The sequence below is a fragment of the Gopherus evgoodei genome, chromosome 5 (genome assembly GCF_007399415.2).
Source record: "Gopherus evgoodei ecotype Sinaloan lineage chromosome 5, rGopEvg1_v1.p, whole genome shotgun sequence".
NCBI lineage: Eukaryota > Metazoa > Chordata > Testudines > Testudinidae > Gopherus > Gopherus evgoodei.
This window is the reverse complement of record NC_044326.1, coordinates 130,348,068-130,419,828: the sequence shown is the minus strand read 5'-3', so window position 1 is coordinate 130,419,828 and position 71,761 is coordinate 130,348,068. Positions and strand designations below refer to the sequence as shown.

General features: G+C 44.5%; 2 protein-coding genes across 3 annotated transcripts; both read left to right on the top strand.

Annotated features, from left to right (window-relative positions):
* Positions 1-14,995: 14,995 nt before the first annotated feature.
* Positions 14,996-19,415, top strand: LOC115652841 (interleukin-8-like). The gene is made up of 4 exons (XM_030565387.1): positions 14,996-15,059; positions 15,884-16,016; positions 17,419-17,502; positions 19,119-19,415. The coding sequence occupies exons 1-4, from the start codon at positions 14,996-14,998 to the stop codon at positions 19,150-19,152; spliced, it is 315 nt and encodes a 104-aa protein (XP_030421247.1). The 3' UTR covers positions 19,153-19,415.
* Positions 19,416-21,261: 1,846 nt separating this feature from the next.
* Positions 21,262-49,982, top strand: LOC115652578 (C-X-C motif chemokine 13-like). 2 transcript variants are annotated; one of them, XM_030564818.1, is made up of 5 exons: positions 21,262-21,364; positions 40,627-40,802; positions 43,702-43,837; positions 48,586-48,669; positions 49,899-49,982. In XM_030564818.1, exons 2-5 carry the CDS (start codon positions 40,685-40,687, stop codon positions 49,930-49,932), a joined length of 372 nt encoding a protein of 123 aa, XP_030420678.1. In that variant the 5' UTR covers positions 21,262-21,364; positions 40,627-40,684; the 3' UTR covers positions 49,933-49,982. The 2 variants fall into 2 exon arrangements, 1 of the variants encoding a protein (XP_030420678.1); XR_004000685.1 differs by having other exon boundaries at positions 21,263-21,345.
* The last annotated feature ends 21,779 nt before the right edge of the window (positions 49,983-71,761 follow it).

The following is a 71,761-nucleotide window of genomic DNA, read 5'->3' as shown; positions in this document are numbered from 1 at the left end:
TGTTGCGAGTGGACATGTAAGTCATCTGGTGTGTTTCCCTGGACTGATTGGCATGAACTCTTAGAATCAGGTTCCTGGTGTGAGCCCTCATCATTACAATAATTCAAAATTGACTTTCTGAGAAGGATGCATTTAAAGCTGCCTGTTGTGAGGAGCATTTTTGCTGGTGAATTTGTTTGCTAAAACTTTCATGGGAAATGAACAAAGAAGGTGCCTGAAATTCACAGAAAACTTTTTGCATTATTCAGATTAGGTCTAGCCTCAGAAACCTGCAGGATCTGCCACATGCTGATCCTTCAATGCATGCAATCAGGCGGATGCTGTTCCAGTAAAGTGGCTGTGTTTGGAAAGAGTGAGAACCTATCTCATTCTTCTCCCGACCCACTGGCAGTACTCAGGTGAGTTCCACACCTTGGGGTGAAATAGGAGCCATGGACTCTGTCACCCTCCTTTCCCTTGAGGCTGATTTCAATGGAGCTCCACAGGAAGGATATTGTGAGACCTCTGAACCATAAGGCTTTGCCTGTAGGCTGCCATGGCTGAGTAGTTCTTGTCTAGCCAAGTGGAAAAATCAGCCCCAAAACAAGCCATCCTGTCAGTTACTTGACTCAGATGCCACTTTTGGCCAGCTCCAAGTCTGAGCTGTTGTCACATCCACAGATGCAGTGAGTGGGTAGGAGGAGTCGCACAATAGTCAATAGCAAACTTTGACACCTTGCCTCTCATGACAGATTTAGCGGCTGCTGAAGTTATGCAAAATATTATCAAGATTAATAACTTGTGGACTCATCTGTCCCATCAACGGTTGCTGCTAGTGAATAGATCAGAACCGTGTTTCTGATTTACTGGCATCCAGGAAGCGGTTAGCGTGGTGAGGCTCTTATCTGAGAATATACTTAAAGAAGTGTCAAGCCTTCTGGGTTCAGTTACTGAAAGCTTGTGCTGGGTAACATGTTCCTTCCCCAGAAAACCCCACACACACTTTTCCCTTTTCAGAATCCTCTTGTATATTGACACATGTGTTAATCATAGATATACACATTTTTTCAGTGTGCTTTATATTGACAAAACTGAAAAACAGGCCACTTTAGCCTGTTTTATTTATTTATCCCTGCACGTTCTTCACATATTGATGCATCCTTGGCCCTCAGCCTTTATCTATTAGGACACCTATCTATTAGTGGTCTTCTCCAGTCTCTGGGCCAACTTTTCAAGAGCTTGGGGCTAGATTTTCAACAGAGCTCAGCATCCAATATGCTGAGCTCTCTTGAAAATCTGACCACATCCCTTAAGTACCTAAATGAGAATGGAGTTCTGTTGAAAATCTGGCCCCAAATGTCACAGAATTTGGATACATCTGAATTGAAACTAGCAAACTAGACCCACTTGGCTAGGATTTAGAATTGTAACCATATGGGAGTTGACCCTCACCTCTTGAAATGGAAAGAGATTCGGTTTAGAGGTTTGGTTCTTGGTACACAATTCCAAAAAAAGATTTTAGAATCTAGCTCTTTCTTAAATGCGCTCACCCCTCAATTTGAAAGTGAGGCTTAACCGCTGAGCCTCTGTGAATATGGGCAAATGTCATCAGTACTGGGAAAAATGTAGGAATTGAAGAGAAGTGGTGCTGGCAATCTTATACCAACACCCATCACCATAATATTTAAGCAACTTTCACATAAAACAAATTAGCAATAGCAAAGTCCCTAGCTCTCCCCCCTGTTTTGGGGAGGTAAGGTTATGCTTTTGCTTAGGGTGCTTAGTGCGAGGGTGTCTCTCGTTATTAGGAAAGGTTTTGCAGCATTTTCTAAAGATCAGATTCAATTATGAATCAGTGTGTCCACACAGCATTAGGACCTACACCGTTCTAAAGGCTCACCTGCTGGCTGGGCTCAGAAGGTCTTTTGCTAGGACCTGTGTCAGAAAAGTTCATTCAGCTCCATTATATATTACAGTTGTTGTGGTCAGGTTGCACCGTGATGGATGGTAGCAGGCTGTGGATGGGAAGGAGGGGGGACGTGCCAGGCCATAAAGTGGGATTGCTGGTATGAGTGATGGAGAGGGGACTTCCCCTTTGATGAAGGAGCTGCTGGGGCTGGACTGGGACCATGGGAATCTGCCCACAATGATAATGAATTTCATCCAGCTATTGCACTGACATCATGCTTGTTGACGCATGAATGGGTATCCTGCCTGTGCCATCAACCTCTCCCTGTATCAGTGGGCAGCGTGAGGCACAACAGAACCCCCAGCACGTTCCTCCTTTGGGTGGCTGGGTTGGTAAGGAACTGGATACAGTCCATGTTGTCTCTTCTGATGGCCCCCCAGGAACTGGTCTAAGACCCTGGAGGCAGTGGCCTGGCTGATGCTAGTGGTCTGGGGGGTGATCCTCTGGAGCTGGAGGTCAGTGTGGCCAGCACTGACCCATAGCGCACTGCTATAGTGTGGGTCCTATGGTTCTGGCACAGAGGTCCTCCTGGGTGGTGATGCACAGGTGGTGGATGGCATACTAGTTGAACCTGTAGATGGTAGACCGTGACTGTACCAGGCAGCCACACAGGCAGAGACTGCACCCGGGAAGTGAGCTACTACTGTCCAGCATCTGCTCCTGCTGGATCCTTCATCAAAAAGGCATCCAGATCTGGGGCTGCTCAACAGGCGCGTGCAGGAGGGAACGGTTTTGCTTATCCAGATGTATAATGAAACCACTGCAGGCTGGCAAAGGATACTTGTTCTTGGGCCCCTGATGGTTCCAAGAACAAGGCTGTGTGGCAGGGTGCTAGGCAGGGACTCCTGAGCCAGCCCTCTGTCTCGCTAACCCCAATTAAGGGAAGTAAATTGGAGCTGGCTAGAGACACCTGTACCTGATTGACAAAGGGGAAACAGGTGCCAGCCCATTTAGCCTGGGGTTACATACAGGCCCACAGAAAGGAAGCAAGGGGGAAGCTAGAGAGGGGAAGGAGGGGGTAGCTCTTCCTTTCTGGGTGCAGAGGCTAAGGAGTTCTCACAGCTGAGAACCCCAAGCTGCATAGGGTGAGAAGGTGGTGGGATTGCACCTGTAAATAAACTGCCCCAGAGACTGCTGAAACTGAGTGTCTCTGAGTGGTTTTTGGAGCAGAGCAGAGACAGGAGCAAAGGGGACCCTGCTACAGCTTGTTATAGGCTGCAACTTGCTCTAGAAGTCTTGGCTGAAATAACTGTAGCCCTCAGCAGCAGCTGACTTTCCAAACATTACTGTCGCCTTGAAAACCGTCCCATGGTGGGCACTGCTCCTGGCTTCCCCTGGAGGAGGATGCAGGTGCATCAGAAGTTCCATCATAGTGTGCCATCAGCTAGAGTTTGCTCTCTTGATTTTTCTGTTTCTTGCCTAGCTAATGGTGCAGCATGCAGGTCCACTCTGAGATCCCCAGGAAACTGCGGCTTAGGGGTGAGCATGCAGCTCCCCCTAGGGCTAGGGTGTTGCTGCCTTCCACTGCTGGTCCTCCGCCAGAAGCAATAGGAGCTGCTGCACCACAAAGGCACTGGTTTATATTTACTGTAGCCGGCTCTCTGGCCTCTCCCTCCCTAGCAGCCAAGACCAGCCCCACCTCCAAGCCTTGACTATCTGTGGTTCCCCTTCCTCACCTTTGCTGGCTATCTCAGTTGTCCCTGATCTCCACTCTGCTCCACTAACTTGTTCCCCATCCCTGACTAGCCAACCTACCACTTCTCTCTCTCTCTCTATCTAATCTGTCTGTTGTCTCCCTGACAGGGTCTGTCTCTTGCTCCTGCTCAATACTACTTGTGTTCACCCTGTTTCCTGGCTGTCTTTTGTGCAGGTGCCTAAATGATTGATTTAGGGGCTGAAGTGGCTCTGTGATTCTATCCCTTAGTCTTTATCCCTCTCTCTGACAGCAAATGTTACACGTTGTTTGGCCAACTCGAGTTAATTGAGATAATCCCCTGAGGCAGCTGGAGGGAGAGCAAATCTAGCATTTGTTCCTGAGTCCTGAAGGTGACAAAGGGAGGCTGCCAGGTAGCTGTTAGCTAGGAATGAGGGAGGAAGTTTTGAGAGGTGGTATTGTAGCATCTGCAGGAAGTTGAGAGCTGATAAGTAGCCAAACCGTGAAAACAAGTTTTCATGTGTGTATTTGCTGGTTTACAGGAAACCCACCAAAGATTCACAATATAACTGTGTGTGTTATCATACTGAAAGCCTGAATGGCACAGAGGGTAACATCCTACTACTGCTGCCAGCTAACAGTTACTCCTTCCAAGTGGTAAAGGTGTGGGTTTCAGTTCAGGAATGTACCTGGTTCAAAACCCATTAATCATCTGTGGTGAGGAGTTTGCAATATTACGTTTCTGCAACATAGAAAATATTTTGTCAAAATATCGTCTATTTCTGCAACATGATACACTAGGTGGGAGGGTGGCAAATGTAGCATTTAGTGGAATTATGGGTTTACCACCTTCTTCCTTCCCTAGCAGAGTTGATCTTTGATAAGTTTCAATTAACAGGGCCTCACATAGTGACCAGATGTCCTGATTTTATAGGGACAGTCCTGATATTCAGGGCTTTTTCTTATATAGGCACCTATTACTCTCTACCCCATCCCAATTTTTCACATTTGCTATCTGGTCACCCTAGCCTCACACCTGATAACTTTCAAGAAATGCATATAAAAATCTAAACTAATATCATCAGCATGCATGTGAAATCCACCAGCAGCTGGGGGAAAGATGCTCAGAGGCATCTGAGGAAAAAGGGAGACAAACCTCACGGAAGCTGGGCACCTAACTCCTCTAGGTACTCTTGAAAATCCCATCCTGCCATACCCATGTTGCTTTATGAGCAGGAGGCTGGATTTTTTTTTTTTAGTGCAAACATAAGACAAACAAACAAAAAAGCCTGAGAATGCAAACTTTTCAGGCTGTGGAGCAGAGGGTTCAGTGTGGTTTAAAGCGCAAATGGTACCTCGGTAAATGATGATGCACGTAGACATGTTCCACTCTATGTAATCGGGCATGTGGTGGCGACTGTCTGAAACCAAGATGAGACTTGTGGCAGGGGCCTTTCCTATTTCAGTCATTATCAAACTCCAATCCTCTTGCCACTGAAACTGAAGCATGAAGTTCTTGTCCACTTCATTCAGGTCAGCAAGGAAATTGAGTCTGCACCTTCAGCTCAACTCCCTGCCCCCGCAGAGACGACTAAAGAGGTTGTGTGGAGAACTATGCAGTGGTTGGAAGGCCTGGGAGTTTCTGCTGAACCACTGGCAGAACACAAAACTGCTCCACAATCTGTGTTCCACACCCTGGGCTGAAACAGGAGCCATGACCTATTCCTCTGCCTTCCTCTGTACACTTCAAAACTGCTGTCTGAGCAGAATGAGTGGGAACAGAGGATTAATGCTATTTCAGCCTGACCTCAAAATGTTCTGGTTATGCTGATCCTTAAATATTTCCCATATATCTCTGTGTGTGTGTGTGTGTGTGTGTGTGTGTGTGTGTGTGTGTGTGTGTACACACTCTCTCTCTCTCTCTCTCTCTCTCATGGTCTGACTTTCATTGGAAGGTGTTATGGTGTATGGGAGACAATTTATGATGTTGATCCCAATATTATAAAAGCGCAATCACTCTTTTCAGATATACCATGGAAAAGTTATAATTAACTGAATATGATCTTGTGTGTGTGTGTTTGCATCACCTTTGTATGATGAGTTGTAGATATGCAGGGTAGATCTGTATTTCCAAACTTGTGCTGTGTTTCTGGGTGACACCTCCCAACAGATTGGCATCAGCACTGCCTAGTCTGTTGCATGGCCCATCAAGGGACATCAGCTGTACAATAAACCCATTGAAGGACCAGGGACTACACCTTGTGAGTCAGCAAGACTCAGAGGGGCACGCCTATGGACAGAACTCTTAGGGCTTGGCTACACTGGAAAGTTGCAGCGCTGGTGGTGGGTTTACAGCGCTGCAACTTAGTAACTGTCCACACCTGCAAGGCACATTCAGCGCTGCAACTCCCTGGCTGCAGTGCTGGCTGTACACCTGGTCTGCTTGGGGTGTAACGATTGCAGCACTGGTGATGCAGTGCTGCTCATCAAGTGTGGCCACCAAAAGCGCTGTAATTGGCCTCCAGGGTATTAGGAGGTATCCCAGAATGCCTACTCACAACAAACCGGAAGAATGGCTGAACTCCAAGCTCACCCCGAGCTGCTTATCTAAAAAACAAACACAGCTCCTGTTTGCTGGAGCGAGCGAGCGGAGGCAGGCAGGGGAATTGCTTTGGAATGTTCACAGCTGTTTGCTTGAAGAGAGAAATGGCACGCTCACACGGCAGAGGGGGAGGGAGGAGTCCGTGTCAAGTAGCTGCTTATGTGGTCTGAAGGCTATTTAGGAGTGCATAATTTGCATTTAGTGAATAAGAGAGGGGTGGGGGAAGGGGTCAAAACTTTTAAAATGATTCAAGGTAGGTACTGTGTGTCTTCCAGTCCTTAGAACTTGCAAGGCAGGGAGCTGACACAGTGTCAGCTCCAAAAATCCACTCTCTCTGTCTCCCCCACGCTCCCTGTCACACTCCACCCCACCCCCGTTTTGAAAAGCACGTTGCAGCCACTTGAACGCTGGGATAGCTGCCCACAATGCACCACTCCCAACAGCACTGCAAATGCTGCAAATGTGGCCACACTGCAGTGCTGGTAGCTGTCAGTGTGGCCACACTGCACCGCTTTCCCTACACAGTTGTATGAAGACAGCTGTAACTCCCAGCACTGTACAACTGTAAGTGTAGCCAAACCCTTAGGCTTTTCCAGGCCAGATTGCCATGTGAAGCTTGTGTTTGGAACAAAGGAAGCACAGGCCGCGTGGTAAAAGGAATATAAAAGGCAGCTGCATCATCTCCATTTTGTCTTCAATCCTGCGTCTTACCTTTGGAGCAACTTCTCTACAGACTGAAGCTCTGAACAAAGGACTGAATGACCCATCCAAGCTATGTATGTATTCCAGAGGGACTTGCAAGCCAGCAAACTCATCTATACCACTAAGAACCTGATATATGGACGTTGAGGTCTCTTTATGTATTTGATTGCTTTATCATTTAACAACTCTTGTTCTTTTTTTCTTTATAATAAACCTTTAATTTTAGACACTAAAGGATTGGCTGGCAGTGTGGTATTTTGGGTAAGAGGCAAACCTATACTGTCCTGGAAACGTGGCTGACTCTTTGGGGTCAGACGAACACTTTGTATATGTGAGCAGTGTTTAAAATAACTTCTCTCTGCATCGGACCTAAGTGCTAATTGGGAGCCAGAGAACTGGAATGCAGTAAAGGGGGCAATGTGATTTCTTTTTTGCTTCTTGATAACGAGTTGGGGGACCAGAAGCACAGTTTGTGACTGGTTCAGGAGTTTAACTTCAGGTTACTCACCTGTCTTGGGAGTATCTGCTCTCCCTTGTGCAGCCTGTCCTGACCTTGGCATTTCCAGTGAGGGCTGCCGTAGGTACCACTGGGTCACAGAGGGGAATGAAAATGAGTACGCACTACCTGCTGTGGTTCCCTAATACAGGGTGAAAGGTTAAACTATCCATGAAAGGTACAGTGAAGCTAGGATGGAAAGGCGGGAAGAGGCCAGACAGAAGCGTGGCTGGCCCAAGAATGATACTGGAGAGGAAAGCTAATATTTTGGCCCCACCAGAGTAAGAGACATGGGTGAAAAGATGCATAAAGACTAATATCTAACAATCACTTCAACGGTCATTCATAGCGAAGGTCTAAAGGACAGAAGTGTTGAATTCCAGTGTATGTGCTTAAACACGAGGAAACCCTGTGTCCAGTGTATTCTCAGATGGTGATACGCTGTTTGACCTTTAGGTATCACTTCACTCTATCTTAGAGCAAGCAAATATGAGGCTTGGTATCTTGCACCCCATTGAGTGTTCACAGTAACTTGTTTATTGTGTCTTCCAGTGGAAGGCACAGTTGCTCATTTTTTTAAATGTTCCAAATTCTTCTCTCAGGGAATCAATTTTTAAGAGTTGGATTATTCACTAACTTTAAATCCTTCCATATCTATTTCTAATTTTGGTCTTACTAGACAGGTGTACTAGTTCTCCAGGTGAAAAGGACTGTGGGGCGTGGAGGAAAAAGCACTGGACCTTCTGTCTCTCACACCTGAGAGCTAATCCTGCCTTTTTCACTGACTTGCTGGATGGCATTGGGCAAGCCACTTCAGTCGGTTTACCTCTCTGTAAAATGGGTATAATAGACGCATTTACTTCACAGAAGCGTTGTGAGGCTTAGTTAAACTCTGGACAGCGCTTTGAACACTTTACATGCTAACTATCTCCTCCTGATCACACACAACAGGCTCATAATTGAAAACAACACAGTATCTCCTGCAGCTAAACTGTTAGCTATCTTCTATGAAAAGGCCACCAGTTCTAATTACAGCTTTGATTTACCTGCTATTGTTCTAATACTTACAATATTAAATACCTCTTTTAGGTTCAGACTCTAAGAAGATGTTAAGAGCCTTGAGTCATGGTGAGGATTCGGCTCTCTGTTCTGCTGACATCTGACTTTTTCTGCTTGCAGTGCAAATCGAAGAAGAGAAATTTTGTTGCACACACAAGTGTCACGGTTTTTAGAGAGAGCAGTTTTGCAGCCAGGAGGGACATTCCAAAGAAAATCTTATCACAACACAAAGGAAACAGATGGCTTTGTCGATATTTCCTTAAGCTAATGTACTGTGCTTATATAAATAAGAATGGGGGAGAAATGAGAAAGTGCTGTTTCAGTTTACCACACTTACTCCCTATTTTTAAACCGAGGAAGCTGACTGCTTGTAGGGGCTTTTCCAAATGTAGCTTCAGCGCAGACCACTGTCGAATGCTTAACCCCCAGTGATAAGCCAATGTTCATTGACCAGCTATGCTCATTAAAGGCTGGCCCTCACTGAAGAGAAGAATCTTTCTGGTTCTGAACTCTGAGTGAATCCAAATACTGAGACTGCTCTCCACTCAAAGGATGAAAATGCTATCTCCCATCCCTCCCTGCACACAGGCTTTGGGGGAACCAACGCAGGAGGGGAGACAAAATTCAATTCCCTCCCAAGTTGGGGGCAGCGTCACATGCAAATCCATGTCCTCTACTCCAACCCTATGTCACAGTTCCTTTATAAAAAAAAAAAAGGCAGACAATTTAAGAATGAACCCTATGGGGTTGTTTGCAAATTACTCCAACCCCCTATGGAATTTCATAGTGAATGAAAGCCTTGTGACAGGTTCTTTTGCTGCAGCCTGCAGCAGAGGTATAATTGTTAAATTCTATAGGGTGCTACATAAGCACCCACTGTGAGGCTCTCGTTCACTATTAAATTCTGAAGGAACTGGGAAATTGCTCAGGTAAATCCTCATCAAATTCTATTTTGTGCTGTCATGTACAGCGGGGTAAAACTGTTAAGCTTGAAGATTGGCTTTGCATGCTGAAAGTTGGGGGTTCAAACAAGGGGTGAGCACTCACTCTCTCTGAGAGAGGGGTGGGAATTGTGGGAGATGACAGTGCTTTGTGATTTATTTAAATGGTGAATTAATTTAAAAAAAAACATCGACGTGACTTGAAACCACCATGTTCTGCACATCATTCTACAATCATCTTATCAGCGTAACCTCCTTTTCCTTCCTGCCCCCTGTCTACTCACTTATTGCATCTTGTTTTAAATTTAAATTGTTCAGAGCAGTGACAGTCCAGTGAGGCCCCCAGGCTTCATCTGCGGACTTTGAGCAGTACCGTGAGATACATGATGATTCTGCACAAGCGCTGTTCAAAACAGCAAGGCTGGCGTGTAGACTGAACCCAGAGCCTTCTGCTTCAAATCTCGAGCTGTGGGCAAATCTGTGAGCATGCTGGGGCCTATGACACAAGTGTGCTGTTCTGAATCTATTCAGCAGAATATAGTGAATCACCTAAAAATTGACTAGTTAAGTGCAGTGATTTTAATACAGTGATGTGATAACTTGCAGGAATCAGAGGCCTCCTCACATGGTCCAACCACATCAGCCATTAACAGTCAGCAAACATTTTAACAAGACTGTTATTTTGAAAATTCTCTGAGCAAGTGTTTGTGTTTTGTTTTGATTTTTTTCTCCATTTGAGTCCATCAATGGTTGGTCATTTAGCTGGGGCTGCCTTGAGGCTGCGTTCATCTTCTCAGGCTTATGTCCGGGTAGATCTCAGTTAAATGATGGACGCTTACATAATTCCCTGATGCTGAGTAAAAGAGGTGAGCAGTGACAACTTTATCTCTTGAAATGTGCTGTGGGTTTTAATTTAAGTCCTCTGAGCTAAGATCACATTTTGAAGAGACCTATCAAAATGCAAACAAATATTGTAGTTCAATATTTAACTAAATATTTTTGGGAAACCAATTTTCCTATTTATTTTAGACAATAACATAAATTCTTATTTATCTAAAGTTTGGGTTCATTTTAAGGCTACTAATACAACATAATCATCTGATAAATGTTGACCTAGTTATCTTATGAGTCAGACTAATCTGCTCCATCTTGTGAATATTTCATTAGTTATTCACTTTCATCACAGCCAAGAAACCGAACACTTACTTATGCATTTGGGAATCTATATATCTACTGTGCACCATGTAGAGTTGTCACTTCCAGACCTGAGACCTCTTCTTTACTCCAAAACACATGAGCAAATGACTCCAGTAGGGGTGTCCCCAGTCTGATGAGGGAAATTATTACAATTCAGAATACTGTTTTGGGGTTACCCAGCTGTGAAATATGCTAAATATAGTCCAATCCTGTAGTTCTTGTGTAGACAGACGTCCAAATGACAGCAGAGACAAGTCCATCTGTGTAAGGACAAAAAGGATCTATATTAGCTTCCAAACTTGGCCATCCAACAGCTCTGTGGTAGAGTTGATCATCAGTGTTGTAAGGATTCGATAAAATCCAATTTTGCTTTCTATCACTCACGCAACTCTGCTTTGTTGTTAATTGAGACCACTTTGCCATTAGCTCCCAATAGGCCATGTACCATGAAACAATGTAGTAGTGACCGAATGATATACAGGTTGAAATCAGAATTAAAGCTTCCACCCTTCACCCCAAATTGTAGGGAATGAAAGACAGGTCTCAACATTTGCACAGTTAAAGCTGATTTTCTGGGATATTAGACAAGCAGACGGATGGAAATAAAATGGACTATTTCAGATTCTTCCAATAGTGGTTCAAGGGTCTACATCTGATTTCTGTTAAAGATCGGCAAACACTAGAAACCCACCCACGTGGCAGAGAAGAGAAGTTAATCTTGTATGCTCCTGCAGTAGAGAGATCATTAGTCTTATTGCACATTTAAAAGGTTCAAGGGAAACACCAAGGGATTCAGCAGGACACACTCAAAATTGGACGCAGCTGGCAAGGCATTTGTGCTTTCTCAACACACCATTTTAAAGGCTTCACTTGGCCAGCAAAGGATGTAGTTACAGTGGTAAGGAGTATTATAATCCATGTCCTCAGAAAACTGCAGAGTTGTGGGCCTTTCCTGGAAACCTTGATATTTTTCTAGTTGATGGTCATGTTGTTCTATTAGCAAGTCCATACTCACAAAGTAGGATGTGAAATGACACCGTGGCACCACTAAAACATACAGTGATGCATCCTTTGAATTAGGAGGGGTACAAGTTGTGTAGGTCCATATATAATATTTCTGTGTATGTAAAATTGGGATACTTTGTAATAAATTTTACAATGAATGTTTTCCTTTCTCATCATTTTACCATTAATCCACAGCCTTCTGTTTAAAAAAACAGCCTATATCATTAGTATCCAAAAGTCATTAGCATCTGGGTCTGCCTCCTGTAGGAAGTTAAATTCCTGGAGTACCTAAAACCTAACAGGCTCTGAAATGAGTTGATAGCTTGTGGTTTGCACACCTCTAGAGAGGGAACTAGATTGAACCCATCATTAGTTGGCACAAATTGGCTGCTATGATGAGGCTGGAGTTCTATTGCTTGACCCCTTCCTGCCAAGTCTGCCATTTTTCCTGGCACCCTGCTGGCTTAGGGTCCTTTGGTCAGGCTGTTGCAGTGCTTCTGGTCCTGAACATTGAATTAGCATGAGTTGCCCCCAACCAGATCATGAACCTGGCTTAAAATTAACATTCTACAATGTATTTGGTTTTTTAGTGGCCTTCTGGTTTGAGAGTTTAGGGGTCACTTTTTCAAACTTTTGTCCACATGAAATCATGAGGGGCTAGAAACTTTTTAAACAAAAGAAAGTTGAGAAAAGATGGTCCAGTGGTTAGGGGAGGAGCCTACTACCAGGGAGATGAGGGTTTAAATCCATGCTGTGCCTGAGTGACATTGGCCATACCACTCGGTCTCTCTCTGTCTCCCCTCTGTATCACTGCAAGGGGGACAATGATAGAACAAGAAGCAATGGGCTTAAACTGCAGCAAGGGAGATTTAGGTTGGACATTAGGAAAAAGTTCCTAACTGTCAGGGTAGTTAAACACTGGAATAAATTGCCTAGGAAGGTTGTGGAATCTCCATCTCTGGAGATATTTAAGAGTAGGTTAGATAAATATCTATTAGGGATGGTCTAGACAGTATTTGGTCCTGCCATGAGGGCAGGGGACTGGACTTGATGACCTCTCGAGGTCCCTTCCAGTCCTAGAGTCTATGAGTCTATGTCCCTCTGTCACAGGGTATTGTGAGGACAAATCCCATTGAAAACAGAGGCACTCAGATATTACAGCAAGGGGGTCACACAAGTAACTTATTAACCTAATCTGAGGCCAGAAGGAACCTTCGATCATTTCGTCTGACCCCATATGTCACAGGTCACTGAATAACACCAAACCCAACCACCAGAATTAGACCCAAGTATTACAGCCTTCAGGAGACTGTGTGACAGGCAGAGAACAGGAAGATCTAACATGCATCAATGCCCCAGGCTGTGGCAGTGGCAGGAAACTGATTTAGTGGGATACCCGGACGATCCTAACAAGTGACCCATGTTCCACGTGGCAGTGAAAGGCAAAAAAAATCCCCAAGGCCCCTGCAAATCTGAGCTGGGGAAAGATTCCTTCCTGATCCCAAATGCAGTGATCAGTTAGACCCTGAGCATGTGAGCGAGGCCTAGCAAGCCAACAGACCGAATTCTCAGGTACTACCTCACAACACTAGCCCACCTGATACATAGGCCCACCTCCAGCTGTAGCTCCCTTTGATGCATCAGAGGACAAACCCATGAATACGTTGGACTGGGAGCAGAGGAGAAGGCGTTTTCTTTTTGACCTTTATAGATGACTGAAGCCCTGAAGGATGAGATTTTAGGAACATAAGGTGAACTAGGAGGGACACCTTGGCTGCTGAGTCCTGCCCATCAGCACATGACTCCAGGAGGTGGGGCTTTGAGAAGGATACCAAATAGGAGACTCATACAACTGAATATTAATATTAGTCACATTCCAGAGGTTATTTAACAGATTTTAGCACTAGAAGAGACCATTAGATCTAGTTTGACCTCCTGAACCCCACAGGCCATTAAGTTTCACCCAATTATCCCTGTACAGACTATATAACTTATGTGGCTAAAGCATTCCTGCCAGGAAGGCATCCAGTCTGAACATGAAGACATCAGGAGGTAGAGAATCCACCATTTCCCTTGGCAGTATGTTCCAATGGTTCATCATCCTCACTGTTCCTTTTTTTGCCTTATTTCTCATTTGAATGGGTCTGGCTTCAGCTTCCAGCCATGGGTGGTGGTTACATTTCTCCACTAGATTCTCAAGCTCTTTATTACCCAGTATTCTCTCCTCATGAAGGGACCTACCAAATCACCTTTCAATTTGTACAATGTACCAGATAAACAGATGGAGCTCCTTCCTTCTCCTTGCAAGCTGTTTTCTCCCACCCTCCAATTATTTTCGTGGCTCGTTTCTGCACCCTCTGATTTTTTTCAACCTCTTTCTAAAACATGGCACCTGAACTGGCTGTGTCATTCCAATGTCTGTCGCCAGTGCCGCATACAGAGGTGAAATCACCTTCCCGTTCACCAGTCCCCTGATTCGACATCCATGGATCACATCAGCTTCTGCCACGGCATTACACGGGGAGTTCATGTTGAATTGCTCGTCCATGTTGACCTCTAGCACCGTTTTGGTGTCACCATGCTCTAACGCACAGTCTCCCATCCTGTAGGGTTCTTAGATGCACAACTTTTACATTTGGCTATATTTATATGCACTTTGTTTGGGCCCAAGTCACCACCCTCATTGGTATATATTATGCCACCAGCCTGTCATCCCCAAGTTTAGCAGAATCCTGCTAGAAACACCACAGGTCAATGATGATTCCCCACAAGCTGTGAGATAGGCCAGTTAGCCATTTTTTAATCCACTGAATGTGTCCTTCACTGATTCTACATAGTGAGAATTGTAATGTCTGAGTCTGACTTTAAGCTCTTCAGGACAGGAGATGTCTGTCAGCATTTTGCTTGGTACTGTGAAATACAGAAAAGTAGACAAGATATTTATTGTAGGGTTATAAAATACTTACACATGTGGAAGCACTATTACATAAAACCAATACAATTCTTTAGTGTAAACATGGGCGTGAAATATTACAGAGAATATCTCGATATCTTATGTAAGGAAAGTAATTTGGGTTTTCTTCCATTATGCAGTGTTTTCCTCTACTGTTTAGCTGATTCTAAAATCAGCAAAATACGTATTAATTCCTTCTGCTGATTTGTATCAGCAATATTGCAAATTCAGCAATTAGTCTCAGGGGAATGACTGGGTAGCAGCCCGTGAAGAGTGACGATGCCATTTCTCAGCTTTGCTTTCTAAAAATAGAATCCTGCTGATCATGCCACAGTGTGAACCTCCCAAATAAATAGGAACCTTTTCTCCACCAAAAGCCTCAGACAAACTTTGAGCTTGAACTTGCTGTTGAGAGGTCAACTGACAACTCTAGCCAGAATGAGAGCCCACACTGCTGCTCTGCTGGTCGCTCTGCTGGTGATCTGTCACTCTGTTTATGCAGGTAAGTACTTTCATTTCTTGATGGGGCAGGAGGGGTTACACTCACACTTCTTGAAAGAGTAAGGTAAACATTAAAAAGGTTTTTCTCTATCAGATTTGCAATGTGAGATCCAGTGGACTGGGCACTGCTCTAGGAGTCTGGAGACCTGGGTCCTGTTCCCAGCTCTGACACCTATTGTGTGCCCTTGGGCAAGTCACTTAACCTCTCTGTGCTTCTCTGCCTCAAAAAACTTACAATCCACATAAAGGACAAGAAAGGGGGAAGAAACTCTTATGTGTAGGTACAGCGCCTAGCGCAATGGGAACCTGCTCTCTGTTGAGACCTCTAGGCCCTATTGTAACGCTAATTAAAAGATGCATCTACAGATACAGAAAGGCACCTAGTGGATTTTTCAAAAGCACCAAACTTCCATTGAAATCAACATTGTCATTAAATACCTTTAAGAATCTGGCCCTTACTGATGCTGCATGGTACCTTACTCCTCCAATTACCTCATTTGTTTTAATAAGGCTACTCATGGAGTAAACGCAACAGACGCTGACCCGCTGTGCCTCAATTCCCCATCTGTCCAATAGGGATAATACCACCTACCTTACAGGATTGCTACGAGGACCAGTGCATTAGTCAGTACAGTGCACTGAGATCCTCCAATGGAAGGGGGCTTCAGAAATACAAGGTATAATAATTATTTCCCTTAGTTGTGGTTAAAACTCCCTTAATAACATACTAGAAAGCAAGGATTTCTCTGTCTCACTAGCTAAGTGTAAGATACTTACTCTATTGCTATCCCTGAATTGTAAATTTGGTGAATTTTTGCTCCACAGCTATCCTAGAAACCAACGGCTCCTATAAGAGCTGCAGATGCACAAAGCAGACTTCAGACTTCATATCGCCAAGGAGATATGAAAGTATTGAGATCGTTCCCTTTGGGGGTGCCTGCCGAACCACAGAAATTATGTAAGTGACATAAGTTGCTTTTAACTAGCCTCGATGCACCAAGCCTCTAATTGTAAGTGTAATTGGTGCCCTCTTCATAACTAAAGTAGATACACTGATGCAGGATATACCTTTACATTTCAGCTTCCATATAATAACGTAGCTATATACTGGGTCACTTTTTGTATTTATATAAATAATGTACAAAGAGTAGGTTTTAATGCCCAAAGTCACAGGATTGACTTAGCACTCAGGGGAAAATCAAGTATAAAATCTTCTTGGCTTAACTACAGCCTTGAATCATCCTTTTCCCCCCGCGCTCCCAGCTACATGAACTGGTTCCAGCGTAGTAAGGACAGATTCAAATCAAAGGTGTTAAATGTTGAATTTTTTTTATTTTGTTGTTTTTTAACTTCATGTGCTTCTGCACTTCCTGTTCTTTGGCCCAGACTGGAAGTGGAAGAACCAAAACACCACAAGGAATTACTCTTGTGCTGTTCTCAGCCTGTGTAGATTCAGGAAGAACTGGAAATCTTCCCAAAGAGCTTGAAGTCACCAGATTTCCAGCCCAGTTCTGAGACCATAGAACTAGGGATACACTTGAAAATGGAGATGGAAATGAGTGACTAGGATTTGGCTTGGAAAAAAACTCTCAATCAGGTGTTGGTTTTGTCAAACTAATAAAAGGGATCCAGGTCCCATTTTATCTGAGACAAAGTTTGAGACTGAGAACTAGAGAAAGTATCTTCTGTATTCTAGAGAAAGTCTCTTCTGTTTTCTAGAGAAACAGCTACAGCTTTCAGAGGGGTAGCCGGGTTAGTCTGGACCTGTAAAAGCAGCAAAGAGTCCTGAGGCACCTTATAGACTAACAGACGTTTTGGAGCATAAGCTTCTGTGTGCTGCTCATGTGTGACCAAAGCATCTAATACTTTTTTAGAATATGCTCATAGCTAGTTATTTCAAAGGCGTGGGATTTATTTGATTTGTAGAAATACATGTGCTAGAACTTGCATCAGCCCAGTGATCTCCCTCCTTCAATCACACAAATGATCTTGATTGCCCAGTTATGTGTTGTATTGAAAAATCCCTACTCATAGGCCCTGATGAGGCATGTGTGAATTTATACATGTGTAACTGCAAGTTGTCTCACTGACTTTGCAGAGTCGGGGCTTTAAAAGAGGTGTCTACTGATCACACATGGTGCGAGTTAAATCTGAAATTTTGTTGTGCTTTGAATAGTTGAAAACTTGTACTTGTCCTCATGTTATCCAGAAATTACTTCCGTTTGCCCATTTCTCTACATTCTCAATACTTTGAAGTCTGCTCCATAAGTTTCCTGTTTGAGGGATGGCTATTGCTGCTAATAAATTATCTGACAAAAGCACAGTATTTAATGGAAGCTTAAACTCTGCCTGTTTTTCAGACTCAAACTAAAAACAGGGCAGAAATTGTGTGTGAATCCCAAGGCCCCCTGGATGCAGAAATTGCTGACTAAGATCCGTAACCAGTAAGTCTCATTTAATTTATTTGCCTGTCATAGGATCCAGTCCTGCAACCATTCTTCATGAGTAGTCTGACATCCGTGGTACCACGTGCATGAGCTGCAGAACTGCCCCCTCAGTTGTAGCAGTTCAGACTAAAGAGACCTGGTCTTGAAGCCTCACTGTGTGAAGCTGCCTCATTTTAAGTTAATTCTTTGTTATACAACAGTCTGAGTGCACAAGCTGTAGTTAAGGTTATATTTGAACTTTTATTCTAACCCTCTGTTTTATCAAGCTCACACTTCTCTGAAAAATGCCCCTTCCTGCCTACAGTCTGCTGCTTGGTCTCAGTCAGGAAAGAAATTATCCTGGAAAGTTTGAGCAAGATTCATTTGGTCATTTTTAATTAATAGAAAAACAAAAATATTATCCTCACTTAAACTTCAAGAAACTTATTTGATCAGCTCCACAAATCAAGCTTTCCGGTTGGCTATTCTCTCTGGATATTTCCATGTCCCTATCAGTGTGATATCTGAGTGCTCAGGAACATTTAATTAATTTACTTTACTACATTCCTGTAAAGTAAGGAAGTACTAGTTTTGCAGCTGTAAACAGGTTAGAACACAGACTCATGAAAGCCCTTTATCTCATTGTGTGACCTTTGTCAAATTGCATAAGCAAGTATACTTTAGAACCAGGCTCTTAAGTCCCAGCTGAATGCTCTAACCACAAGACCATCTGTCTACGTTGAGGACTAGACTCATTCTTTTATTATTAGAAAAATAAATTAAATGGTAACTTTGGGAAAGCCAGAACAACCGCTTGTAAACTACGTACTAATACTTGATTGGCTTTGCAACCAGTTAGGTTTTGAGCTCAAGAGCTGTGAATTTTTCCTTTTAAAATACTGACTTATGAACTTTTTTCCAGTGGGAGCAGATTTAAGCCAATGCTGAAGGCTTTTGAAAACCCAACATTTCATGATCTAAAATTTAACAGGGATATTTCCCTTCCTGATTTTTGAGCATTTACTTTTGGATCTTTAAATTTTTTGTTCAATATAAAATCTAGAAGATGTACAACATGGTTAAGATAAAGGATATTGTGAGAATACTTCTCAATTCCTGACTCTTAAGTAATAAATTACAAAGCATTACACCAGTAATGTAAACTCTCATTTAATTATGAAAATTGTCAGGCAAATTCCACTGGGACAATGTTATCTTATCAGTTAGGCCATTTTAGAACAAAGTTGATCATTAGTGATAAAGCTGAACAAAGTCCGGTCAGGAAAGTTTTACATGCTGCTTGTCTATTTTCAAATGAGAGATGTTACTCTTTTTTCCTAACCCTCTGTACAATGATCTAGCTCAAACCACAGGCCTGTCCCATTTCTTGCTTATATACAATCAATGGATGGCCATAAAAAGCTCTGTACGCATGATAATTATCACAATTGCTTGGTTTGTTTTTTTCACATAATTAAGACGGGTCCTAAATAAAGTTTGAGACCATCTTTATCCCCCATCTTACAGATGGGAAAACAAGGCACAGAGATTCAGTGATTTTTCACAAGGTCAAGTAGTACAGCTGTAACAGCACACCCACTTTCTCTGCATTCACTCTTATTTTCCCTTTACAGAAAGGAACAACCACCTTCCTCACAAGATGAATAGAAGCGTAAACAACTTGAGAAGGAAAAAGGATGGAGGGCACAACCTGATTGTTTCCTAATTTTGCTTTTGCTGCTTCTTATCTTTGTCTTGCTCAGCCCTCACAATCATTCTTTCTAAATGAGCAGCAACTTTCGTTAGCTGCTGCTCTCCTCTCGCATCTTTCAGAAAAGCTCGAGCTGTTTTTACATTAGTCAGATTTCTTGTTCAGTGTTTCAATGTGCTGCCTCATGCATCATGAGTCATGGAAGAGAAACATCAAATCAAACCAACTCCAACACCACCACTTCTGGTTCGTGGAATAAATGGACTAAAAAGTATTATGGCATCTGCTATAAGAAGAATTTGTGGAGTGAGCTATTATTTCCTTGGTGTCCTTTTTCCATATTAAAAATTTCCCAAATATTAATCCCTACCTTGTTCTTTGCTTGCTAGTAAATTTTAAATCATAGTATATCTTAAAGGGCCCTTTCCACCCTTGTTGGAATAAATGTGAAGCACTTTCAGTGCAAAGTATTCTTTTGAACAGATTGTGATCTTTTAACTTTTTATAATGGACTCTTCATGTGTGCGCTATGAAGCAAGTGCAATTAAAGCTCACAGTTTACAATAATTGTGTCCTCCTTTTAATCTAGTGCTGATGACTCTCTGGAGTTTTGGCAAAGCCATCTGCAGTTCGTACAGCACCTAGCACAATGATGTCCTGGTCTATGGCTGGGGGTGCTATTCCAGTACAAATAATAACCTGTTCCCGCCCCTGCCCTGCCTCTTCTCTGCCTCCTCCCTCCCGGAAAATCCTAAGCACTGCTAAACAGCTGTTAGGTGGCGGGGGGTGGGAAGCGCTGGGAAGGAGGCTCAGGAGCAGGGATGTGGCACTCTGGGGACAGGGGGGCAGATCTGGACCATGGGATTGCCAGCCCCGTGCCCCTCCTGGAAGCGGCCGGCGCTACGTCGCTGCGGACTCTGGTGGGGCAGAGGGTTCTGTGCACAGACCTCACCCCACACTCCCATTGGCTGGGAACGGGGCACTGTGGCCAATGGGAGCTTTGAGGGAGGTACCCACAGGTGAGGGCAGCTCGTGGAGCCCTTAGGGGCCACAGGGATGTGGTGCCAGCTGCTTCTGGGAGGGGAGCGGTGCAGGGCCAGGGCAGTCAGGGAGCCTGTGTTAGCTTCACTGCGTATCACTGCCACCCTAGAGCCACTCCAGGCAAGCAGCGAGCCCTCTCCTGCACCCTGAGACCCCTCCACACTCTGCAGCCCCTTCCACACCTCAACCCCCTGCTCTAAGCTCCCTCCTGCACACCACACTCCCTTCCATGCCCCAGCCTTACATTCATGGCCCTGCATGCAATTTCCCCACCCAGATGTGGCCCTCAGGCCAAAAAGTTTGCCCACCCTTATTCTAAGCTTTCTGCTCTATTTTGGGTAAGACATAAGAGCCTGAAAAAGCTAATGCTCTGAAACTGATCTATAAGCCTGTATTACACTAATCCAATTCTTTGAGATGTTTCTTTCTCTACATGACGTTTCTGGGAGCATTGCTCTGTTAAAGGACTGAGGATGCAGTACAAAAAGCCTTGTTTATCTTATTTTTGTAGGCGCTAAGCCTAATAATGGAAATTTAAAATGGCAGTATTTCACTACTGATATTTTAGCAGAAATCGGCAATAGCTCAAGAGTTAATAGTCACCTATCCTGGGACATTGATTAGCATTGGGGGAAGGACAGGACCATGTAGTATTTCCACCCATGATCCTAATCTGATCCATCGCTTAACTCCCACTCCACTTTCCATTGTCTCTTTGTTAGTGAATTGATAACATGAAGCACGTTAGCCAATCTGTGCATTATAAAAATAAGGACATCCTTTCCATTTGAGAACTGACGAATTAAAAGTGAATCCCTGTATGGCTTTTCTGTCTCAGTCAGACACTGCCACCCATTGGTCAGTTTTCACTTTAGCAGGGAACCAGAACAAGGAAAGGTGCCAGCAGGTGACTCCCACGGCTCCTGGCAACTGCCAGATCAGTAGAACACAGGAACTGCAGACTGAAATCATAGGGGAAGTTGGGGGGGGAGGAGGGCATAGGAGGGCGTTGCCCCCCTGCAAACTGCAAACCTCAGGCAGAGGAGAATGGAGGTTGCTCCCAGCTTGTGCACCTGAGGCAGGGAGTCCGAATTTTGTTTATAAACAGAGTGAGTAGTGGCGATTAAGGTAAGAATGGGCTGTTAGGATGTTTCTAAAAGTTAAATGATCTGTTACAAGCTTGGTGAGCTGAAAAAAGTAAGTAGCCTAAAATAATAAAGTTACTAATATCTTCCTTTGAGAAGATCACTGATTTTTTTTAAATAAAGGAAATGCAGTAGCTCTCATCTCCCTGGATGTTAGTGAAGCATTTGGTACAGTTCCAGTTAAATTGGAGAAGCTGGGGATTAATATGAGAACTGAAAGGCAGCTAAGGAATTGGTTAAAGGGGCGACTACAACCTTCATACTGGAGGGAGGTTACTAGTGGCGTTCCTCAGGGACCCGTCTTGGGGCCAACCTTTTTTAACGTTTTTATTACTGACCTTGGCACAAAAAGTGGGAGTGCACTAATAAAATTTGCAGATGACAAAGTTGGGAAGTATTGCCAATACCAAAGAGGGCCAGAATATCATACAAGAAGATCTGGATGACCTTGTAAACGGCAGTAATTGAAATGGGATTATATTTAATAGTGTAAACAGAGTCAGGATGAGCTCTACCCTGACATTTGGTGGTGAATTATGGTGAGTGTGGAAAAGAATTTCAGAGGCTGATCGTGTTTGCATAGGCACACCCACTCCGCCTAGCATAGCCCACGGCAGCCTAAAATGGTTACTTTCACAGCTGTGGTATCCCCAATTTCTTTGTTATTGGGGCAGAAGGAATAAAGTGTTGTCACCCTGATTACATAAATGAGGAACTACGAAACTGTTTTATGATAAAGGGTTTCACTATCAATGAAATAGCACTTGCTAGACAAGGGACATGGGTTCCAAAACCCAGTGAATTGAGAGAGGCTGGAGACAAGTATTTATATCGGGTGGTGTAGGCTCCTTGTGTGAGCCAGAAGCACCAGATCTACCCACTTCTCTCTCTCCACTGTGGAATATCAGAGTTGGGTTTTGATTTCCTTAAGAATCTAGATACAGGTTACTGAGCTGAGCTCACTATGGGCTAATGGTGCACTAGCATTGGGGCTTCCCTACTGTGAGCTGAAATCACTTTAAGAGCTGGAATTGCTGAGCTGAGAGCACTGAGAACTGTACTAACTAGTGGGGGAGCCTGAAGCTATACTACAGAGCAGAGCAGCTGGCAGAGCGGAGTGGAGCAGTTTGTGGAGCCATGGAGTGAGTGGGGCCGAGAGTTTGTGGGGACGGCTGGAGCGGATCACGGGACAGCTGGTGGAGCAGAGCAGCTGGCGGAGGGGAGCGGAGCAGTTTGTGAGGACGGCTGGAGGAGCAGAGTGGAGTGGCTGGTAGAGCAGAGCAGTTTGTGGAAAAGGCGGAAGCAGAACCCCATGGAGAGGCAGGGCAGTTGGCCCCGGACCACGTAAGGTGCCCCTTTCTACCCAGGCGGGGGGGGGACACCTCTGCAGATAGACTCTCGAACTCTGGGGCTGCACTGACCTGGGACAGAGACTTTTGGTTTGTGGGACTTTTGGGACTGTGGGTGATCTTTGGGTTGCTGGACTCTAGGGATATTTGGAGTCTTGGGGTGATTTGGGGGTTGCAGAACTCAAGAGCCCAGGAAAAAGGACAAGGCCCAATTTCCTGGGGTGGGTCTTTGCTCACGGTTTGGTCTATGAACTCCAGTTGAGGTGTGTTCCCAATTTAATGCTTGTTGTTTAGCTTATGTAATTAAACCTTTTCTGCTACATCGAGAGTCTGTGCTTGCGAGAGGGGAAGTATTGCTTCTTCGAGGCACCCAGGGGTGTGTGTAAGATTTTCCCAGGTCACTAGGTGGGGGCTCGAGCTGGTTTTGCATTACTTTGTAGGGAAGGGACCTCTATGGATTGAACCCGGCCCTTGCTGCTATCAATTCGGCCTGGCAGAAGGTTTACAAGTGCAAAGTGCAAGGTCATGCATTTAGGGACTAACAAGAAGAATTTTTTGCTGTAAGCAGGGGCCTTATCAGTTGGAAGTGACAGAGAAGGCAAAAGACCTGAGTGTACTGGGTGATCACAGGATGACTATGAGCCGTCAATGTGATACGCTTGTGAAAAAGGCTAATGCAGTTCTAGGATGTATCAAGCGAGGTATTTCCAGTAGAGACAGAGAAGTGCTAGTACCATTATACTAGTGAGATCTCATTTGGAGTATTGTGTGCAATTCCTGTCTCCCATGTTTAAGAAAGATGAATTCAAACTGAAACAGGTGCAGAGACAGGCTACTAGGATGATCTGAGGAATGGAAAACCTGTCTTCTGAGAAGACTCAAATATCATGGCTTGTTTAGTCTAACCAAAAGAAGGCTGAGGGGAGATACAACTGCTGTCTATAAATACATCAGAGGAATAAATACCAATGAGAGAGAGGAGTTATTTAAGTTAAGCATGAGTGTGAGTTGCAGAACGAATATATATAAATTGGCCATCAACAAGTTTAGGCTTGAAATCAGACGAAGGTTTCTAACCATCAGAGGAGTGAAGTTCTGGAACAGCCTTCCAAGGGGAGTAGTGGGGGCAAAAAACCTAACTGGCTTCAAGATTGAGCTTGATATGTTTATGGAGGGGATAGTATGACAGGGTGTGTTGCCCATCTGGAGATGGAATGCTAGAAGGAGCGGGCTCTGCGGTACTAAAGGGAATTCTTTCCCAGGTATCTACCTGCTGGGTCTTTCCCACATGCTCAGGAAGGAATTTCTCCCTGGGTCAGACTGGCAGAGACCGTGGGGGGTTTAAACTAGTGTAAAGGGTGAATTCTCTATAACTTGAAGTCTTTAAACTATGATTTGAGGGCTTCAGTAACTCAGCCAGAGGTTAGGGATCTATTACATAAGTGGGTGGATAAGGTTCTATGGCCTGTAAGGTGCAGGAGGTCAGACTAGATGATCACCATGGTCCCTTCTGACTTCAGTAAGCGTTCTGAGTAAGAATAGACATTACAATTTTAAACATAACCAGTGTTTCATAAGTGACTTGCCACAAGATGTCAGAACATGTTAGTATTAGACCTGAGTGGTCCAGGAGGTTCCCTCATCTTCAGAGTCAAAGTCAGAGACACTAAGGAGTGTTTCCTACAACTAGTTTGAAAAATCCTAAACTATTGAGGAAGATCATTTCTCCTCCAACCTATGCAGAAGAGAAGCAGGGTGGGAAGTCTAGATGCAACTAATTGCTCTAGCGCAGACCACGACACTGAGTTTGCTTTCCCTATATACTCTAGGGCCCAATGTATCAATTTTGCAGTGTCTATTCTGGAGTATTCACTCAAAATCCATTGTTTTCGCACTTTCATAATTTCAAGTTTTCCCATAGGAATAGCTGAACCCAAGAATTAGATTAATCAAATCAGGGAACAGAAACTCACCCTGTGGCTCATCTGTCTGATAATCACTCGTGAAATCTGAGCTATTTTGATCAACATCTGACAGTGTGCTCACAGTGAAATAACAATGTCCTTGGCAAACTAGTCTCAGCCATATATCTCCAGCAACAAACACTAGGGGACTTGTTCACAGGCAATAGGCAAACAGAAAAACAAGGGCTATGTAAAGTGAATAAAAAATTCATGGCAAATAATTTGCCCAATTCTGAGTCTGTGCACTTAGTGGTAAACATTTGTATGGAAGTATGAGCATTCCAGTCCCACACCCATTCAACTGTTAGCAGCACTTCGGTGCTGCCTTGTCTTTAGGGAAGTAATGGGAGCATGAGCACTTTGGACTACCTCCAGAGAACGTAAATTCTGTTAAATAATGTGGTGCCTCAATCCAGAGTAGAGAACTGAAGCCACTGCTAGATATGATTTGGCTCAATTGGGTATATATCTGCCTAGATAGTGAAATACTGTGGTTAAGCAGTATCATTGCAAAGTCAGCTGAAGGCAGTTGCCCTGCTGCTCCAAACCATTGTCTGGCTCAGGGGTAGGCAACCTATGGCACGTGTGCTGAAGGTGGTACATGAGCTGATTTTCAGTGGCACTCACACTGTCTGGGTCCTGACCACCTGTCCGGGGAGATCTGCATTTTAATTTAATTGTAAATGAAGCTTCTTAAACATTTTAAAAAACCTTATTTACTTTACATACAACAAGAGTTTAGTTATATATTATAGACTTATAGGAAGAGACCTTCTAAAAACATTACAATGTATTACTGGCACGCAAAACCTTAAATTAGAGTGAATAAATGAATATTCGGCACACCACTTCTGAAAGGTTACCGACCCCTGGTCTGTCTGGAAACTTTATGCTCACACTGAGTAGGAGCACCTCGGCGCAATGCTGGTTTGTGAAAAAATTGTGAAGTCATGTATGAATTAGAATCTTGTAAACCTTTCTCTGACCATTAGAAAATAGTAAGGTCTTAGTGCACTGAAGAACACCTTTATCATCTCATAGGCACATGATTAATGATGTTTTACCTGAAGACTGTCCACATATCTGACAAGGCCTTTGTAGTTGCTGATATCTTGTCTAGATGCCCTTTGAACGGAACTGAGGTGGGAGCAATGCCAATTTTAAGGCTTAGGCTGACGCAAGAATTCCCCAAGTGACTAATTCTTTTACAACAAATGTAGGCCCCTACCAAAAACTGGAATTCCAGACAACATTCTTGCTCATTAGTGGCTGGGCAGAAGTGTTATGCAAGTGCATTTAGTAGCATCTGAGCATTTCTTCCTGGAGAGAAGCAACAGTAGGCAGCAGAAATTTGGCCACATACCCATCAGATTACCTAGCTGTCCTACTCTCCAGAAGTGATATGCCATTAAAATTTCATAGGGCTATTTTCTTGTTGATTAAAATATAGTAATGACCAAAGACCTGAACACTTTCCCCTACTGCCAGCACACCCGAACTTGTCACCATCTGTTATTTTTGTCAAGAAACTGAGCTTACTCAGCGTGAAGTTAGTTGTACGCTGAAAGAAACAGTTCACAGAAATCAAACTACTCACTCATTATATTTCCCTCTTTTAATGCATGAGGGGTCATGCTAGAGGAAATGTATAGGAGCACTACCTCAGGACAATTCCAACGACTACACAAAGTGGAACACCCCAAGAGAGGAGAATGAGAGAGACCAACTCCAAAATACTGCATGGCTCAATTCATTCACCTCGGGAGGTGGGAGATCTGGAGCCACATTAGGTAGAGGGGAAGATTTGAACCCACATCCTGGGTGAGAACGCTAACCGCTGGGATAAAGGTTAGACATGGGGGCAGTGGCACCCCCACTGGCTTCTTTGGGCAATAACCAATCTGATGGGCCTCACAGGTGAGATAGGTGGGGGAATATGAGGGAGTTTGGTGCTGAAAAACATTTAGAAATCTGGCCCTAGGGGTCAGGACTTACTTAAGCGGCTTTGCACATGCCCATTGGAAGAAATGTAGGCACCTAGGGAATTTTACCAGGGGAAATGTAGGTACTTAGGTGGGGTGGTGGCAGCTGAACCAGAATTTTGATGATCTACATTTTGGGTTTGGGCACGGGCACCAAATGTGGAAGGTTGAGCCAGAGCCACAAAGGGATTTAGGCACCTGACAGGTTAGCCCAGGATGTCAGAAAATTTAACCCAGCCCTTTGATTCCCTTTCAGGCACATTGATCCCACCCCCCCACCACCTAACAGCTGTTTAGCAGTTTCAGCCACCCCACTACGCACAGTGAAAGAGCCTAACAAGCAGTGCCTTGACATAACTATATGTCCACTATGCACAGGGCCCCCATTTCCCACAGGCTTTCCCTCCAAAATGCCCTTTCTGTCCTGAGGGTCCTGCATTGCCTTGGTTCGCTACCATTTAGCCATTGCCGTTCCCCGAAGGTTTCTACCTCCGTATGGTATTTATTTCATAGCCACCACCTCCCTGTGTTATCCCTGCCAAATGAGGTCACTGCTTTCCTATAGCGGCCAGGCCTACATTTTGCCCTTAGTACTCCACTGACCTTTGCCTGTAACACGCATCACCATGCACTTCCTTCCTGTCTTCCCAGCATAAGCATATTTGCTAGCTGGATTGGCTGCCCCCACCACCAGCTGCAATGAACTCCCTAGAAGTTAGAGATACAATTGCTTCCTTTGTTCAGACTTTGGCTGCCAAGCAGTTGTGCTTCCTCCTGTTTTCATTCTAAAGAGAAGTTTTATTTGCAGTGCTGGGCATCACGAAGCACAGCTGTTATTTTGTCTTCTCCCTTCCCCCACAGCACAGAGATTTCCGTTTTGAGAAAAACCAAGGTACATTCTGCTGCTTTGCCAAAGGGGTTTGTCCAGCTCCAAGGCACAGGGGAGAGAACTAGGTCCCAGCAGGTCATAATGCCTGAAAAGTCCAGTCTGCTTTTGCTGCAACAGCAGGTCATAGAACTAACTTCACAGAGATGGCCCTGATCTGAGACCAGATGGTGTATGTTGGATGACAAAGTAAATCAGCATTCCAGCATGGGCCTTGGCACATGGGCATCAAATGCCAAACCAGACTTAGGCATAGTACACAACACATTAGTAGTTATGTGGGTGGTATTAATATACTATTGATATTCTATGGGTGTTGGGAATTTATGTTAACTGAATTTATTCTACTCTTCCCACTATTCTGTTCACCCATGCTGGGTATCCCACAACGCTTTGCAAAGCTGAAGTCAGTTCTGGCATTAGAAAATAAGAAACATTGTCAAAGCAAGGCTGGATGAATACTTTGTACCAAGTACAGTCAGGGGAGTACTTTCATGGCTCATTAACACTTGGAATGTAGTATTCAAAACAAGATATGGGAAAGTATAGGGAAGTACTGCACTGCCCAGAACCGGGAATGCTAGTATCCAAAACTAAGATAAGGAAGGTACAGAGCAACAAGTTAAGGAACTGGTATATACTAGAGGGTTGGATTTTAGTGACGTATAAAAAGTTTCCGAACTTGTAAAATCATACTATATGTCTTGCTAGTTGAAATGGGTCGCTTTGAATCACACCTTCTGTGTAAGGTGAACACACTGCAAGAATTTGCTTCCCAAAAGGGGGTGTGTCCTTTTTATATCGTACTGCTTTGTCTTTAGACAATCACTTTGGCCGAGTTCGGTTATTTGGTCTCTTGAACGTTGTTAAGAATGAACTGGAAGCGTTCAAACAATTAGCTACACCTTTGGCAACTCCCAGAAATTGACTCAAAAGGGATCTGTTCACTCTTTATCTTTACAACACTCTATGAGGCATTCTCGTCAAGCTGGTTTTAATGACTTCAACATTTGTACTATAGAGAGACCCATTGTATGGTAGAACATGGGAAATTTTCCTCAGCCATGATGGTGATAGTGCTGCTATTGTTAAGTTCAGGTAAGGTGGGGAAAAAAAACACTTCTGGTCATTGATTTAAGAAGCAGGAAACAAAATAGTGAAAGAATGTCACCATAAGGCCATGTAATATGCTGTAGGGAAAACTACTTCCTTGAAGCCCCATGTGGGTTTCACACTGTTTGATGGAGATGGGAGATCTGGAGAGCTCATTCTCATACCTCCCATGAGGAGGAGATGGCACATTTAACTCTCCCACAAGGGTGCTGGAGAGGTGTGAAGTATGTTAGAATAGAATAGAATCATAGAAGATTAGGGTTGGAAGAGACCTCAGGAGGTCATCTAGTCCAACCCCCTGCTCATAGCAGGACCAACACCAACTAAATCATCCCAGACAGGACATTGTCAAGCCAGGCTTTAAAAACCCCTAAGGAAGGAGATTCCACCACCTCTCTATGTAACCCATTCCAGTGCTTCACCACCCTCCTAGTAAAATACTGTTTCCTAATATCCAACCTAAACTTCTCCCACTGCAACTTGAGATCATTGCTTCTTGTTCTGTCATCTGCCATCTCTGAGAACAGCCTAACTCCATTCTCTTTGGAACCTTGCTTCAGGTAGTTGAAGGCTGCTATCAAATCCTCACTCTTCTCTTCTGCAGACTAAATAACCCCAGTTCCCTCAGCCTCTCCTCATAAGTCATGTGCCCCTCCTCCCTAATCATTTTGTTGCCCTCTGCTGGAATCTCTCCAATTTGTCCACATCCCTTCTGTAGAGGGGAGACCAAAACTGGACAGAATACTCCAGGTGTGGCTTCACCAGTGCTGAATAGATCTGCTGGCAGTGCTCCTACTAATACAGCCCAATATGCCGTTGGCCTTCTTGGCAACAAGGGCACATTGCCGACTCATATCCAGCTTCTCGTCCACTGTAATCCTAGGTCCTTTTCTGCAGAACTGCTGCTTAGCCAGTCGGTCCCCAACCTGTAGCGGTGCATGGGATTCTTCCCTCCTAAGTACAGGACTCTGCACTTGTCCTTGTTGAACCTCATCAGATTTCTTTTGGCCCAATCCTCCAATTTGTCTAGGTCCCTTTGGACCCTATCCCTACCTTCTAATGGATCTGCCTCTCCCCCCAGCTTAGCGTCATCTGCGAACTTGCTGAGGGTGCAATCCATCCCATCATCCAGATGATTAATAATGATGTTGAACAAAACTGGCCCCAGGACTGACCCCTGGGGCACTCCTCTTGATACCGGCTGCCAACTAGACATCAAGCCATTGATCACTAGCCATTGAGCCCAACAATCTAGCCAGCTTTCTATCCACCTTTTAGTCCATTCATCCAATCCATACTTTTTTACGTTGCTTGCAAGAATATTGTGGGAGACCATATCAAAAGTTTTGCTAAAGTCAAGGTATATCACATCCACTGCTTTCTCCATAACCACAGAGCCAGTTATCTCCTCATAGAAGGCAATCAGGTTAGTCAGGCATGACTTGCCCTTGGTGAATCCATCTTGACTGTTCCTGATCACTTTCTTCTTCTCTAAGTGCTTCAAAATGGATTCCTTGGGGACCTGCTCCATGATTTTGCTGGGGACTGAGGTGAGACTGACTGGTCTGTAGTTCCCCAGGTTCTCTGTCTTCCCTTTTTTAAAGATGGGCACTATATTTGCCTTTTGTCAGTCGTCTGGGACCTCCCCTGATTACCATGAATTTTCAAAGGTAATAGCCAATGGCTCTGCAATCACATCAGCCAACTCCCTCAGCACCTTTGGATGCATTAGTTCTAGACCCATGGACTTGTGCATGTCCAGCTTTTCTAAATAGTCCTTAACCTGCTCTTTCACCACTGATGGCTGCTCACCTCCTCCCCATATTGTGCTGCCCAGAGCAGCAGTCTGGGAGTTGACCTTGTACTCATTGTTTTTTTTTGCCTCAGTCTTCACAGACTTCAGCTTTTTCCACATCATCTGTCACTAGGTTGCCTCCCCCATTCAGTAAGAGTCCCACACTTTTTCCCTGACTTTCTTCTTGTTGATAACATACCTATGGAAAACTTTCTTGTTACCCTTCACATCCCTTGCTAGCTGCAACTCCAGTTGTGCCTTGGTCTTCCTGATTACACCCCTGCATACTCAAGCAATATTTTTATACTCCCTAGTCATCTGTCCAAGTTTCCACTTCTTGTAAGCTTCCTTTCTGAGCATAAGCTCACCAAAGATTTCACTGTTTAGCCAAGCTGGTTGCCTGCCATATTTTCCATTCTTTCTGCACATCAGGATGGTTTGTTCCTGTGCCTTCAGTAAGGCTTCTTTAAAATACAGCCAGCTCTCCTGGACTCCTTTCCCCCTCATATTAGCCTCCCAGGGGATCCTGCCCATCAGTTCCCTAAGGGAGTCTAAGTCTGCTTTTCTGAAGTCCAGGATCCATATTCTGCTGTTCTTCTTTCTTCCTTTTGTCATGATCCTGAACTCAACCATCTCATGGTCACTGCTGCCTAGGTTGTCACCCACTTCTACTTCCCCTACCAATTCTTCCATTTGTGAGCAGCAGGTCAAGAGAAGCATGACCCCTAGTTAGTTCCTCCAGCACTTGCACCAGGATTGTCTGTGCACTGCTGCATTGCTCTCCCAGCAGATGTCAGGGTGACTGAAGTCCCCTATTAGAACGAGGGTCTGTGATCTGGAAACTTCAGTTAGTTGTCCAAATAAAGCCTCGTCTACTTCATCCTCCTGGTCCGGTGGTCTATAGCACTCGCCCAGCAGGACATCACCCTTTTTGCTCTCGCCTCTAAACTTAACCCAAAGACTCTCAATAGGCTTTTCTCCAGTTTCATACTGCAGCTCTGAGCAATCATACCGCTCTCTTACATACAGTGCAACTCCTCCACCTTTCCTCCCGTATCTGTCCTTCCTGAACAGTTTAGACCCATCCATGACAGTGCTTCTGTCATTTGAACTACCCCACCAAGTTTCTGTTATTCCGATCACATCATAGTTCCTTGATTGTGCCAGGACTTCCTGCTTGTTTCCCAGGCTTTTGCGTTCGTGTACATGCACCTAAGATAACTAGTTATGGCAGGTGACGTTGTTGCAGCTCATCTTCAGGCTCCTTTTCTTAATGTAGGAGTAAGCTCAGTCTCTTGGGAAGACCCGCTGTGTATTGTTAGGTTTGGGTGATACTAGGTTCTATGCAGACCTGGGTGGAGAGTTTTTGCTCTGCCTTAGGCTTTGTTTAGTCCACTCTTGAGGCAGGGTGGGTTTTCGACAGCAAGGCACTGGTATTGGGTTGAGTTTCCTGGGTGAAGGGATTGACCTAGCTGCTGTTTGACTCTCTCATTTCAGAACTGATGTACGTGTGTATATCACAGAACTGATGTAAGCTATGCCTAGGATGCAGCCAGCCTCCCCGTCCCAATTCCTTTGGACTGAGAAGCCAACCTGCAAGGCCCAGGACATCTGCCACTTCTTGGCAGAGGGATGACACTGGTGTCAAAAGAAGGGGCAACTGTACGTTCTCTGCACTGTGCTTGCAATGAGTATGGAATGCTGACTGAACCGCTTTTCCTTGGAGAAAGCTAGATAGACGTTTCCCACCTTAAGGTTTGGTGGGGGCTTGCTGTGCCTCACCTTTTTGCATGTCTCTGTGTTTCCTGGCTTCAGCTGAACTCAGAAGCAGAAGTAACAAGATACCCAGACACAGTCTGTTCTGGATCTGGGAGTGTGGGTGTGTGTGTATGTCAGCAGAAATCAGTCATTGCTGGAAATCTCAGCAAGAAATCTTGATCACAGGCTGAATGACCGGAATAAGCCTTCAGATTTGTAGATGTTAATCCCAGCCCGGACTCCAAAGCTCTTGAGGTTCACAGGCTGTGGCCAGCAAGCTGCCAGCAACTATCCAGACTGCCAAGTCAGGTGCCACAGTACAGTTGTTACAGCTATGGGAAGGAAGAGGCAAGGGAAGTGGGGGAAATGACATCCCTGAATGAAGACACCCGACTCCTGCCGGCACCAGCACTGATCATGAAATTTGTAAAGAGAGAGATGGAAATTGCTTATTAGGTGGTTGAGGCAGCCACATATGGGGAACCTCAAAACATGACAAATTCAACTTTTATTTTTTTAAGGGACACTTGAGGCCTTCAGCCTATAAAATTCAAAGGCAAAAGTCCAGCAACATTGGTATCATAGGTATCCTTTCCTGGCTGTTTGCACAGCTCAGGATTCTGCGGGCTACAGTAAAGTCCTTGCTCTGTAGCTAAATGGAGGAATATTCCAACTCAAGAGAAAGAATTGCATGTGAATTGACTGCTTGAGGCAACATCAAGACAGAACCCCCACATCTCTCACTTCTCTAGGAATGGTGGGTATAACTGGTGGGTACAAATTAGAAGCCTCATATGACCTTCCTCAAAAACGCTGAGATCTGTTGTTGCCGCAAATGCATCTCACAGAAGAAAGGATGGGGTGAATGTCCATGAAAGGAGCAGGGAAGATACAGAAAGAGCCCAAAAGAATATAGGCTGCAGATATTCCCCTCTCCAAAGAGTTCTGAAGTCTCGGGAAAGCTGTGGCTATTAGCATTAAGGCAGCTCTCAGGCTGCTTAAAGGCAGCACTCCCACAACAGTTTTGTATAGTCCAAGGTTGATGAGACATATAACCAGGTCATGTTTTCGCCTGGGTGATTAGCACCAGTATAGACAGAAGTTCTCTTGCCTTAGGCTATTTTGAGAAAACTGAGGGAATTTTTCCAGCATTAGCGTAGGATGAATGGAAGTACTTAATTTTTTTAAATTAGCGCTTTTCCTTGTAACAGAAACATGATCATAAACCTTAGGGTTTCTTCCAAACATTTTGCTCTCCCCCCACTTCCCAACCAACACCCCTTTTTAAACCATATTTTTAAAGCAATGGTGCCTTTTAAAAAAAACTAGTTCTGATTTCAGCACCCAGCAAATTGCGCCCTTCTGCTCACCCTGATTCGCAACCTATTCCACTGTCAAAGGCAGATGTGTTCCAAGGTAGAGCCACTGGAGCCAAATTCTGATTGCTGTTGGTGTAAAACACATAGGACGGCTGCACAGAGCCAGTCCATGTACAGTGGCACCCCTTTGCCCAGTCATGTTACGTTCAGAAGGCTGCAGCACTGGGAAGCAGCTAGCAGGGCTTGGCAGTTCAACTTCTGTGTGAACTCGAGGGAGTTGCCAGCCCAGCTGTTTTGCCTGGAAGAGAGGCTGGTAACAACTGTGAGATGTACATAGGGCTGAGAGCCACATATTCCCCCCTGGTTTTTCTGATCACAAGGAAACCTTAAAGGAAGGGAGTAGAGATGACTGACAGCTGGTGCACCTTTAGGGGCTTACAATGTTGCTCACCCTGGTACGGCTGCAATAGGCAAGTGTGGACTCACACAACTTGGTTACACCTGTCATAGGTCATGGTTATCCTTCCACGAGGCAGCCTTCTCAACAATGCTAACACTTGACAGCTATTTGGGGACTAAGTAGCAAACAAAGACACGTGCCTTGAGCCCCCACTGCAATAAACTTAAGTAAAACAGCCCTGAGCTCCCATTAGCTTCTTTAGTTATTGATCTGTATCCACAACAGTTCCATGGTATCTTTACAAGTGGTGTTTCAAGGTGTGGTATAACTAAACACGATACAGGGATCAGGAATTACAATACTTAAAGAATGAGGAATCCTTGTGGCACCTTAGAGACTAACCAATTTATTTGGGCATAAGCTTTTGTGGGCTAAAACCCACTTCATTGGATGCATGCAGTGGAAAATACAGTAGGAAGATATATATACACAGGGGACATGAAAAAAGGAGTGTTGCCATACTGACTATGAGGAGAGTAATCAGTTAAGGTGGGCTATTATCAGCAGGAGGGGGAAAAAAAGCTTTTGTAGTGATAATCAGGATGGCCTATTTCCAACAGTTGACAAGAAGGTGTGAGTAACAGTAGGGGGGAATTAGCAAGGGGGAATAGTTTTTACTTTGGGAGTGGATGGGTCATTACACAGTCTTTATTCAAGCCTAATTTAATGGCGTCCAGTTTGCAAATTAATTCCAGTTCTGCCATTTCTCCTTGGAGTCTGTTTCTGAAGTTTTTTTGTTGGAGTATTGTGACTTTGAGGTCTGTAATCAAGTGACCATGGAGGTTGAAGTGCTCTGTTTTTTTAATGTTATAATTCTTGGCATCTGATTTTTGTCCATTTATTCTTTTGTGTAGAGACTGTCTGGTTTGGCCAATGTACATGGCAGAGGGGCATTGCTGGCACATGATGGCGTATATCACAGCGGTAGATGTGCAGGTGAACGAGCCTCTGATCGTGTGGCTGATATGATTAGACTGGGAGTGGATGGGTCATTACACAAACTAAAATCTATGTCCCCATGCTAATTTCCCGCCCCCCCCCCCTCCACTCTTACTCACACATTCTTGTCAGCGGTTGGAAATGGGCCATCCTGATTATCACTACAAAAGTTTTTTTTCCCCCTCCTGCTGATTATAACCCACCTCAACTGATTACTCTCGTTATGGTTAGTATGGCAACACCCATTTTTTCATGTCCTCTGTGTATATATATCTTCCTTCTGTATTTTCCACTGCATGCATCTGATGAAGTGGGTTCTAGCCCACGAAAGCTTATGCTCAAATAAATTTGTTAGTCTCTAAGGTGCCACAAGGACTCCTTATTCTTTTTGCTGATACAGACTAACACGGCTGCCCCTCTGAAACCATTTACAATACTTGTCATTTCAATTCCTTCAGCCTCACCTTAAATGAGAAGGTAAACTAGCCCTCCTCAAATTGTACCCGCTAGGTCTTTTCATATGATTTTAAAATCTCTATTTCTCATAGGCACAAGACTATAACTAGTAATAAGTCAAAGACCTTCAGATTCTGATTATAAAGAGCAGCTGGGAACATAAATAATGACAGTAACATAGATTGGAGCCATTTAAATCCTTAAGGGACAGACTTCTGGGTACACGTCTGGCTCTGTTGATCTGTTTCCTTATTTCCTCGTGCGGGTATTGTAGTTTTGAGAATGCTTGGTGGAGATTTTGTAGGTGTTGGTCTCTGTCTGAAGGGTTAGAGCAGATGCGGTTGTACCTCAGTGCTTGGCTGTAGACAATGGATCGTGTGATGTGTCCGGGATGGAAGCTGGAGGCATGAAGGTAGGCATAGCGGTCGGTAGATTTTCGATATAGGGTGGTGTTAATGTGACCATCACTTATTTGCACCGTGGTGTCAAGAAAGTGGACCTCCCGTGTAGATTGGTCCAGGCTGAGGTTGATGGTGGGGTGGAAGCTGTTGAAATCGTGGTGGAATTTTTCCAGAATCTCCTTCCCATGGGTCCAGATGATGAAGATGTCATCAATGTAGCGTAGGTAGAGAAGGGGCGTGAATGGACGAGAGCTGAGGAAGCGTTGTTCCAGGTCGGCCATAAAGATATTGGCATATTGTGGGGCCATGCGAGTGCCCATAGCAGTGCCACTGATCTGGAGATATATATTGTCATCAAATTTGAAATAGTTGTGTGTAAGTATAAAGGCACAGAGCTCAGCAGCCAGTTGTGCTGTGGCATCATCAGGGATAGTGTTCCTGACAGCTTGTATTCCATCTGTGTGTGGGATGTTTGTGTAGAGAGCCTCTACATCCATGGTGGCTAGGATGGTGTTTTCTGGGAGGTCACCAATGCATTGTAGTTTCCTCAGGAAATCAGTGGTGTCATGGAGATAGCTGGGAGTGCTGGTGGCATAGGGTCTGAGTAGAGAGTCCATATATCCAGACAGATCAACAGAGCCAGACGTGTACCCAGAAGCCTCCTACTGCAAGACAAACCCAAGAAAGAAACCAACAGGACTCCACTGGCCATCACATACAGCCCCAAGCTAAAACCCCTCCAACGCATCATCAAGGATCTACAACCCATCCTGGACAATGATCCCACACTTTCACAGGCCTTGGGTGGCAGGCCAGTCCTTGCCCACAGACAACCTGCCAACCTGAAACATATTCTCACCAGTAACTGCACACAACACCATAAGAACTCTAGCTCAGGAACCAATCCATGCAACAAACCTCGATGCCAACTCTGCCCACATATCTACACCAGCGACAACATCACAGGACCTAACCAGATCAGCCACACCATCACTGGTTCATTCACCTGCACATCCTCCAATGTAATATACGCCATCATATGCCAGCAATGCCCCTCTGCTATGTACATCGGCCAAACTGGACAGTCTCTACAGAAAAGGATAAATGGACACAAATCAGACATTAGGAATGGCAATATACAAAAACCTGTAGGAGAGCACTTCAACCTCCCTGGCCACACTATTGCAGACCTTAAGGTGGCCATCCTGCAGCAAAAAAACTTCAGGACCAGACTTCAAAGAGAAACTGCTGAGATTCAGTTCATCTGCAAATTTGACACCATCAGCTCAGGATTGAACAAAGACTGTGAATGGCTTGCCAACTACAGAACCAGTTTCTCCTCTCTTGGTTTTCACACCTCAACTGCTAGAACAGGGCCTCATCCTCCCTGATTGAACTGACCTCGTTATCTCTAGCTTGCTTGCTAGCATATATATACTTCCCCCTGGAAATTTCCACCACATGCATCTGAAGAAGTGGGTATTCACCCACGAAAGCTCATGCTCCAAAACGTCTGTTAGTCTATAAGGTGCCACAGGATTCTTTGCTGCTTTTACAGATCCAGACTAACACGGCTACCCCTCTGGTACTTGACACCATGTATTTGCAAACGTTGGGTCAGCTTCACTTTGAAAATCTGGTGCTAAAACATTAAGTAGACAGAACAAGTAAGCAGACAGAGTTCAAAAAAGAACTAGATACATTCATGGAGGATAGGTCCATCAATGGCTATTAGCCAGGATGGGCAGGGATGGTGTCTCTAGCCTCTGTTTGCCAGATGCTGAGAATGGGCAACAGGGGATGGATCACTTGATGATTACCTGTTCTGTTCATTCCCTCTGGGGCACCTGGCATTGGCCACTGTTGGAAGACAGGATACTGGCTAGATGGACCTTTGCTCTGACCCAGTATGACCGTTCTTATGTTCTTACATTCTTATTGTTTTCTCTTCCTGTTTAAATTATTTTCCCCTTTGATTTTATTCTATATACTTAAACTAGACATTGGTCATTTCCATAATTGTGCCACTTTTCCCCTTCATCTGCTCTTTAGTGCAACCTTTAAAAAGATGGGAAAGTAAAAGGAATTTGTGAATAGGTCATTGTATTATAAAATTTAAAAAATTCCCATTACTTCTCCTGTGTATCATTAAGCAAGCAAGCATGTGTTTAGCATCCAGAAGGTGGAACTCCCCTGTTGTGTTGCAGTACAAACAGGTCACTTTCTGTAGTACAATATTTAGCCTGGAAAGAAAAGGGACATCTTGTTGCTGAAAAAGAAAAGGATCAGTTCTAACAACCCCCAGCATATTCTTTCCATAGAGTCATAATGCTGCCTCTCCCACTCCAAGCGCATGAAGCACCTTAAAAATGTCAACTAGTGGAGCTTCAGTCCAGCTGTAAGTAAAAATTGTCCCTAATTTACAGTATAAGTGACTAGAGATGAGGAAATCTAGGTCCTAACTCCCACAGGTCTGCGTGTTAACTGTTAGACAATATTTTTTCTCTCCTCCTAGGACTAAGATTCATTTACCTCTGGGGTCCTGGATTCAAATCCTGCCTTTGGTCAAAAATGAAGATGAGTTTGCTGCACACATTCTAGTCCTTATGGATTTGTCTACATCATCTAACCATGGAGAGTCTCATAGCAACCAAGGACCCAAATTCTATTCCCACTTAATTTAATACAAGCTTTGCCACTGAACTCAAAAGGGATCAGAATTGGACAGTGCTGCAGCCAGGATCACATGTGAGTAGCTCACAGAGCACCTGACTCTAGCCCATTTGTTCCATAAAAATTAATACAAACAGCACTGCCTGGAAAATCTGAAGCAGCTTCACATAAGATTAAATAATAAAATTCAATAAAAGAGGGGCTATTGCACTGGTTGTATGGTTTATATTTAATGCAATGAACCACTCTCCATTTTTAGCTGCCTCTTAATTTTCAATATGCCAATCAATTTTGCACTGATAGCACAGAACTGAATCATAAAAATGTTCATGGAGGAAAGTTGGACATGTAACAGCCGTGTAAGACACAACTGGGACTTTCACAACCGGAGAAGTTGTTGGAGGCAGTCTGAGATAAGCACATTAGCTAGACGTTTCTGCCAAAATCAGGTCAATAGTCAGTAGAAAAACCACTTGCCTCAAAAGTAATAGTTTCCATTGAGAAACCACACAAGCAAATAATGAGAGAGAAATATTGGAGCATAAAATGAGGTATTGAATTTGAGTTTACGCAATAAGTCAGGCTTCATGCTGAACCACGGCCTGGCTTGGTGCTGATCATCTGCCCTTGTTCAGGGTTTGCTGATTAAAATGGAGTCTATTTTCAAAAAAGAAAAAGGGATGGTTCAAAGGACGCCACAGCTTTCTGAGATTTATTCAGATTTAAGCTCTGATGAAGTCCAAGACATACAGACACATGCTAAGTGAGTAAGAACAACAACAGATGTACAGACTTCACACCTAACAACAATTGCCAAAGCCCTGGTAACTGCTGCTGAGTAATTGTATCCCCATTTTACAGCTTGGGCTGCCTGCTCAAAGGATAGTCGAAGGATTATTTCTGAATCTGTCCATCAGAATTTTAAGCAGCAAAGCCTCTTTTTCCAGATCCAATCTCTGTGGCTGGCTCTTGCACCTGTAGCTATGTTGCAAGCTGCAGGCTGTCCCTCCTCAGTTTCCCCTGTAACCCGCTAGTGAATTTGTCTCATGCCTTCTTCCTCCACAGCTTGTCAACGGGCTCCAGCGTTGACCCCTCTTGTTCCGCTTCGATGAAGAACAATGGTGGAAGCACCGAGACAGAACTTCCCCAGTACACGACTTTTCTGCATCTGTAGGAGGCCAGCAGATGGCACAGAGGAAGGGAATTAGAGTTCAGCTGGACTGCACAGAGTTACCTTCTATCATATCATATTTCTGCACAGCCACCACGTGCCCAGACATAAGACACAGAAAATCTGTGGTTCAACTACTCTTAATACCTTTTCTACATGTGAACAGTCCCAGGGCTAAGGCCTAATTCTCTTCTGTCTTATCTGGTTCACTGCACCATAATAGTTCCTTCACATTAAAAATTACACCTAATTCTTGTGACAAAGTCAGGCCCGGCAGCTGCAGGAGGGTCTGGGAAAACAGATATGTTAGCCCTAGAATGCTAAAGGCCCTTTTTCTGACAAGCCGGGAAGCGGTTACTTCAGGTCAGTTAGGGACACCCGAGTCCAACTAAGGGCTGCCTGACACCTATTAAAACCTCTCTCCTGGTGAGGGGTGGGGACAAACTGCTGCGAGGCTGGCGGCAGCAGGGAGATCTGCTTCTCCTGCGTGAGAGACTGTGCTCCTCCCCATAGGGAAGACACCCAAACCCAGGGCTTGTTTAGGGGTAGGACTGACATCCCAGGGCCAGCGACAGGGCAACATACACCTGCCCCAGTGAGAGGGGCAGGGAAAGTTGTTCCCATTGTTTGGTGCATAATAGACTTGTTTCCCTTTGTTTGGCAGAGGAACACTCCTCAGGACTGCCCCGAGGCCTACCAGGAAGGCTCTGAGAAACAAGCCCCAAAGAGGGAAAACAGACACGCTCCAGAGTAGGGCTGATTTACCCCAGGCCCTGTCCGTGCCAGAGGAGGGAGTACTAGGTCCAGCAAGGCAGAAGGGGTGCCATGCTATGTTCCCAATTGCAAATTTGCATATACGCTTGTGGTACTGTAACCCCTAACACTTCCTGCATTTGGCTCTTAACAGGAAGGAATGAGAGAAGTCTAGGCAAGACACCTAAAAAAAAACATGTGAAGAAATTCTTTCTGTATATTACAGGACTCTGAATAGAAAATTCCATTGTGAAGGCTAATCTCCGGCAAGTTCCCCTTTTTGGATGGAAATAAAAAGAAGAATCATTCAAGCTGCATTCAGTCTAACAGAGGCCAAGATGAAGAAGCTGGCTGTAGTCCTGGCAATATCCCTGATTGTAACTGACCTCACTCCCCTGACTGGTGAGTAACTTTTCCTACTAGAACTTCACTGTCTTGCAATAATTGGCTTTTAAAAGGATGTAATCTTCACCATGAACCTGTCAGTAAGCCCTATAAGCTATGACTCTCCTTTTGGCTTGCATGCGATTCCTATCCCATCGATTAGTAAGGCCCTGATTCTGAAAGCTGAACTGCGCAGGCAGATTCCTCATACCCATGGCCAGATCCAGATAGTGCCACACCATGGACATCTCCATTTCGGTGTGGGGGGTATGCAAGACTGGAGCCTATACTTGTATCCCTTTTTACATGACATTGTGTCATAATGGAATATACAAACCAGTAAATAGGACTATCTACACACACACACTATTTATAGTACTTTCTAGCCCAAACCCATGTACAGTACTCCTTATTTTGCTTTTCTCCTTATAACATCCAAAATAAGACATCTTTGAAAATATTAATGCAACACTGCAAATGAGACAGTGCATACTGTATTTTTAATTAACCAGTTTTAAATGTTAGTTACAATGAAACTATATTTTGACATAAACGATGTAACTGGGGAAAAGGCTTGTGATTTCTCATATGGGGAGTAAATTAATATTTCTCTCTCATGCCTCCTACAGTAATTTTCCCTCTCTACAACTCTAGGCAGGGAGAGATTATTGGTTCATTTTGGTTCACCAGTACTGCCACACCTTTTTTACCCTCTTAACTGGGCAAAATGAGATTATGATGTTCCACCCAGCCTCTTTAAAATTCCACAATTCTATTTCTAATCAAATTTGTCTGAACCATTTTTTGTTAGTGACTTTGAATAAGAAACTTAATATGACAATTTATGAATTACATGCAGCAGTCTGGGAGTCAGCTGCCAACTCAAATCATTTTACTGGTGAAACAGATGTCAAAGCATTCAGTTTTAACATCTAGCGTATAGCATAACCACAGAAACTGGGGTCCTCGATGTTTGGTTTTCTTACCTGGAACTCTAAACTAAGAGTTAGGGCTTGACACCTGCTACCACTGAAGCCAATTGGAATTTTGCTATGGAGTCCTATGCGAGCAGGATTGGGCCTGTAATGATACTGGAAAAATTAACCTACTGCATGCTAAGGAGGAGTACCTAATTAGTCAAAGAAAATATCAAGGCATCAGTAATATTGACCCTGATCCTGCAGAAACTTACACATGCCTGTCTTTATGCACTGCGAGTAGACAACTTCATTGAAGTCAATGGCACTGCTAACAGTATTTTAAGTTAAGCATGTGCGTGTACCTTTGTGGGACTGGCGCTGTCGATAATACTTTAAATCCCCAAATGCTGACTCCTCTCACCTCTTCTCCTTTCTTGCAGTTGTCTTTTACACTCTGTCACTTCACTGCAATAACATTGCAAAATGAATTATTACTGTAACAATTATTCTTGTATTATACTTTTTAAAGTACTAGTCACTTATTTTGTACATAATGGTGGAACTAATGGACTGTGTAAAACACTGGGTAAATTTTCAGAAGTGCCTATATTCAAAAGTGACTTAAGTGTTTGAGAGATTGGTTCCCATTGAGTTTCATCTCCTAATTGCCTGCTTCGTTAAAAATGGGCCTTAGCTTCTGAAATAAAAACCCTTATTACTGAAACTAAACTAAATATTTAAAGTAATATTACATGGACGGTTATTATGTCTTGGTTAAACTTAACACAATTTAACTCAAACATGGAAAAGTCTATTATAACAAAACTAATGATTTTTTGGCTGAACCAAAAGGCAAACATTTTCATTATAAAAAAAAATCCAACTCACTAGAACTGAAGGAAAAACTTAGAGCTTGTTTATTTTGGGGAGAGCAGGAAAGAAGCAGCTTAAGCACTTGGAAGACTAATTTCCACTTAAATAGGTCTGGTCTATACTTAAAATTTAGATCAACCTAGCTGCATCACACAGGGGTGTGAAAAACTCACACTCCTGACTGCCATAGTTATGGCAATCTAATGTCCAATGAGAAGGGACTAGGGCAATGGAAATGTTTCTGTTGACCTTTCTACTGCCGTTCACAGAGATGACGCTGACAGAAAACCCCTTCTGTCGATATAGGAAGCTTCTATGCTACAGCACGACACTGCATAATGGCGCACTGCAACTGCAGTGTAGACATGACTTTAGGCTCCACATTTCAGTGTCTATCTCCAATTTTAACCTTCTTCCAAACTAGTTACCTCTAATGCAGGGGTAGGCAACCTATGGCACATGTGCCGAAGGCGGCACACGAGCTGATTTTCATTGGCACTCACTGCCTGGATCCTGGCCACTGGTCGGGGGGGCTCTGCATTTTAATTTAATTTTAAATGAAGCTTCTTAAACACAGCCCTGTAATAGGCATAGAATAAATGTATTATTCCATGGGCATAGAATAAATATATTATTAATTACTTGTTTTATGTTAGAGTCTAGAAGTCAGGGCACCAATGTGCTAGGCACTGTACAAACAAAGAGCTAGATTATGAACTCTTCAGGGCAGGGACTAAGTTGAAGACTGTAGACAACCGATAAATACAAACTAACCAACCTGCGGCATAAGGAAATGATACTACTGAACATGATAAACGGTGCTCATAGCATAAGAGCTGTCTAACCATTGTCAAGTGTTGTAGGTATCATGAAAGAGAGAGTGTGTTTGAAGGAGGACAACAAAATACCCTTAACTCCCATCCCACTTTCCCTCACATGGCTATGGCTGATAGTCAGAAAGACAGTGATGTAAATTCAGCGGTTATTTTCATTAGTATTTATTGGTTTTGAGGCTAGGTTATTTTTGATGTGCTCTCCGTAGTAGCTTAGAATGGGTTTGGGCCTTGGCAATTTTTGGCTAACAGAGACAAATAGATGGTTTTGTTCAATGCTTCCTGTTGCAGGTCTACCTATGGAAAGCCTTCTAACCAACCAGAGATGCAGATGCCGCAAGCAAACTTCAGATGTCATCAGTGCTTCGAAGATTCGTTTTATTGAGGTGATTCCTCAGGGGATTCAGTGTAGAAGGAAGGAGATTATGTAAGTGGGAACTCCAATGACCCTCAATTTATTCTATTTCTTTTGTCATTCATTCACTGAGTAGTTTGTGTGATCAGTTTTCTATCCAGGGGTTGGTTATACATGTCTTGCCTCAGCACTTGAGATCCTGCCAGGCTTCTTGTAGATTAACTGTAACAGATTCCACTGAACCGAGACCTCCATGCAAGAAGAGGCAAGAATTGCTCCTAGCCAGGATGTGCCATGCCTCTATTCACTTTAATGGGGTGGTGACCTCTGAATCCTCACTAACCTAGTCTAAAGTAAGGGAAGGTGCATTTTAAAATGTATGAGGTCTTGTTTCTTTGACATCTGCCATCTTGGCCAACATACCAGATACTGAACTGGGCAGCTCCAGCGCTAAACACAGGAGTCTCTACAGCGTGAGTTAAAATGCCAGATTATGTAGCTAGGGGCCATAATGAACTCGCACAGAGCACTGGGTTACATCTGCACACACAAGTTGCACTGGTTTCACTAAAATAGTATGAGCCTGATTTAGTTGAGCCCAGGGCAAGTCCATATGTACATTTACAAGACACACTTATAATTGATTTAAAACTGGTTATACCAGTATGACCTACCTGTAAACTGACTGTGGTAAGTTAAACTGACAAGAGCCATGTTTACATCAAGTTAACACCTTATCCACAGAGGGGTTTGCATCAGTTTAAAATCACACTAGGGTTGCCACCTTTGAAATGCAAAAAACCCAGCACCTATCCACCCCACCCCAAACCACAAGGCAATTCCACAACCACTCTCCCCTCCCCCGAAACCTATACTCACTCTTGTGTGACTCAAATCCTCTCTCACACACATGCTCTGTGCACTTGCATGTTGGTGGGCAACCAGCTGTTGTGTTTCGGCAGTTTTGATCTGTTATCTCAAAGTGCGGAAGTGGGAACACGGCAGAATCTTTAGCTGGCCACAGAAACTTTTCTCATTTGATATCTCAGTGCACTGTGATGATTATGCAGATCTTTAGACCCATGTAAAAGAAAAAAAAAACCAGCAGATTTATTTATTTTCCTGGCAACTGTCAAATCCATTTAAAAAACAGCCAGGCGTGTCAAATAACCAACCTCTGCCCTGTGCTCAGGGGACCTAGGATCCGTCTCTGTAGCTCAGGGGGGGAGGTAACCCTAAATTGCATATTTAGTTAAAATGGGACTGCATGGGCCTGGTACACCCTCAAAAATTATAGCAGATAGAGCTATTTCAGTTAAGGGGTGTGATTTTTTTTTTTAACTGAAATAGTTTTACCAGTACAAGCCCTAGTATGCGTCAGTCATATCAGTATAAAGGTGCCTCAGACCAGTATGGGCTATTCCCATTCCTTGTACTTGAATAGCTATACCAGTGTAAAGGACCTCTACACCTGTATAACTCACCTGAGCAGGTTGTACTTTAACTCTGACTATACCAGTAAAGTTGCACAACTTCGTAGACAAGGCCTCAGTGTGTAAGGGCAGGCTTTAGCTTCCAAGTTTCAAAGAAGTGCCATTTCAAAACATTTCAACAGTGAGAGCAGCTCCTTAAAAAGAGAGGAGAGCCCAGAGCAGAAGATGACCAACTAACTTTTTTTTTTTTTAACAGCGCTTAATTAAAACACATTAGCCACACAAGGACCCCACAGATGCTTTTTCCTAGTCTAGACAAGGTCGGTGTCTCAGGGCTTGCCTACACACAAAATGTTTCCAGTTATATCTGAGTAGTTAAACCTCTATAGCCATACTGGTATAACTCCCTGCACAGACACTTTTAATCCAGAATAAGAGTAGCTTTCTCCAATTCAGTTTGAACTCCTTCCAAAGTGACATAAACTAAACCAGAAAAAGCTGCTTCTATTCCAATTAGACTGGGCATGCGGGGAGTTATACCAGTTAAACTTTTAAAGTTTTAAATTCACATTTTAGCTGACAGTGGTATAAATTTCCAGTGTAGACAAGCTCTGGTGCAAACCCCTCTGTGGACACTGTGTTCACTTGATGTAAACATGGCTCGTCAGTTTAATGTAGGCCCTATCTGCACTCAGGAATAGCTCTGTCTGAGCATGCACCTGAACCTGCGTTCACCTCTAAGTGTTTGTGGCCCCAGTGGAGCTCAACTTAATTAGTTGCCAGTTAATTCAAGTTAGCTCGCACCTTTGTAAATGCTAATTTAGATGCTGTCACCCCCACACCACCTGGGAGCGGTGCTCTGTCCCATTTAGTGGTCCGAGACCACTTCAATGGAGAGGTAAAATGAGTGTTCTACAGCCTTAGCTACCAGCCCGTTGGCTTTTAGCTCATGCTGTAGAGGCTCATGAATTAAGCTGCAGAGATCCCCGGTTCAATCCTGCCCGCAGACGACAGCAGGGTCAGTCAGTGTTACAAGTGCACAGATTTTTGTGGTTTACTGTAGGGCTCTGCCTGGGGTCCATCACAACTGTGTGTGTCCTGGAACAAACGTTTGCGAAGAGTATCTAACCTAGCATTTACAAAGGAGCTGGCTCAATTGATTCTTTGCCAATGGTTACTCGAGTTACAACACAGCCATAAACTCCTCTCTCTACCTACCCTAAGTGTAAACAAAGATAGTCAGAGATTTGCACCAATTTTGCTAGTCAGGATTTAACCTTGCTTAAAATAAGGTAAAGCCTGCTTAGCTGAAAGCCCCTTGTACGTGTTTGTCTACATTCAGGGCTTGGCTACACTTGTGAGTTACAGCGCATTAAAGCAGCCCTGGGAGCCCTAGCTCACTCCCTGTCCACACTGGCAAGGCAGGTAGAGCGCTCTGACTCCACGGCTAGAGCGCTCCTGGTACTCCACCTCGGCGAGAAGATTAACACTTGGTGCTCCTTGGCTGAAACGCCCAGGCGCCAGTGTGAACGAGGTGTTGCATTACTGCGCTCTGATCAGCCTCCAGAAAAAATCCCATAATCCCCTTAAATCAAGTGGCCACTCTTGTCATTGTTTTGGAATTCCTGCAGGAATGCAGATATGCCCTTTGATAACTCCGTTTGACAGCCAGGTGCTTATCTGCTCCGGGACAAAACAGCCATTACGGTGGAATGCTGTGTGAGAGAGGCAGGGGTGGAGGGGGAGTGTGTTGCTATCTGAACTTACAAGACAGCATGCTGACATGCTCTCAGCACCCCAAAAACGCACTCTCTCTCCCCTCACATACACACAAAACACTCCCTGTCACACTCCACCCCGCCCGCCAGTAGCATAGCTAAGGGGGAAGCGGGGGCAGCGGTCACTTCCACACTGAGCACAAGTGGCAAGTTGTCAATTTCTTGGTGTCTTTGTACTCACCCGGAGAGTGATGATAAAAAAAAAAAAAAAAAAAAGCACTGTGGTGCTTTTATTTTACTCACCTGGCGGTGCTCTGGGTCTTCAGCAGCATTTCGGCAGCAGGCCCTTCACTCGCTTGCTTGCTTGGGCAGCATTTCGGTGGCGGGACCTTCAGTGCAAGCGAAGATCCTGCCCCCAAAGAGCCTACCCCCCAGGGGGCCGCCAGGTGAGTAAAAGTGCCGCAGCAGCTGGGCCCTTTTATTTTTGTATTGCTCCACCTGGCTACCCCACTGCCCACTCCCTCATTTGAAAAGCACATTGCAGCCACTTGCATGCTGGGATAGCTACCACAATGCACTGCTCTCTGTGGCCACTGCAAGAGCTGCTAATGTGGCCACGCCAGTGCGCTGTCAGCTGTCAGTGGGGACAGACTGCAGCGCTTTCCCTTCTCAGCTGTACGAAGGCAGGTTGAACTCATAGCGCTGTACAGCTGCAAGTGTAGCCATGCCCTTAGGCTATATCTTCACTGCAGAGTGAGCTGGGGTGAATAGTAACTGGGTCAGCCATGCCCAGGTGTAAGCAACCACAGTGCAAAGTCACACCAAAATGTACTGTCCTCATTAGTCCTGTGCTCCCCCGTGTGTCACCCAGACCATGGTTCTTGTGCTGCAGTAAGAGCGATGTTGTTTGAGCTGCTCTAGGAATCTTTTCCAATGAATTGTGGGAGAACTTGTCTGTCCTTCTGAGCACCCAGGAATAATTGTGAGACGGCATTAAGGACTATCAGCATGTGAGAGGTTTAGCCTGCACCTTGGCTGTAAAGTGGGTGTGTTACCGGCCTGAGTGAAAGCAACACCTGAGATTTAACCCACACCCGCAGCTGGGCCAGCTAGCCCGGGTTTAGAGCATCACCACCAAACCTGGGTCAGAGCTTTGTGTGTGGACAGCAGGAGGGTGGGGGCACAACCCACGTAAGAACCCAAGTTAACTCTGAGTGAAGATATGCCCTTAGGGGGTCAGCACCGGTGCACTACACTGAATGCTGAAATTGCCAGTTCCACACACCCGAGCCCAGCTCCCACTTAAACACTGCAGGATTACTCTTCTGCGTGGTGGATTAGCCATTGGGCTAATGGCACCTGTACCCAGAGGCCCCAACCAATTGGGTGGTCCTGGAAAAATTCATGCCCCCGCACTCTGACCTGCTCCGCTGGCGCTTCTGTGCCGGGGAGTAGGGGAAGCCCCCATGCCCTGACCCTGCTCCCCAGCAGGAGTGCCAAGAAGGGTGGGGAATGAGAGGGCTGCAGGCTAAAAGGGGGGGGGCACTTGATCTGGCCCATGGCCCCACAGAACTGCAATCTGCCTCGGCTCTTCTTGCTAGGTGACCTCCTGGAAGATTTCCCAAGGGTTGATATTATGAGAAGCTAAAATGACCCCACTATGTTTCAGACTTACTCTGAAGAATACACAGAAAGTCTGCGTGTATCCCAATGCCCCGTGGATCCAGCTATTGCTCCGTAAGCTGACGCAGAGGTACTGTATGTGCATTAGCTAATCGCCACCTGTCGGTGGGCACCTCAGGGATGAAAGTAACTTAAAGGACTTGCCTGTACGCCGGAGTCCTGAGGGAGGCGTGGCCTCAACCACAAGAGGCGGGGCCTTTCGAGATTTAAAGGCCATGGGGCTCTGGCTGTGGCTGTAGTCTTTAAATCACCCCGAAGCTACCAGGTGAAGAGGTGGCTGGGAGCCCCAGGGTGAATTAAAGGGCCCAGGGCACCAGTCACTGCAGAGCTCCGGGCCCTTTAAATCACCACTATGGGGAGCACTGGGCCCTTTAAATCACCCCAGGGTGGCAGGGCTCGGGCTAGGGCTGGGGTAGTGACGGCAGGGCTTGAGCAGCACTTTAAAGGGCCTGGGGCTCCCCGCAAGGGCTGGACCTCTGGGACCTTTAAATCTCTGCCCGAGCCTGGCTGCTGGAGCTCTGGCAGTGATTTAAAGGGCCCGGTGCTCCCCACAGCGGCTGGAGCCCTGGGCCCTTTAAATCACTGCCGGAGAAGCTGGTCCAGTCCAGCACGGCATACTGGACCGTACTGGCTTACTTTCACCTCTGGGGCACCTTGAGAAAGAGATGCAAGAATACACAGCAAAATAGTTTGTTTTTCTGGCTCACCAGTTCAAACTGAAAAACAGCCAGGGGTCTAAAGATGACAGAGAGGAGTCTAATCATACGCAAGTCTCTTTTGCTGCCACTCGACAGTCAGAAGAATCTAGCAATGTGTTATTTTCTGCCACTTCAAATTCTCTCCCCCTACAGAGACCAGCCCCTAACGCTATTGTGAACCATTAAACAGCTGCTACATTCTACACTTGAGGGAGAAGTATTTCAGTGGGGGATTTACTGTGTGTAAAGCACTTTGAGGGTGGGGCAGGTGGATGAGAAATATCATTATGCAAATGCTAGGTGTCGATCAACAAAAAAGCTTGGAAATGATGGTGCAAGACGTTTCTTTCCCTAACGTCTATGCTTCAGAAACAGTCGCCTGGATAATTAATTTAAATTCCCTGTATCACAACTAGCGTTCAAACATCACAAGCACCACAGTGATAGGAACAGAGCACGAACATCCTCCAGTTCAGACACTATAAATTGCCATTTGTAGTTTGCAGTAACTGACTCCTGGTTTGGATAATTTTAAGTAACTACAAATATTTACTGCCTTATTTATAAAAAAAAACAATAACTTTTTTCTCTCTCAATACAGTAATAGCATCAGCGCAGTGCAATTCTTTGACTGATTTTTCCCAGCAAAGGAAACCGACCAGATGCAGGCTTACTAATGGACTGAAATTCCTTTCCTGGAATGCAACGATTCACCAATTTCCCAGCTACTATTACTTCTTTGTTATACTATTTTTTACTCTACTAAGCATGTTTAAGGGCTGCAGTTTGAAAATCTATGGTTACTTGTGGTTGCCCTCATCAACCTCAGGGGAAAGAGTATGGATTTGTGCCTATTTTGATTGGAACAGTAAGCATGAACTCTGCCTTGTGAATGCTTAATATTTCTGTTGAGACAAATACTGTGATGAGCTTAGCTCCAAATATGTTGCGGAGAGGATTGAAGTGGACCCTCCCTATTCCTGCATAAGTTAACTATGAAATAATTAGTAAGTGTACTACTCTACCCTATATCACAGGGTAAAATCATCTTCTTCAGCTGTCAGTAAAAGTGTATCGCTCCCCTCCTGCTAGCTCTCGCTCTGGTACTTGGCACCTCCTTTCAAGCGCTCTATAACTCTGTCCCCCCACCCTCAACTCCACCAGTGCTTCCACCAAATGTCTTGAACAACTGCCTCCGTGTCGTCTTCCATGTGGCCCCCTAGGCACGGTATGACCTCTGAAAGTCCATCTGCAAGGCTGTAAGGATAAGACCTTTGTCTGTAGCCATATTGCAAGGCTGTAAGGATAAGACCTTTGTCTGTAGCAATATTGCAAGGCGTAAGGCCTTCGTCTGCAGTCAGGTTAAAAGAACAGCAGCCATTCGCTGAGAAGCAGGAAGTCGCATCCGCGCATTCCATCTATTCCATTAAAACAATGTAATATTGGGCTGTTAAGAAGGAGACCCTGTCCTAATGGCACCCACTATCATCAGATAAAGAAACAGATCTTAAGATGGTTAAAGAAAACGTAGTTTGACAGCCGTATCAATAGCGGTGGTTGTGAAGTTCTTATTTCTTTATTGTTTTGTCATTATGGTCCCCGCTTCCCTACTGTTTGTCTGTCTGATCTCTGGCTGGTTCTTTAATTGTTTGTCTGTCACAGCATTAGTTTTGCTAGGTGTAAATTAATTAAGGTGGTGGGGTCTGATTGGTTAGAGAATTTCGGTAAGATTGGTTAGTAAAACTTTAGTTAAATAATTGGTTAAGGTCTAGCTCAGCAGGGCTCAAGTTTCACTATATAAACTGGGTCCAAAAGAAAGTTCTTTGGGAACAAACTCCAGGACCCAGTGCCAAGAACAGAGCTGCCAAACCTCAACACTCTGCCAATGACACTGTGCAGAAACTGGACCTGATCCTAACCGGCGAGCACTGTACGTGTAGTGTGTGCAGTCTGGTTTTGGTGCTTGTTCATAAATAAATAGAGGATAAGGATATTACCATGTAAGGCACTTTCACTGGTAAAAGGTCCTGAAAACCCACAGAAAATTACACCCTGAGCCCAAGGAATTGGATGAGGGTGGGTACTTAAATTGACATGGTTATGCCTGAGCCCTAGGAATGGGGTAAGGGTGGGTGCCCTAGAGTGTGAGTAACAGAGAATATTGTGCACATAACAGGCCCTAGCTTCTCTGCTTTTCAGTCCCTCTTAACTCCTTTCTGCCATGCTGTCTATGGTGAATGTTGTAGATTTGTACAGGAAAAAAACCCAAACCCTTCCCTAATCTCTGTCAACCTGCCTCTTCTTAGATTGCATGCTCCATAGGACAGGGGCCATGTCTTCTTGCAGATCTAGAAAGAACCTAATGTATTGAAGCCACTACCACAACCAATAGAGTATTGAGAGTCTTATTAAAGCTGTCACCCTGACCCACTTGAGTGTTGGTAAAATTCAAGGTAGACTATCATTTCCAATACAGAGCCCATTTTTCCAGACAACATGATTTGACTGTGTAAAACTTCTACGTGTAGCAAACCCCTCTTCCACATCCCTCATATATGTTTCTGGTCTTTTCTGGCCTACGTGTAAATTAGTTACCTAAGTACAGGACACAGCAGGGTAGAAGAGAGAAACCTAGGAGCCACCTCTTCCGATTGATCTTTGATCCTTGTCTGTGGTACAGGAACTTTAGTTTCACCTGTGGGTTTAGTGGGGCAGGACTATTACCCTAGGCCAAGGATTCTCCCACTTTTCATTTTGGGGACCACCTCATGAGAGAAACTCTTATGGGCCAATGGCCCCTTTTCCTTCACAAGTTGGTTCTGAGAATGTCCTTTGGCACCCAGCCAGGGAGGACTCCATGAATCACATCTGTGAGGCCCTGTTCTTAAGGAATAAGTATATGGTCTAGTGCTACTCCCTCCCCTGCTCATACATGCCAGATGGCAGCAAGAGGCTTTATTAAAAGGTAACACTCTTCATGGAGTAACTCTCTGCTTTGCCCCCTTGCAAGTTTGATCTCTCATTATTTGATCTCTGATTTACAGCAGGTCCCAACCAAGATCCCCATTGTGCTAAATGTGGTACAAAACACATAATGAGACACAGTCCCTGTGTGCCCCAAGCAGTTTACAAGACAGAAGCACAGAGAGAGGAAGTCACACTGCTGCTCAGTGGCAGCATAGAGAACAGAACCAGGTGTCCCAACTCCCAGTCCCAGCAGCCTATCCAGGTTCTCACTCCTGTGAATATTCATGTTCCATTCACTAGTATGCTATCTTAGCCACCTATCTGGATAAGCAGAAACATATTTAGGACTCTGATCTGGACCAGTGCCTTTCACCTCACACAAGTCATTTGTGGTGGTACACACTGCTGTGCGATTCCCGCTCTGTTGTTACCAGATACAAAACTAGACTGGCTTCTCTTTTCCCAGGGTTGTCATTTCTGTTCTGAGTGCACTTTAATTGTACTGTACATTATACAATAAAATCATTTATGCACTTGGTGATTTCAGATTTGAGAATTGGTTCCACTCGGATTTCAAATGAAAATTTTGTTTTCTTCAAACATGCCGGTGAAGTTCCATTAGGTAAAACTGTCTAAACCAGGGGTCGGCAACCTTTCAGAAGTGCTGTGCCGAATCTTCATTTATTCACTCTAATTTAAAGTTTCGTGGGCCAGTAATACATTTTAATGTTTTTAGACGATCTCTTTCTATAAGTCTATAATATATAACTAAACTATTGTTAAGTAAATAAGGCTTTTAAAATGTTTAAGAAGCTTCATTCAAAATTAAATTAAAATGCAGAGCCCCCCAGACAAGTGGCCAGGACCAGGGCAGTGTGAGTCACTAAAAATCAGCTCGCGTGCCACCTTTGGCACCCGTGCCATTGGTTGCCTACCCTTGGTCTAAGGCAACCACCTCATTCCAATGCAATTATTACTCAATAAGATGTACTTATAAATAAAAGCTTCCTGTTTTACGAAAACAGCTGGGTACATGTTCCTGCAAAATGCTTATTCCTTCCTCCCATTCAGAGAAAGTTTGTATTAAATCCTTTATCCATTACCTGCACAGCTGTATGCAGTAGATAAACCTTACCTAGGCCTACAGTTTTCTGAGGTCTAATCAAGCAGCTCTACATTTAATTAAGTCCTCTTTTCAAATGTTTTTCCCATTCAGAACTCAAAAGTGCTTACCTGCTTTTAAATACTCAGTCTTTACTGAGAACAACCATTAGGCTTCTCTGTTAATTATTTCTCTTTTCTCCCCTTAAAAAAAGAGGACCACACCACAGGTTATTCTGTGGTTTTAAAGGAAATAAGTACAGAAGTTGGCCAAGATTTAAAAAATATATTTTGGATATGTAACCTGAGAGGCTTTTAAAGGGTCTGATTTTCAAGAAGTGTTGCGCTCTGTGAAGAAAATCAGAGCCTTTAAATGTCTCAATTTGAGCATCTAAAATCACCCATTACTTTTGAAAACCTTGACCAAGAGCTGGACTTGCTGCTATCCCAAGCCTTTGGCTGGTCAAGCTGTTGTCCCTTGTAGCTGGTATCTTAGATTTTCCCATCCTTTGGTCTAAGGTGGCAGGAAATGCCACAGTCTCCACTTTCTAGTTACTCCCCTCTGATCCCCGCTTTTTACAAGAGCTCACTCAGTAGCGCTGCCACCAGGAAAGTACAGCTAGGCAGGCCAAAAAACAAAAACAAAAAAAACTTGAAGAACAACTAGCAAAAGACTCAAAAAACAACAGCCAAAAAAACAATTTAAGTACATCAGAAGCAGGAAGTCTGCGAAACAACCAGCGGGACAACTGAGGTGCACTGAAGGAAGGCAAGGCTGTTGTGATGAATTCTTTTCATTGGTCTTCACTGCAGAAGATGTAAGGGACATTCCCACACCTGAGCCATTCTTTTTAAGGTGACAAATCAAAGGAACTGTCCTGGATTGAGGTGTCAGTAGCAGAGGTTTTGGAACAGATTGATACATTTAACAGTAATAAGACCCCAGAAACAGATGGCATTCACACAAGAGTTCTGAAGGAACTCAAATGTGAAATTGCAGAACTACTAACTGGGGTATGTAATGTCAAAGTCAGACTCAGGACTCACAATTTGTTAGATCACTCTGTTTATTAGCACAGCGCTCTGCTAACAACACCCAGATAATGTGAGCACTATGCAAGACCCACATTACCTTATTTTATATAGATAAAAAGGGTGCAAACTTGGCAAAGTAACAAAAGGGAGTAGAACTGACACGTTTACCTGAGGCTAGACATACATAGTTAATTTCCTTACTAACTTTTACCAGTCTCTGGTTAATGTTTCACCATTAGTTTATGTGGACTCATTGTTCATGCCTTAATGTTTCTTTTCCTGACACCTGTATTTTAACATTCCTTATTTCTGCTTACAGGTACATCCAGCATTTCTTTAATCCTTTCTATTTTTACAATATAATTCATTCTACTTTCACAGTATCCTATCGCTTAAATCAGCCTCTATCAGGAGGATAGCTAATGTGACTCCAGTTTTTAACAAGTGTTCCAGAGGTGATCCCCACAATTACAGGCCGGTGAGCATAACTTCAGTAGCTGGCAAATTGGTTGAAACTATAGTAAAGAACAGAATTATCAAACCTATAGATGAACACAGTATGTTAAGGAAGAGTCAACACAGCTTTTGTAAAAGGAAATCATGCCTCATCAATCTATTAGAATGCTCCAAGGGAAGGTCAAAAAGCATTTGGAGAAGGGTGATCCAGGGAGATATAGTGTACTTGGGCTTTCAGAAAGCCTTTGACAAGGGTCTTCACCAATGCTCTTAAGTAAACTAAGCAGTCATGGATAACAGAGAAGGTCCTCTCACGGATCAGTAACTGGTCAAATGACAGGAAACAAACGGTAGGAATAAATGGTCAGTTTTCAGAATGGAGAGACAAACCACAGTATGCCCAGGGATCTGTACTGGGACCAGTGCTGTTCAGCATATTCATAAATGATCTGGAAAAAGGGGTAAACAGTGAACTGACAAAGTTTGAAGATGAAACGAAATTGCTCAAGATTGCAGTCAGCTTTGAACTTTAAAGTTACAAGGCTCACTAAACTGGCTGACTGGAAAACAAAATGGCAGATGAAAATCAATGTTGATAAATGCGAAGTGATGCATATTGGAAAACATAATCCCAACTACACACAGAAAATGATGGGATCTAAATTAGCTGTTATCACCTAAACGTCTTGGAGTCCTCATGGATAGTTCTCTGAAAATATCTTCTCTGGGTACAGCAGCAGTCAAAAATGCTAACAATGTCAGGAACCATTAGGACAGGGGTAAATAAGAAGACAGTAAATATCATAATGCCACCATATAATAATCTATGTTACACCCTGTGACGTTGCGGTTCTGGCGGGACCCAACTGAGAGTGCCAATTCAGGACCAATTGCTCAAACAGGGCAGTCACAGCCCAAGGCTGGGGTTTTTCCACCTCTAAGGCAAACCAAACCAGCCAGACAAAAAGGACTTCGGTTTGACCCCACTGGCTAACCACAAGTCACACAAGCAATTTCCTTAGACACTCCAGTCTCCCAGTGTCACCACCAGTGCCACCTGTCCTGGGGATGAATGGTTATGAAAACCAACACCCCAGTAAAAGAAAAAGGTTCTCTCGATCCCAAAGGACCAAGCCCCAGACCCAGGTCAATATACACATCAGATTTTACCCACAAATCACGCTGTTGCCAATCCTTTAGAATCTAAATCTAAAGGTTTATTCATAAAAGGAAAAAGAAAGATGAGAGCTAGAATTGGTTAAATGGAATCAATTATATACAGTAATGGCAAAGTTCTTGGTTCAGGCTTGTAGCTGTGATGGAGTAAACTGCAGGGTCAAATCAAGTCTCTGGAGAACATCCCCAGCTGGGATGGGTCATTCAGTCCTTTGTGCAGAGCTTCTCTTCGTAGCAATGTCCCTCCAGAGGTAAGAAGCAGGACTGAAGACAAAATGGAGATGAGGCCTCTGCCTTATATAGGCTTTTCCAAGTGTAAGAACACTTCTTTGTTCCTGCTGTGGAAAGTTACAGCAAAATGGAGTTTGCAGTCACATGGGCCAGTTTCTGCACACCCTGCTGAGTCACAGGGCGTAACTGCCTTCTCTCGATGGGACAATTGTGTAGGTGATGGTCCTTAATGGGCCATCAAGCAGGCTAAACAGAGCTGACACCAACTTGTCTGGGATCTTTCCCAGTAACACAACACAAGTTTGAATACAGACAGCATTCAGCCAATATTCATAACTTCAACTACCAAAATGATACAGACATACAGACAGTATATTCATAACCAGTGACTCATAACTTGGTCTTAGACACCTTATGTGACCGCCTTTATATAAGATTTGGTGCCACTACAGGACCTTGGTTGCAACCCATGTTCTATATGGTCCCAGTTTATATCAATAACGTCACACTCCCAACGCAAAATTGATGCAGGAAGGGATGACACAGACATCACTGACTGCATCCCAAAAGCTCCCCATCCCTGGGTCTGTCTCACTACAGCTAGTGTTGGGTTAGAAGCCATAACAGTGTATAACAGAAATGGTTTATCAAAGCCATGTTCAATAACATGATTGAATTTCTTTACAAACTTAAGGCCAAACTTGGTTAGAACAATAGTGGTTTGGATCTGCTCTTGCAGCAGGATTCCTGTATGTCTTATATGATCTTCCCAAGAGCTAAAGAAACTAGCTATTTTATCTTTACAAGCTCTGGCAAATGTTTGGAACCAAATTAACATTAAACCAATGTAGATATTAATGTTGTTCATAGTCCAGGACTCCTGGCATTTAACCATGAAAGCCATATGGTAGTGTGCCCCAGTTTCCCCTTTCCTTGTGTACATCAGGTCTGGAATGTCTTTTCCCCTGTGAAAAGTTTCAATACTGTTTACAGGCACTGGCAGTGAAACATCAGTATAACAAGGCCTTTTAACATAAAGTGTGTTCTCAAGTACTGCTTTCAACACATTCAAGGGACTTTCCAAAGGACTGGGCACATTGCACATTCTTACAATTCTTGGTAATAGCAACACATTAGTTACAAAAATCACCATTAGCAATAACAACAAATTCATTGCAAGTGTCCATTTACAATTATGTTGGTTATGCCACACCTTTGGCTCAATACCATTGGAGTTTGGGCATTTTAGGGTTAACTTTTGGCTTTCCTTTGCAAAATTCAGTTTTCTCTTTCCTCCTTGTCCTGCAGGATGAAACCCTGATCTCTCTTGCTTAACCAAATTTACTGGCTGATGGGGTGGGCTCTCTGTGCTAACAGCTATTAGCAAGTTCTTCTCCCTGCCAGTCAGGTAATTTGCATCAACACAAACACCATCTTTTAACTTCTTAGCTGCCACCAATTCCAAGGCTGGACTCTGTCTTACAGAGATACCACACAAATCCAAAGGGTCTGAGAGTGAGAGTTTGTTTGCTCTCCCCTGCATCCTCAAGCCTTTATCCATAAAACCATTCTGCTTTGAAACACCAGTAACCCAATCTGTTCTCAGATCCTGAAGCACAGACTGCTCACTCACAGAGTCAGCATGGAGACAGTTCTGTTCCAACACCATTGTCTTCCCAACCAGCTGGTCAAACCCAGGCACTTGGTTATATGGCTGCGCAGCTTCCTTAACAGCTTCTACTTCATCTGAGATCTTTTTAAAGCTGCCCCCACTGGATCTTTCAAAAGGAAAATCAGTGGATCCATTCACAACAGAAAATTTCTGGCTATTAGGAACTGAAACTTCATTGATTAAATTACTTTTACACCCTTCCGTCGCAGCAAACTGCTTGCACAGGCTACCATGAGGATTCCTTTCCCTATGAGCTTCTCTAAGCAGCAATTCATCCCTCTCAGACATTCTGCCCTTACCCTCTTCACCTAGGGCTTGCTCTAAAGGAACACTTCTCTGAGCCCCCACAGACTCTTTCTGGGTCTCACTTACATCCAGAATTACCTCTGGTTCATCAGGCAGATTCCTACACAATCCCCTTCCAGGCAAACCTATAGACTTTCTAGCTAACAGGCTAGAAGCCTTCTCCTTCCCTTGGCCATGAACAGGTTCAGAAATCTTTTCCTTCTTGCTACAAGTTGTCAAACTGTCAGTAGGTAACACAATTAAATCACCTTTCTGCTCTCCTTGTGCCCTGGCTAGGGTATCACCCTGATCAGACAGAGTTGCTACACCCTTTTCCAACCACACATTAGCAACTGGCAAATTACAAGCACCAGAATTGTCTGGTCTCTGGGATTTTGCTAGGACACTAACTGGATGCAACCTAGTTACAGTGCCATTCTCCCCAGCAGACACTTAGGACCATTCTCTTCCTGGGCTTTAGCTATATTTACAACCAACTCTGAGACAACTGAATTACCCTCAACCATCACAGGCTGAAAGGCACCTTCTGTCTGCTGCACAGACACAGAAGAGCCGGAGACACATTCTCCTTTACCAGGCACGCAGCTTGGGATGTCACTTCCCTTGTCCCAGCACATAGGGCTGTTCACAGACAACTGCTTGGAGACCGGGGTAGCTTCCTCCATAGGCAAGTCAATACCCCTGACAGACACAGGCACATTCCCTTCTCTGTCACATTTCTCCACACAGGAAACAGGTAAGGGATAGGGACACTCATCTTCCACTATCCTTGTTTTCCCACACTGCTGACTAGACAAAGCCATCAGCTCACAAGGCTGCCTAGGCTCATTCAGACTTTCCCTACCAGGCACATTGCCACTCCCAACAGATAAGCTGCTGTTTTTTTTCACCACACTGAACTACTTCCAGCAAATCACAGTTACCCATTTCAGGTTCACTTTTACAAGCTGCACTAGCCACCATGAATTCACCCTGGGTTTTGGTTGAATTCAGAACCCTCTCTGACATTTCAGACAAACCTCCACCTGATTCATCTTGAGAGACACTCTCTGTCCGTTTGCTGTCCTCCTCACTGCCATCAGTCAGGGCATCTTCCACAGACCCAAACTTCCTCTGTGACCTGGTCACCACATTCACTTGGCCAGGCACCCCCAGTATGTTATTTCCTACCAAACCTCAGCCGGAATTAAATCTCGGACTGCAGCCTTCACGTCCCCTTTAAAGCCATCCCACTCAAGGTGGATTCTAGCCATTGGCAGGTCCACAGAGTACTCAGATAGTGCCACTACTGTCACATATTCCCCAGGCAACATGTCCTCTGGCTTCACCAGATGTCCCTTGACTATAGTTACAACCGAGCCAGTGTCTCGCCATCCCATGCATTCAACACCATTGACCTTTGCCTCCATAATAAACCTCTCACTTTCCTGCCAAGCCTCAGTTCTGACATAGCTGGTGAGCTGATCCCCTCCTCCCAGAGCACCGGAGACAAGGGGGTTGGCATTAGCCACTGGTCTGCTTGCCCCTGGACTCAAGGTGGTGCTGTTGTGGCTTGGCTCAGCCTGGGTGCTCAGAGTAATGGAATTAGCATTTACTGTGGCTTTTGGGGTTGCTGGTTTTGGGCTGCCCTTTAGGGTCGGGCAATCTGGTCTTATGTGGCCAAGCATCCCATAGTGATAGCATGTAACCTGTTTATGTTTGGGGTGAGAGTTCCCAACCTCTACCCCCCCCCCCCGTGAGCCTCCTTACCAGAACCAGGGCCAGGTTTACCTTTAAATCCTTCCCTCCTCTTAAACTGGGGAGAATGGTGACTACTTTTCCCTTGGGGTTTATACCCTTCCTGAGCCCTATTTTGGGTATGGGCATCTGCAATCTCTGCAGCCCGTAGGACTGACTCGGGGTCCCTATCACACACAGCTGCTCTCACGTGGTCAGGCACAATGTTTAAGAACTGTTCCAAAGTTATTAAATCCAGTAGCTTTTCAAAACTCCCATGCGCCTTTGCTCCCATCACCCACTTTTTAACAAAACCCATTAGCTTATGAGCACATTCTACAAAAGTACAATCATTAGACATTTTAAACTTTCTAAACTTAACTCTGTAAGAATCAGGAGTAACCTTGAACCGCCTTAACACAGAATCTTTAAACCGCCCATAATCCAAGGCTTCTTGTTCCCCCAAATCATTAAATACCTCCCTGGCTTTTCCAGTCAGTCTGGTCAGCAGGACAGGCATTCGCTGATCATCAGGGATTTGGTACAGATTGCAGAGGCGCTCAAAGGTGGACAAAAACTCCTCTATATCCTCCATATCATTGTAGATGGGACACATCTTTTCCCAGTTCTTCTCCTGGCGGTGGGTATGTGGAGTACCAGGTGGCGATGACTTTCTCCGCTCTTGCATTACTTGGAGCTGCAGTCTGGCTGTCTCCTGTTCCATCTGTCAAGCTCTCTCCTCAGCAACCAGTAATTCCAGACGCCCCTTACGAGCTTTTTCTTCTCTCTCATCAGCCTCCTTCTTTCGTTCATCAGCCTCCTTCTCTCTTTCAGCAGCTCTCTCAGCAGCTTCTCTTTCAAATTCAGCTATTTTCTGCCTTTCCAGCAATCGCAGGTCTGCTAGTTTCTGTTCATGCTCGAATTGCAGTTTATTCACTGCCTCTTTCATTCGAATTGCTTCTGTAGTCTCAGGTAAGGGCTGTACTCCTGCCTCCTGATCACCGGCCATTAGCAGATCTCTCAGTGCTTGATTTGTAGCTTTCTTTCTAAAGCTTATCCCCTTTTCTGAACACAAATCTTCCAGGGCTTTTTTGTCAAGATCCTCATATGCTCTTTGCTCACCCATTACAACTGCTCTTTAACCAACCAAACTCTCAATTCCAAAATTCAAATTTGGATAGCGTGGGGTTCTGACCCAAAGCTTAATTGACCTGGTTCTGTGGATCCTGCCGACTACGCCACTGTCACGTTGCGGTTCTGGCGGAACCCAATTGAGAATGCCAATTCAGGACCAATTGCTCAAACAGGGCAGTCACAGCCCAAGGCTGGGGGTTTTCCACCTCTAAGGCAAACCAAACCAGCCAGACAAAAAGGACTTCGGTTTGACCCCACTGGCTAACCACAAGTCACACAAGCAATTTCCTTAGACACTCCAGTCTCCCAGTGTCACCACCAGTGCCACCTGTCCTGGGGATGAATGGTTATGAAAACCAACACCCCAGTAAAAGAAAAAGGTTCTCTCGATCCCAAAGGACCAAGCCCCAGATCCAGGTCAATATACACATCAGATCTTACCCCCAAATCATGCTGTTGCCAATCTTTTAGAATCTAAATCTAAAGGTTTATTCATAAAAGGAAAAAGAAAGAGATGAGAGCTAGAATTGGTTAAATGGAGTCAATTATATACAGTAATGGCAAAGTTCTTGGTTCAGGCTTGTAGCAGTGATGGAGTAAACTGCAGGGTCAAATCAAGTCTCTGGAGAACATCCCCAGCTGGGATGGGTCATTCAGTCCTTTTGTGCAGAGCTTCTCTTCGTAGCAAAGTCCCTCCAGAGGTAAGAAGCAGGACTGAAGACAAAATGGAGATGAGGCCTCTGCCTTATATAGGCTTTTCCAAGTGTAAGAACACTCCTTTGTTCCTGCTGTGGAAAGTTACAGCAAAATGGAGTTTGCAGTCACATGGGCCAGTTTCTGCACACCCTGCTGAGTCACAGGGCGTAACTGCCTTCTCTCGATGGGACAATTGTGTAGGTGATGGTCCTTAATGGGCCATCAAGCAGGCTAAACAGAGCTGACACCAACTTGTCTGGGATCTTTCCCAGTAACACAACACAAGTTTGAAATACAGACAGCATTCAGCCAATATTCATAACTTCAACTACCAAAATGATACAGACATATAGACAGCATATTCATAACCAGTAACTCATAACTTGGTCTTAGACACCTTATATGACCGCCTTTACATAAGATTTGGTGCCACTACAGGACCTTGGTTGCAACCCATGTTCTATATGGTCCCAGTTTATATCAATAATGTCACACACCCACATCTTGAATACTGCATGCAGTTCTGGTATCCCCATTTCAAAAAAGATGCTGAATACAGAATAGACTCCAAGCAGAGAGCAGCGCTGTGCCTGTTCATGGGCCCACTCAATCCCAAAGGCAGTGGCAGGAGCACCAGCATGCCAATTCCTCACAGCCTACCTGGTTTAGACACAATGGCCCAGGTTTTGCAGTGCAGACTCTGTGTGCCACACCACCAGTGCAAAGCAGCCCTCAGGCGAGCATAGGGGGATCCTGTTGTGGCATAGCAGTGCCCAATGTCACCCTCATCCTCCTTGCAGCTGGCGCAGGGAGCTTGACCTGGGGAAAAAGGATGGATCCCCTATGGGCATATCAACTCCTTGGGACTATTGGAAGCTGGCACAAGTTAGAACAGCCTTGAAGTTGCTCTAGATTGCGCGGAGGAGCATCCTGGATCAGGGAAGTGCAACAAGGGATTGTTTAAGGTCACCTTTGCTCATCCTCTCCTGGCTCCTTAGCTGCAGCCGGGCATTTGCATCAGTGAATTTACCATGAAAAACAAACCAGATACTTATAAGGCTTAGATGGAAAGTAGCAGCAGCTATAAACGTTTTATACATCTCTCCCTTTAGCATGCTGACTGGTGGGGTTTTAGCTCATCTGTGTGACAAGAGGAAAGAGGAGTTGACAAAGCTGATCTTGGTTCTGGGATGACTTTTCACTCACCTGTCAATTTCCTATTTTAAAGCACAGCTTCAGCGACCTTAACGGGTGGATCCCTCTGTCCTGTGGCAGCCCTGGAACAACTGCAGCGAGACATTGAGGGGAAGCCACTCTGTAGAAAAACCTCTAAAAGAGACATTAAGTCCAAAGCCAGGTAGACACAGAGTCAGATTCCCTACCCACATGTAAGTAAAAAGCAGGAGCTAACACGGGGAGGGGAAGGGAAAGAGGTTGGACAAAGGAAAGGATAAGATGATGATGTGGTCAGATGGAAAGTCAGGACACACATGGAGGTGTTTGAAATCAGGACTGATTACCTATTGGCTTGCAGGGTGTTCTCTGCTGGAGGCTATGCCCTGTACCTTGTTCTTTATAATTCACAACTGACACTTCCACTGCGGGGGGCTAAGGGAACAATTGCCCAGGAGCCCCAGGCCCTTTTAAAGCACTGGGATGGGCTGCAGGACTCCTAGGCGTGTGCATGGGGTGATACTGGCGGTCGGCGGCGAAGGTGGGCACGTGGAAGACCTGGCTGTACCACCAGAGCACGCCCAGCAGTGCAGCCAGCAGCAGCTCCCTGGCTACCAGCCAGCGCAGGGGCAGCACCGCCCCATTGTCAAGTGTGCGTGCACCAGCTGCCGCACATGGCCCAGCACCGTGCCTGTGTGGCGATGCCAGGCCGGGCCAGCAGCAGTGCGAGGTTTCCCCTGCACAAATCAAACCTCAGTTGTCCCTTTCTAGGTGGTCTACTGACAGTTGTGCCCTGGGGCCTGGAATTGCTGTCAGTGGGCCTGCTTCCATTGTCCCAGAACTATTTTCACAAAGGAAGTATTTTAAAATAAACCGGGATTATGCTGCACAATGAACTGTGAACTCTTCCATCTTTAGAGCTAAGCACCAGCTGTCTCACATAACTTCCATAGTCGGTCTATTAACCTTGCTGCAGGCTAGCTCTGGAATTCCTTTAACTCTCAATAGCATCCTTCGCAGAGCTAGCTAGCAGACGTAACCCGTGAGGATCAGTCATTCCCCTCTCTGATATGCTGGGTATTTAGCCTACTGCAGGAAGCACCTGTGCACTTTCTGGATGTTTCTCCCTTCTGCCCAAAATGTGCTAACCAATTCTAAGTAAGATTATAAGCATCAGCTAAGGAGCACTTTATAACTCATATAACACTTCATAACTCCCAAGCCTGACGCAAAAGATGATACAAGGAAATTCAATGTATTTGTACTCTCACCAACCTAAGTTTAGTCTAGTTTTATGTTCTCACTCTTCACAAAGAATTTGTGGCCCATGGTATGTTGAAACAATTAATCCTCACACCCATCAGATGCAGGTACAGCAAGTATTATTCCCCCTTTTACAGCTGGGAGGTGCTAATACTCCCCGGAATTTTTCTTATTAGATTTACCAAGTTTGTTCTAAGACACGAGTTGTGCTCTAATTAAGATGCAACCAGTGAACAATCAACAGGGCCAGGATATCACCCATACCTATTGGGATATTGGAGCACATGAAATGAAAACAAAGCCCACGTACAAGAAAATTTGCTTTGCCTTTATCTAGGAGACACTACACATTGGGATCCCAGGAGCAACTGAACAAAGAGGGAAGGCAGCACTAGCTTGAGGACTAACAAAGCTCCTTCCAGTGCTGTCTGCATTGGGACAATCGGATAAAGCAACCTTCACACTGCTGTTTCATCTGCTGTGGTTTAAAATTCCAAATAAGAGGCAGTGAGAGATTGAATGAGCCCCAAAAGGCCCTTACCATTTCAATCCTACTGATAAACAATCATGAGAAATGCAGGTCTGTTGAGATAGTTCTTTCGAGAACAACTTTCTTCAGGGCTTTTCTAAATCATATCAAAAAGTGTTAGCCATAACTTTCTCAGTAAAGCTTTATCTGGATACATACGGGGGAAGAACAGAGAGAAATATCTACTGACCAAATACCGCCATGCCCACATTCACTTAATATAAAGGCATGGAGCTCACTGGTTCTACATACATACTAAGTATCAGAAAAGCAATCTCACCTAGGACGTAGTGTGGCACCTGAGTTCCTACCTCACTTAAGTTAAAATTTTCAAGTCCAAGATCCATTTTTAGAAGTGATTTAGAAAGCTTTCACACAAGTCAGATACATTTTCCTACACACAATGGACTCTTAATCCTAGACATTTATTATGGGTAAAGCTTTCCAAACATGACTTTTTACCAAAAGTCTCACTGAAAGTCATCTTCCTCCTCCTTCTTCTGACCCGCGTCAGAATCTGAAAGCTGACCCTCCTCAAAGAGGAGACTTGGGATTTATGCTGCTGGTGGGAAACACTTTGCATCTCTTAAGATGAAGGGGATCTGGGGGCTCTTTTCCTTCACCCTTATGTTCTGCTCTTCGTCAGCCAGGGCCTTGCTCTTCTCTTTTCATCCATTTCAGAGCAGTATGATAGGAAGGAAGGGGACAGGTCCAGAGCCTGTTTGTATTTTTTTGCTGAGGCAAGTAGAGAGGGGTTTGAACGTCTGGTACGTCTGCCCAGCTCATGGCAGCAAGGCTCTCCTCTGCAGACTCAGACTAGCAGGGCTCACCACACCAGTGGTCTAAAAACAGCTGTGCAGAGAGCCCAGACACTTCAGGGCCCCAGCTCCAGCCTGAGCTACAACTTCAAAGAGCAGCCTATACAGCTATTTTCAGAGCACTAGCATGAGCCCTGCTAGCCTCAGTCTGTCAGGCCGGGCTGGGAGGCTTGCTGCTGCCGGCTCTGTAGATGTACCTTGAGAAAGGCCTTTTTCCTAAGATGCCCTTGATCCTTCTCCTCCTCCGAGGGAAATTTCAGACAGAGTCCACCAGAGGAGAGAAGGTTACCATTTATAAGCAGCTTTCTTGCCCTGAGAAAGTAGCAGCTCATACTGGAGCTTTGCAATGGACTGAGTCCAGAAGGGAGCTTCTCAGAGAGGCATGCTTTGTTCAAGGGGGATTTTGGATGTGGTCTGGACTAGGCTGACCCCACCTGGGGGCACCAGACTCCAACCCTGGAGGTTTAAAAAGGAGTTCTTGGCCCACTTGCTGCGCTGGGCTGACATTGCTAGTAGGGAGGAATGCTGTGGAAGAGAGAGCAGGGTTAATCCAGGGGCCCCTTACCAAGCTGTCCTTGCTCTGTAGCTCCCTGACACCACAATACCTGTCCTAGAGGAACTGGGCAACTGCTTCATGGTCAGTAACGGTGACTGAGGCAGGAAACTTTTCTGGGCCTGCGATGTTGTCCTTCAACTTACACTCTCCCTGCATGGGGGTAGGAAGGGGAGGGAGCCATCATCTGCGCCCGGCCTGAGAGATTTTGCTGCTGAAGTGCGGCCAGTGTTTCCTGGGAGCTTTCCTGCTTTGGTGAGGGAGGTTGCGGGAAACCCCGGCCCAATCTGAGCACTTGAGAAGGCCCTGGGTCTCCACAGAATAGGCACAGAGTACAATCTCCATGCAGGCACTCAATCAGCAGGGCAGGTGCAGAAGACACAATGTCAGGCTTTCCCTCTTGTTGTACCCTTCATCACCATGCTGTAATCTGTGTGGGTGAGTAGGGCACATGGAGAGTTCGACTGACCATGGGAAATAGGGAATTCCTTCTGCCAACAGCGGCAGAACCCAGGACTTTGGAGACTTCAATTGTTTTAAAGTTATTTAAAAAAAACACCAAAAAAAACCAAACTTTGCTCTGCAGCAGGGAGGAGCTCGGCTGCAACATGCATCAGAGGAGATAGATGAAAAAATTCACAGGTTTCTCAGAGGTGGAGCCACTTCTCTACTGATTGACAAGTCTGGTCTGCCTCCACGGCTGCATAGAGAGAGACCTCATGTTGCAGATCTGTGGCCCTCACTACAAATAAAAATACCCCAGTTAACAAACGCCTTTGGAAATGAGATTTGAGCAGAAACCGCAGTTCCATTTGGTCAAGAGGGAGGATGTCTCCCTCCCTTTGATCTACAGAATGAAGCCACAAAACTGATTGTATTGGTTTCAGGGATGCACAAACATTTCAATATTTTTGAGTGTGTTTCGTAAAGAGGGGAGCCATATTACTGAGACCTATAATGACCAAGGCTTTTGCCAATACATGCTTGCTTTTGTTTTACTTCCCCCATCACAGGGGCATTCCTCTCAGTCTCAGAGAGATGTTTTCACCATAGCTTTGTCTAATGGGGTCATCATGATGTATTCCATCTGTTGACACATCACAGGGGACTTCCCAATTAATCTTTTCTTGCTCCCCATCCCTTAAGGCCAGCAAAACTTTCCTTCCCTAGGGAGAGTGCAGGATTTGCTGTATTCAGTTCTGGAAAAATGCCAAAGAGGGATACGAGGCAGAACAATCTGACTACTCCAAGTGTAGTAGTAGGATTTTATGTTTGTACTTTGTATAATTTAGAATAAAAGGATAAAGAATAATAATATAGCATGTATTAAATGTATTGATGTACAATTTGACCATATCCTGCCAGCCACTCTTTCTGAAAGCAGAAAGGAATGGTCTAATGGGCCATTGGTAGAGATACATCAGCCAGAATCTGTGTCTGGGCTGGTTTCAAGGCAGAAACAAACCTTTTAGGGTCACCACTTTGTTGTAGGTTTAGCACTTTAAAATAAGTAAAAGAATGCAATGATTGTTTTTCTTTTGCATTGCAAATTGATGTTCCTGTTCAAAATATTCTGTGTAAATCAATTCTGTTTTGTGTGTGAATGATGAATGTGTGTAGGCCACCACCAAACCAGATGTTCTAGGGAGGAACTGAGGACAGACGTAAGGGCGCCAGAAGATTACAACACACCCCTATTGAAATGTCAGAGGAGGGCAGATTGACGACTCTAAAGATGAGACAGGCACCTATCAGTGGTGAGGAGATAGCTGTGATCAAAACCAGCCATGGGGTAACTCCCTGAGAGATGTGATGAAAGAACAAGATAAAGGATGAAAAGGACAATTTAAAAAAAATAAGCACTCATCAAACAATAATTGATTACAGCAGGACAGTGCAAAACTCATTGGCCCCAAAGAAGTAAAAATCACTATATAAACAGGGTGCCTTGCCATGAAACTTTGGGTTCGTCCTGCCAAGACTTCCCTGGAGTATCACGTCGGGACTGACAGAACCCGGCTCCTCCCTACCCATGATCAACCTAGCTGGCCACTAGGTTGATCCGGACTCTAGCCTGGTAACTATAACATCGATTGGTGGAATAGTGTAGTGGGTCTGATTGAGTGCATATGCTAATTGTTGTATTTCCAATAAATGCGGCGTATTGCCTTTTCCCCTGAAAAAGATCCCGTGTGCTTCTTATAAGCATAACACAAGGTCTGATACCACATGAGCCATCTGGTTGGGAAATAAATGTTTGATATCACTGGTAAGTTGGGACTCTGGTCCTGGTAGGTTGTAAGACGTCAGACCTTAAAAGAAAGAAAAAAAAAAGAGTCATCATGTTAAAAGTTGCATTGACATTGGACTTTAAATACACCGCTACCTTGATATAACACCACCCGATATAACACGAATTTGGATATAACACAGTAAAGCAGTGCTCCGGGGGGGCTGCACACTCCGGTGGATCAAAGCAAGTTCAATATAACGCGATAAGATTTTTTGGCTTCCAAGGACAGTGTTATATCGAGGTAGCGGTGTACTACACTTTGCTCTCCTGGTACTCATTAGCCACCACATTATAGCTAATCTCTCGAACAGGCAGGATATCATGAGGTGACTGCTGGGTCAAAAACGAAGCAGGAAAAGCCCAGCAGCAATCAGAATAACATATTTATAAAAAGTCTGCTATCTAGTTACAGGCCAAGGCCAGAAAGTTCAAGCACTGGACTGGGACTCCAGGCTCCCTGTGACATCTGGGAAAAGTCACTTATTCCCTGCGCCTCGGTTCACTCTGTAGTTTAAATGAGGACCACACTGCCCTCCACAGCTTGTAGTCTAAGCAGAAGAAACGGTCCATCTCCATGTGCACGCGTCACAATGCATGTACCGCTGATCTCAGTATGGACCTTGAGGATCTACCGTAATAGTACAAATAGTCAAAACGCTTATGCTGGCGGGCGCTACTGCTACTGCTTCTAGACTCTGTAAACTTCCAAAAGCACTGAACCTATATCAGTGAACTTAAAAAATGTTGACACTGCTTGCACAGTGGCATCGCTGTTGAAGACAATAAGCCACTCCTCCCTCTAGCACGGCGAACAGGCACTACTGAACCAGGATGGGGGGCTCTAGCTTTTTTGTTGCCTCAAGCACGGCGGGCAGTAGATCCTCGAGGCCCGTACTGAGATCAGTCTTCAGTGGTGCGCCTGCGGGAGGTCCGCCAGTCTCGCAGCTTCACCATACCCACTGCCGAATTGCCGCCGAATCCGTGGGACTGGCGGACCTCCCGCAGGCACGCCACTGTAGGCGGCCTGCCTGCTGCCCTCACAGCGACCAGCAGGCTGCCCCCCGTGGCTTGCCGCCCCAGGCACGTGCTTGGAGCGCTGGGGCCTGGAGCTACCACTTTACAGAACAGTAACAAGAGATACTTCCGACTCCTAGCTTCTGATGTACATATGCTGGACAGAAGCAGTGTACTAGATTGGTACTCTTCACAGTGGAAAGTAGAGGGACACACTTCACCTTTTAGCACCAAGAAACAGGATTTCTTGACAGAAGGAAGATGAACTAAAGACTTGCACTTGGTAGTGAGCCGCTGTGGCCTGCCAAGTGTGGTAGCACACTTTAAAAAATGGCCCCTTTGCAGATCTACTGCACGTGTGCATCACAGTAATATCTGCTTGTGTCACTTTGTAACACTCATGTGTGTGTTAGTTTAGTATTTTACCCTGTCAGCACCACACAGCCAAACCAGCTACAAAGGGACCGAGCTGGATGCTCATCCTCTGTGTTTCAATAGAATTATCTAGTAAATCCCAATTCCAGGGCTAATCATTCACACCCACAGATACTTAAGAACTTGCAGCACCTTTAAGGGTTAACCTTTACACATGCAAGAATTGGATGTGGCTTTTGTATTAAAACCTGATTATTAGATACTAGACATTCACATAATTACACCTCTCATCTTTCATAAAGCATACAGCAGTCCAAAACCCACAGAATTAAATGGAGAAACTCTCATGGACTTCAACAGGTTTTGGATCAGACTCCATTACCAAGGCAATCTCTCCTACCCACCCACAGTGTGGCCAGAAGCAGCCACTGAATTGTAAACACCTAGATGTACAATTTGATGCACAGCAGAAAGTAGCAACAGTAAGGGCCATGTGCCAACATCCAGCTCCTCGCCTTCCAACTCCTTTTGTGATACATACAACAATTCTCAAGAGTAGAAACAAAAACAGGAAAGAAAATGCAGTTGCAAAATAGCCATTTATTGCCTACAGAGGGAAATAAAAGTACACAGGTGCAAAGAAAGAAACAAGCAGATATTTAGCCCTATACACATCATGTGTGATCAGTACCCAATTTCTGTAATGGAAGAAAAAAACCCGGTATTTTGTCATCTGATTTGACAACAATAGTTCAAGGTTTTCAGCACCTCCCTTCTGAGCTGCCATAAAATAGATTAAAAAGGCAAGTATAGTTACTGTCTTCATTTTGTATTGTTCATATCTTTTTTGTAAAAGTAAAACCTCTCTCTTGCACATACATGTTGTACAGTATATATTGCGCAAAATACTTCCACTGGGCTGTGTAATTAAGAGTTCCCACCTCACTGACTGGTAAACTAATAAACAAAACGAAGAGCTGGTGATTTCTGTCCGACAGTCTCACAATAAAAGTTAGAATTATGAATGACGTGGAATTCAATGGACTGGTTCAGGGAAGTCAGCTGAAGCTACAGTTGCATGGCACTTTGTTTCTTTTAAAGAAAAACTTTTAAAAATAAAAAATCATTTGCATTTTTAAAAATTACTTCAATTTGGAAAGAAATAACTGATTGTTTTGGAGAAAGGTCAAGAGTTTTACAATTATTTTGTGGGAAAAGTTGAATAAGCTTTTTTGCTCAGGTCTAAAAATCAACTGCTTTGCTTTTCAACCATTAGATGAAGATATTTATACACCCCCATGTAATTTCAATGAGACACCTGAACTGTGTATGAAACAAAATTTAAAGATTAGAGAATATTTTTCTTATGGAAATGTAATTGGCAGGATTCACAGTAAAGCAAATCTCCCTACGGATTCCCTCAGTTGGCACTTATTTAAGATTATATGGTTAAGCAGGTTATATCTGAGGCAAGAGGCCCATTTAACTTATGACTCTGTGTATTACCAGAAAGGAGAAAAACCAGAATCCAGTGGTGCATTTCTGAAAACTTTTCCAAATCCAAGAATGTGTTGCATTAGGACAACTATACGGAATCTCAAAAGTGCACCCCTCTCCACCCCTCCCCAGTACTCCTAAAAGCTGGTGTTTAAGAAATTTGCATTCAATGCAGACTATGAGCCTGACCTGGTTCCCATTGCAGTCAAGGCAAAACTCAAATAAGACCTCAACGGGAGCAGGATTGGCACTTAATTCATGTTTCATTTGTGCAATAATGCGGCTGTTCAAATGCAGAGCTGAGTCAGGATTCAGGAAAAGTTTGCTTAGTTCAAATTTTTATACAATGGGAAAACTGTATTTTAACAGATTTGTATAGAAAAATTATAGCGCAGTTTCAGATTACCCAGACACAGTTCATGTACCTAGGAGCATTATACTCCCATTGTCTAGTTTTCA

Excerpts from the sequence above, each read along its gene's own strand:
- LOC115652578 (XM_030564818.1), top strand. The coding sequence starts at position 40,685 with ATGGAAATAAAAAGAAGAATCATTCAAGCTGCATTCAGTCTAACAGAG. Across the intron at positions 43,838-48,585 it reads TGTAGAAGGAAGGAGATTAT|ACTTACTCTGAAGAATACAC; the intron begins GTAAGTGGGAAC and ends ACTATGTTTCAG. Across the intron at positions 48,670-49,898 it reads CTCCGTAAGCTGACGCAGAG|TAATAGCATCAGCGCAGTGC; the intron begins GTACTGTATGTG and ends CTCTCAATACAG.
- LOC115652841 (XM_030565387.1), top strand. The coding sequence starts at position 14,996 with ATGAGAGCCCACACTGCTGCTCTGCTGGTCGCTCTGCTGGTGATCTGT. Across the intron at positions 15,060-15,883 it reads CTGTCACTCTGTTTATGCAG|CTATCCTAGAAACCAACGGC; the intron begins GTAAGTACTTTC and ends TTTGCTCCACAG. Across the intron at positions 16,017-17,418 it reads TGCCGAACCACAGAAATTAT|ACTCAAACTAAAAACAGGGC; the intron begins GTAAGTGACATA and ends CCTGTTTTTCAG.